The 72089-nt window shown below is 48.4% G+C and overlaps 1 protein-coding gene and 1 pseudogene across 1 annotated transcript; both read right to left on the reverse strand.

The window, feature by feature from the left end:
• Nucleotides 1–21414: 21414 nt before the first annotated feature.
• LOC149356643 (uncharacterized) lies at nucleotides 21415–30738 on the reverse strand. Its single transcript, XM_089576397.1, has 5 exons — nucleotides 30574–30738; nucleotides 26792–28131; nucleotides 25855–26016; nucleotides 23381–23542; nucleotides 21415–21685 (listed from the first exon to the last, which is right to left on the reverse strand). Exons 1-5 carry the CDS (start codon nucleotides 30736–30738, stop codon nucleotides 21415–21417), a joined length of 2100 nt encoding a protein of 699 aa, XP_089432523.1.
• Nucleotides 30739–56403: 25665 nt separating this feature from the next.
• LOC149356644 (uncharacterized) lies at nucleotides 56404–60042 on the reverse strand (annotated as a pseudogene).
• Nucleotides 60043–72089: the final 12047 nt, after the last annotated feature.

Consider the following 72089-nt stretch of genomic DNA (forward strand, 5'->3'; position numbering starts at 1 on the left):
CATAGTAGACCCAAAAGTACAGCTTTTGAATGCACCTTACCTGCTCACTGGTCCAGAGTATTCGTATGAAAAAACCATATCTACAACACACTTACAGACCACACAGCAGCCGTTATTGCCCCAAGCCAAGCATAGTAAAAGTTTTTACAGAATACAGCATAATACACTGCTGCCTTTTAAACCTCACAAGCAAGCCTTCTCTTAATTTTCTTACCAACAGCATAACCCAAACACGTTTAAGTGCTGTGTAAACTGAATGTGGGTTGCGAAGTTTACTGTGTTCATTTTAGTCCCTATCAAGCATAATCTTCAACTTCAAGCAAATCTTCTGGCATCTAAAACGAGCTTTAGTGCATAAAGATCCTGCCCATAGTGATGACAGATTAATGGCTTGCAAGCTTACTAATTTCAAGGTACAAGGAGTATCCCCTGTTGCCGGGTGTGTTTCTTTCTGTTGAAACGTCGCGTAACTGTACTAGCGGACAGTTTTACCTACCAATAATGCTTCCAGTTGAAGCATCGTAGTCCAGGCCTGGATTTAGCTGCATTTTGTCCATAAGCAAGCAGGCATGGCGCTCTTCTGGTTGCATTGATGACGACCTCTGTCTTAGTGCCGCAAAAACCTCATCCAAGATTCCTTTAAAAACGTACATGTTACATCAATGCTAAGCAACATAACAATGCTCTCTTAAGGTAATCTATTATGTTTACCTGGCCTGAATTTGATGTGCTCTGTTTGCTGTTGGAGCGTCCTTTTCGCTGGTAGAGGCACAACATTTTCTTTCACGAAGTCGTAGCCTTTGCTGCCACATGCAACTTTTAATTGCAGAGCTTTCTGCAGCATCTCTGGTGACCGCGAGCTGCCCGGCATTGTACCCTTCTACAGAACACGAATTTGGTCGGTGGAAAGGACTCTTGACAAAGATTCACGCAGTTGGTCTCTCTCTCTTTCTGCCTGACGCCGTCGCCTGTACGCTAGGTTGAGACGTCGCTCCAGCACTATCTCTCTCTGAGGTTTTGCAGACATTTTGTATCCTAGGGACAGACAAAAACCAATAAGCTCACTGCTTGCATCAATACAGATTTTTACGAAGAAGACTGATCTCTCGTTTGGCAACTTACGTCGGGGTGTTGAAAGCAAGTCTCTCCCAGGAACACCAATCTCTGAAAGTTTTTCTTTTGACTGCCCTGCAAGCAGAATCAATCATTAGGAAGACTTAATTGTGTTCCTTGGTGATAAATGTGGCTTCACACAAGGAATAGATTCACGCAGTTGCAGAATGGGGGTACCCATGCATGCCATAATAAGTGCAATTCAGCTTTTTCATTATGCAATAAACTGAATTTGCATGTGGCCTGTTGTAAATACATTCAAATACAAATACATTATGAAAAAGTTTAGTGCACTCATGGCGAAACAACAAGGTAGACAAGACAAGACAAACGCTTGAAGCGCTGGTGTTGTCTTGTCTACCTTGTCGTTCGTCGTGAGTGCGCTGAACTTTTTTGTGATCCTCTACCACCTAGATCAGATGTCGATCCTTCACCAGTATAAATACATTCACACTCGCCTCATAGTGCCGAGGCAGTGCTGGAGGAAACAGATGTATCTTGTGGCACACAGCACATTGAGTAGTTTGCATAACAAATAAACATACTTCAGGAAAAAAACAGACAGCAAGCGTCAGTTGAACAAGAAAAAGCTACATTGACGGTACTTGCAATGCCTGCTGCTTTCATCATTTTCTAAGCATTTCAACACTAGCAAAAATTTGTCTTCATTCAGGGCAACTGCAGCGCAGGCTTCGGAAAGTGACGAGACCTGCATGCGACGTGCAAGGTGTCGACCAAGTGCATTATCTCACCTAAGGGTGCCGAAACAGCTTGGATGGTGCCAGGGACCTCCTCTTGCGGCACTTCCAGTGCTGTGCAATCTGCGTGATAAAGAAGCGTGCATAAGGAAAAAAGAGAAAAAGTGTTACTTGCACTAGAAACAGCAACATTGGTGGCACTCACAATGGCTGGTGCATTGGTCATTCGGCACGCAATTTAACGCTAGTAAAAATTTGTCTACACTCATGACGACTGGAGCGCAGGCTTCGGAAAGTGACACCTGCCCATGACCTACGAGGTGTTGACCAAGTGCATTATCTCACCTAAGGGTGCCGAAACAGCTTGGATGGTGCCAGGGACCTCCTCTTGCGGCACTTCCAGTGCTGTGCAATCTGCGTGATAAAGAATCATGCATAAGGAAAAAAAAAGAAAGTGTCACTTGCACTAGAAACAGCAACATTGGTGGCACTCACAATGGCTGGTGCATTGGTCATTCGGCACGCAATTTAACGCTAGTAAAAATTTGTCTACACTCATGACGACTGGAGCGCAGGCTTCGGAAAGTGACACCTGCCCATGACCTACGAGGTGTTGACCAAGTGCATTATCTCACCTAAGGGCGCCGAAACAGCTTGGATGGTGCCAGGGACCTCCTCTTGCGGCACTTCCAGTGCTATGCAATCTGCCTGATAAAGAAGCGTGCATAAGGAAAAAAAAGAAAGTGTCACTTGCACTAGAAACAGCAACATTGGTGGCACTCTAATGACTGGTGCATTGGTCATTCGGCACGCAATTTAACGCCAGTAAAAATTTGTCTACACTCATGACGACTGTTGCGCAGGCTTCGGAAAGTGATCAAGCCATTCAGGAAGAGCATTATCTCACCTAAAGGTGCCGAAGCAGTTTGGTAGGTGTCAGAGGTGTCTTGCGATACTTCCAGCACCGAGCAATCTGCATGATGCAGACATCAGGAAACCAGAGAGCAAATGTTGCTTGAACCAGAATCATCTAGATTGCTGGTGCTGAGAATCTCTGGTTTCATACTGAACTCACCTGATCTTGTTGCGGTGGCATCATGAAGTGCTCCACCAGGGGTGACTTGCAAAGGTGAGTCTACAGGCACAATAATTGAATGTTATTGGTTAATATTCACTCAATGTACGGCAGCCCCTTTCTAACACGATAAGCATTATGCTCTGCTGTGACTTACAGGAAAATATGCTTGGGACAGCATCTGATTTCAGTTGTTTTTTCCCATTCACCTCTTTTTCAAGGAACTGATCAGGTGTGAAGTGATCCTGCATGCAAGAGAACAATAATAGCGAAGGACAAATCACAACATCTGGAAATTGCAAATGGTGATAATGAGTACTATTATAAACCAATTAAGTACTAGAAACCTAGTTTTTATACAGTGTTGAATGATTCATGCACTCAGCTGCTACAAACACAAACAAAAGAGAGCACATGCAGCAGTACTGCAAAAAAAAGAGGATAATGTATAATCGGCTCTAACATATCAGGTCACAACTCTGTCAGCAACAGTTCTCAGGTTTTTATCGAGGCACGCAATGTGGTAACCAAAACTGCATGAACGTTTAACATATCTTATATTGTCAATACACACTCACGAGGGTTTTGATTCGAGTAACGCCATATCAACGGCGTCATGTGCGTTGAACTTTCAGTTTAAAAATTATGTTCAAGGCGCCGTGCATCTGACACTCAAGTCATAACACGACGCACAGGTGTGCAAGACGAAAGACTCACGTGTATGCTACCTGAAACCACGCCGCGTACAACAAAAAAAGCTACAAATTGCCCACGCCTCTGAAAGCCATAGAAGCCGTCATCAAGGGCCCAAACGGGCGAGGGCCTCGGTAGAGTTAGGGTAAGTTTCATTCATGTCACACGGGCACTTCGTACCGTGGTCGATACGAATCGCACTCCTATCCGGATCACGTGCTGATTGCGATTTTAATCGATCCGGGTTCAGTCGATCGCTGCTTCGTCTGCACCATCATCCTGAGTGAGCTCCAGTGAGTCCAGTCGGGCTGCTCGACTGCATAGCAGCGAGTATTCTTGATCTCGATCGAAAATTCTTATCAGGAGTAGGGCTCGACTGCGATCGCTGTGTTCCCGCGGGCCACCGGTAACAGGCGGCCGTAGTGTCCTTGCTACTCCGTGCGGCGCGGTTTCACGTACCATACACGATCACTTTTAGTATCACGTACCCAAACTACCGAGGCCGTCGCGGCAGTTTCCGGCCCGTGGATAATACACTTTATTAGTTCGATCGGCTTGCTCGCCTACATGACTTGCCTCCAGAGTTTTAGACTGCGACTGACACGCACCCGATAGCAACGTAACGATAGAGCAGCGTCGCGCTCACAGGAGTTCAGTCACCGATGCACGACGTCCAGCGTATAGCATTACTCCTTTGATAAGCACCGCGTATAATAAAAAACCTGAGCAGTTGAGCGATTACGACAGTTCCATCTGTCGTTTACTTAATACCAACAGTACTTCCAAAAGTTGATCAAAGGAAAAGCTTACCTCACATATCCTTGATCCTCTTGACGTCGGATTTTGACGTCCTCTTGACGTCCTCGGGGACCCCCTGAGCATCCTCCCCTTCGGAAGTCAAGATATCGATATTCATTCTTTCTGCACCCAGGAAGCTGCCTGGTTAAGCCTGGCGGCTGTTGGCTCGGCCATGACTGACCGCTCAATTGCTGCTGGCCTGGCCCTGACACCTGAAGTATGCGCGGATCCCCCATCTCCTGAGGTCACCTCTGACCTCGACAGGGACCCCACCATTGACCACCCCGACGACACGGTCATGCCAGATGGCCATCGTCTACCTGAACATGGTGTCGCTTCAGGTGGTGAACCCCGATCCCTTTCGGGCTGAGATTTGACTCCCTTAAAGGGCGTGCCGGGCCTCTCCTCGCCAACTGCCGCTTTCCCGGACACTCCTGCCACCGAAAACCTAGAGCTGGGCACAGAGGAGCAATCTGTGAGCTGGCCACTTCACTTTCAGTGGCGCACGAGGAACTGCTGTCCATCATTATCGAGGGGAAAAAAAATCACAGCGGGGGTCCGGGCCACCCTTGCGTCTCTGGTCTCTACCGTGAACTCTAATGCGCAGCACTTCTTTGGCTGCGCCATCCGTGACAGGGAGCTCGTCCGCGCTTTGTGCGGCCAAGTTATCACGTGGGATCGTGAGCTGAAGGTCCTAAGGGCCCGGAATGCCGATGTTTCCGCCAGGGTTTCAGAGACCGAGCCGGAACTTTGTCTTCTGCGGGCCGGACCGGCCATTACTAGGACCTTTGCGGCGGCCCCGCGCGGCGGTGCCGGCCCTCTTCTACCTTTCGGCGATGGTCCAGGTGCAGTGGAGACGCCCCAAGCACACCCAGGGCCCGTCGAGCTCGGGGACTCTCCTCCGGCCGAGGAGCCCCATCAAATGTTTTAGCGCCTGCAAGTTCTTTCGACAATGTGGGTCACGAGGTCGACACCCTCGTCAAGTCGGCCATCGACCCGGAGTCTGACGGAATAGGAGCCCTCACACTCCGGCCCACCCGACGCGTCGTGGTCGTTACATCCCAGGACCTTGGAAACCTAGAGCGCCAGCAGGTTATCATCGCCCGCATTGAGGCCACCCGGGCTTGCATGAATGTCCGTATGCCTCAGCGACGCAATCCCATATCCGCCTGTACAAGGTTGATCCTGATATCCGTCCTCAGGACCTCGTGAATGCCCTCAACTGGCGGAATCGGCCACTGGCTCTCGATCCGAAGAAATATAAGCTCAGATTATCCTTTACACAGCACTCTGGGCGACGCGTTCATGTCCTAGAGGTCGACCCTCCCGCTTTTCCCCGGCTTCATGAGGCCCGTCGCGTCATCGTTGGCTCTACCTCCGTTGACATCCAGGAGGACCTCCACGTCCCGCTGTGTACGTTCTGTGCCCAATACGGTCATGCTCTTAAGGCGTGCCCGCATGCAACGGACCCCTCTAAGGCCTGCTGCACGTGATGCGCGGGGCCGCTCTCTCCCCCACAGTGCCTCCGCACTATACAGTACCCTAATGCCAAGTGCACCCCGTGCGACGCGGTTGGGCGCCCTTCTAATCATCTAGCCGAGCATGCCTCCTGCTCAATATTGCAGGAGCGCACTGCTTGCGTTCGCGCCAGGACCGCTAATGGCCCTTAGGACCGCGGTCGCCCGGCGTCCTTCTCCCGCGAACCGCAACGGTGTGACTCTGGTTACACCTACGGCTTTCGCCACTAATTATTCTTTCGTATTCTTTTTTTTTTGCTGCTCTGTATTACTTGCCTCGTAACTGGACCAAGGCCCCGCTGCTTCCACCACTGCCACAATCTATTAATCATTCTATCGTTTTTACTCCTCTTTTCAGTCGCTTCCCCAATGTTCCATCTACTATGGGTCCGCTCTACAGAATGATTACTCCTTTTTTGTCCTCTCTTCACCCCCGGCTCATGACTCAGTACACTAACGCTTCTTCGTGTGCTCGTCGCCACAGCACCGCGCCACGTCCGCAGGATCCTGTTCCTTTCATTCGCTTCTCATACTTTTCTTTCTGCTGCAGGTGTCGTACATATATATATGATCGTTTTCTGCTTCATTTATCGCTGTTCCTATGCCTCCTTACATTGCAAAAGCTTGTTTTAGTTTGCTCCAGATTAATCTTAGCCATACCCTCCGTGCGACGGCTGCCCTCTAGAGTCATTTCCTCTCTTCTCCGTTTTCTGTGGCAGCGGTGGCGTAACCTTACCTGGTCGGTAGCGCGGTCTCCGGTCTTCTGGTTACTTCTCTGCGCATTCTCATCCGCGCTTGCTGGTCCTTGCGCGGGATCCTCCTTTTGAGGTGTTCCCGATTTACGCCTCCCCATTCATTGTCGCGCTGCTCTCCACCTGCTAGTCTGCTTACTTTCTCTTGGTCTCGCTTTACTTCCCGCCGCGCGCCCTATCTCACTCTTCGTTAGATGAACTGCACGAAGTGGCCGCTTTCGTGGCCGGCCGCCCCATAATCCTGGCCGGTGACTTCAACACCAAGCATGAATGTGAGGCCCCGCACCTTGCGACTCGCATGGATCGAAACTGGCTCACTTCGTCTTGGCTGACCAACTGACAGTATTAAATGATCGTACTTCCACCCCCACATATGATAACTATTACGCGGAGTCGTAGATTGACGTCACGCTCGCTTCCCCGTCCCTGCTCAGCTCCGGGTACACATTGACCGTCTCGGTCCGTCTCTCTCCGAGCACTCTTATATTGAGGTGTCGATTGATCCTCCTTCTCCATAGCACCACCGCCTAACGGTTGCATCTCAGGCTCGTCTGCCTCAGTGCCTCGCAAGGAACACATGGTTTCCCGGGTTGCTTGCACAGACCTGCGCTCCTCCGACGCACTGGAGACCATGGTCAACCGGTTCCACGATCGAGTTACCACGCTGACTCAGCACCACAAGTGCACGGTTGTGAGTTCTCCTGCATCGAAGCCATTGTGGTCCCCTGAGCTCGCCATCGAGCGGCGCCGAGTTCGAGCATAGCGCCGGCGCTTGCAGCGTTGCTCAGACCCATCCCAGCGCCTCTTCTTCAGTACCGCGCTTCAGGCGGCACTGGCCTGTTATCGTCGCAGCATCAGGGCGGCGAAAGACTCGGTGTAGCGCCTGGCCTGTCACGATGCGACTCGGAAGAACCTTTTCATCACAACCTTTCAGAAGGCATTCGCCAAACTGCGCGCCCTCATATTCTTAAAACCTCTGGACACAGGAGGCGGCATTCTGACTGTTTGTGTCGTCGAATCGGCGGCACTTTTGCTCCGGACACAGTTCGCCTTTGACAACTCGTTCATAGATTCGCTATTACACGCGTGTATCCATGCATCGGTCGAGTCGTCTTACCATCCTTCTGTACCGACGGACGACCCGTTCTCGCGTAACGGGCTTCACTTGCTCGTGAATGCCTTTGGTACGGGCACGGCTCATGGCCTGAATGGATTGACTGCGCCATTGGTTACCGGCCTCTGGCGCGCCCACTCTTTTTTCTTTCTCTTCCTTATCAATGGTGCCCTCCGTCTCGCCACCTTCTCTCCGGTTGGCGCAGGGCGCGCATCATCTTCTTTCCTAAGCCAAACCGTCCCTCTTCCCTCCCTGCTTCCTACCGGCAATAGTGATGAACTCAGTCCTTGGTAAACTATTAGAACACATTCTTCACGGTCGCCTTTACTATTTCTTGCACGCCAGGAGGCATATCCACCCCAACCAGTTTGGGTTTTACCCAATCGCGCAACGAAATGCAAGCCCTGGCATCGCTGCCAACGGCTCTGGACAATTTCCGCGTATCCCGCACGCCCGTGGTTCTCATATCACTGGATTTTCAGGGTGCATTTGATAGCGCATGACACCCCCTCACCCATCGCTTCTTTTGCTGCCGCGGTCTCTCTTCCAACCTCCATCAACTATTGCGCTCCTTTCTTTCCCAGCACACGGAAGTCTACCGTACGCGCACTGGTGAGGAGGTGTCTGGCAAGCCTACTCTCAGCAGCCCTCATGAATGCCTTGTTTCCCCCCTTTTGTAGAACATAACAATCGCAGACCTTCTCTAGTGTCCAATGCCTCCTGGCGCAACAATACAGGCGAATGCCGACGATACCGTTGTGCCGATTCCGGCCCGCACGCGCCACAACCTTGAGCAGTTGTGTGCGGGCGTCCTTGACAGAATAGCATGTTGGGTCTCGTATTCGTAGGTAACGTTATCGTGGACAAAAACATTTTGTATGCTGTTTTTCCATGGCGTAGGCGCAGTGGAAAAGCGTAATCCCACCATACGCTTCTCGGGCCTCCCCTCAAGATTCAAACAGGAACTCAACATTTTAGGCCGCCGCGGTGGCTCAGTGGCTATGGTGCTCGGCTGCTGGCCCGAAAGACGTGGTTTCGATCCCGGCCGCAGCGGCTGAATTTCTTTGGAGGAGAAATTCGAGGCCCGTGTACTGTGCGATGTCAGTGCACGTTAAAGAACCCCAGGTGGTCGAAATTTCTGGAGCCCTCCACTACGGTGTCTCTCATAGCCTTAGTCGCTTTGGGACGTTAAACCCCATAAACCAACCAACCATCAACATTTTAGGCGTTGTCATCGAAGGCTACTTCAATTTTCTGCCTCATTAACACTTCCTCCGCGACAAGGCAGAGATCCTCACCTCGCGTCTTGTCTCACTTCTATCGTTCCACTGTTCCCTCCCTCCCTGTTCTCTACGTAAGCTTTATGGCAGGTAATACACCCCCTCTTACTTTCGCCGCGCCCGCTTGGTGGCCTCGCAGCGTCAATTCCCACCTTCGGGAGGAGGTTGTTTCTGCGCAGGGCGTCTCAGTTCTCGCTATCACAGGGGCATCAGGCACAACGCGCACGACTGTGCTTCAGGTACTCCTCCGGGTACCCCCTCTTCCCTTGGAACTGGATCGCCTCTGTGTAGAGTAGAACCTTTTAAACGGTGTAGATCCCGTCACCTTTGGAGGTCACACTTATCTACCTTCTGATATCTTGCCCCGCTTTGATCCTTGGTGCGATCATTTCTCTCTGGATCCCTGGTTCTCCTTCGCCCGTCTTCTCCCGTCTTACTTTCCCTCTCAGTCCACCCTTCCCGGTCTTCATGTATTCATGGACTGTTCTTATACGTCCCACTCTGCGGGTGCTCCTTACATCGGATTCTCGTCTTCCGGCGCATTGCGGAACGTAGGCCGGTTTCAACTGGAGACAGCCTCTAGTGCCTTCACGCAGAGGCTGTAGCGTTTCAGGAGGCTTGTTGTTATGCCCGGCGAGCCCTTCTCCTTCACACTTGCAGCTCTACTCTGATTGCCTTTCTCTCCTTCAGGCTCTTCCCTCTCCTTCAACGAATGACTTACGCGTCCGAGACACCAAGCGCGTCACCCTCCCCGCCATTTTTCTTCATCGTCCTGTCTTCCTGTATCACGTCCCCGCCCATTGTGGTGTCTGGCACAACGAGCTTGCGACTAGGCCGCCTTATGGCGTCGGCACGCGGCCACTTCCGGACATCGTGGCTGACGCCTTTGTGAGTGTGCACCCGCATGCGTGCCACTGTACCCAGGCTCTAGTCCCAGACCTGGACCGCGGAATATTCTGACACCCTCCTTCCTGGCTGTTTTTGTCACCTCCATTAACCGTCTACCGCTCTCTTTCCCTCCACCCCCGTCTCTTGTCCGTCTTCTAACTGGCGACCGTCGTTTTTTCTCGTACTTCCATCGCTTTACACTCCTTCCTTCGCCTTCTTGCCCATGTGGGGCAGCTATGGGGCATGTTTTCTCTTAACTGCGTGCCTACCCTCTCACCACAGACATAGCGGCACGGCTCCCCGGCTATCCGCACTTTCTTTCCCATCATGACTTCCCTTCTTTGTTAGTGTCCCCTCGGTCTCCTGCTTTGCTTATTCCGCGAATCCTTTGCGTTTCTTCCTTTCTTTCACCTGTCTCTCGTGTTTATTCTCGCCCGAATCGCTCGCAGGCCTCCCTGCCATTTCTGCACTTCCCCATGTCTCAGGTGGCCGGGGGCACCATATGGCCAATTGTGGTGGGCCATGGCCCTGCCCCTTCCTCACGGCCTTGTGGATGGCATGTGGATATTGCCATTACTCGCCTTACGTGCGCACGCACTCTTTGTTTTCTTTGCTTCGCATTTCTTTTCATGTGTAATTTTATTATTTTTCTTTGTTTTTGATTTGTGTCGTATTTTTTCTTTTTTACTTCTAGCTGCTATATTTTTCACTTTTTACTTCTTAGTTGATCTTAATTTCGCTCATTCTTTTTTTTTGCTTCTGTACCTGACTTTTGTTATTTATCTTAATTCAGTTTTCTCTTTATCCTTTTTTATGTACCACATCTGTTTTCTGAAACTCATTATCTAATGTTTTTTTTCCTTGCTTTCTTTTCTTGCCTCTTCTCCCTTCCTACAGATACCCGCACCTTCCCTCGTCCAAGCCGGCTGATAACATGTTTGAGGATTTTCGGCACGCAGGACCCATTCAAGTATATAATTGAGCATATAGCCTTCATAATTCTTCAATCTTCAGGGGTGTCTTGCAATAAAAAATCACTTTTGTCCACTCATCATTTGTCCTTTTTTTTCTCTTCTACGTGGTTTTTCTAAAATTTTCTCTTGGGCGTTGACCCGTTTTATTTTATTTTCAATTTGTTCGCCTGCGAAAACCTCTTGTTGGGTGAAGGCTTTCTCTCACATTTAATATTAATTTATTTCATGACAGTTCTAAATGCAAGGGGCTTTGCTTTCTCGGCAATGCCCATGGAAGCGCCGCTTGGTGGTGTGCCACTAACTAGAGAGATGGCTTGGTCGGCTCAGCCCGTGGGTGCGCTGTCCGGTAGTGTGCCGCCATCACGGGAGACGGCTCGGTTGCCACTCGGAACTGCTTTCTCCACGGCTTGCTCAACAGCACGGCTTGCTCGGCACTGCCGTTGGTGAACAACCCAGTACTGCGCCGCCACGGTGGCTCGCCGCACTGCTCAGCAACCGACAGAGATTGCTCCCTGGGTACAGCCCGTTGGTGCACCACCAGGTAGTGTGCCGTCAACGAGGGACACGGCTTGCTCGGCACAGCGCGTGGGTGCACCGATCGGTAATATGGCGCCGACGATGAAAACGGCTTGCTCAGCACTACCAGTAGATGCGCCGCCCCGTAGTGCACAGCCAACGAGAGAGACTGCTCGCGGGGTACTGCCCGTTGGTGCGCCGCCCGGTAATGTACCGTCAACGAGGGACACGGCTTGCTCGGCACTGCGCGTGGGTGCACCGATCTGTAATGTGGCGCCGACGATGGAAACGGCTTGCTCGGCACTACCAGTAGATGCACCGCCCCGTAGTGCTCAGCCAACGAGAGAGACTGTTCGAGGGGTACTGCCCGCTGGTGCGCCAGCCGGTAGTGTGCCGCCAACGAGAGAGACGGCGTGGTCGGTACTGTCCGCGGTTGCACCGCCCGGTAATGTGCCGCCAACGATGAAAACGGCTTGCGCTGTACTGCCCGTGTTTGCACCGCCCCGTAGTGCTCAGCCACCAAGAGAGACTGCTCGCGGGGTACTGCCCGTTGGTGCGCCAGCCGGTAGTGTGCCGCCAACGAGAGAGACGGCGTGGTCGGTACTGTCAGCGGTTGCGCCGCCCGGTAATGTGCCGCCTGCGATGAAAACGGCTTGCCCTGTACTGCCCGTGGTTGCACCGCCCCGTAGTGCTCAGCCACCAAGAGAGACTGCGCGCGGGGCACTGACCGTTGGTGCGCCAGCCGGTAGTGTGCTGCCAACGATGAAAACGACTTGCCCTGTGCTGCCCGCGGTTGCACCGCCCCGCAGTGCTCAGCCACCAAGAGAGACTGCTCGCGGGGTACTGCCCGTTGGTGCGCCAGCCGGTAGTGTGTCGCCAACGAGAGAGACGGCGTGGTCGGTACTGTCCGCGGTTGCGCCGCCCCGTTTTGCTCAGCCACCAAGAGAGACTGCTCCCGGGGCACTGCCCGTTGGTGCGCCAGCCGGTAGTGTGCCGCCAACGATGAAAACGACTTGCCCTGTACTGCCCGTGGTTGCACCGCCCCGTAGTGCTCAGCCACCAAGAGAGACTGCTCGCGGGGCACTGCCCGTTGGTGCGCCAGCCGGTAGTGTGCCGCAAACGACGAAAATGACTTGCCCTGTACTGCCCGTGGTTGAACCGCCCCGTAGTGCTCAGCCACCAAGAGAGACTGCTCGCGGGGTACTGCCCATTGGTGCGCAAGCCGGTACTGTGCCGCCAACGAGAGAGACGGCGTGGTCGGTACTGTCCGCGGTTGCGCCGCCCGGTAATGTGCCGCCAACGATGAAAATGGCTTGCCCTGTACTGCCCGTGGTTGCACCGCCCCGTAGTGCTCAGCCACCAAGAGAGACAGCTCGCGGGGTACAGCCCGTTCGTGCACCAGCCGGTAGTGTGCCGCCAGCGATGAAAACGGCTTGTCCTGTACTGCCCGTGGTTGCACCGTTCCGTAGTGCACAGCCACCAAGAGAGACTGCTCGCGGGGCACTGCCCGTTGGTGCGCCAGCCAGTAGTGTGCCGCCAATGATGAAAACGACTTGCCCTGTACTGCCCGTGGTCGTACCGCCCCGTAGTGCTCAGCCACCAAGAGAGACTGCTCGCGGGGTACTGCCCGTTGGTGCGCCCGCCGGTAGTGTGTCGCCAACGAGAGAGACGGCGTGTTCGGTACTGTCCGCGGTTGCGCCGCCCCGTAATGTGCCGCCAACGATGAAAACGGCTTGCCTTGTACTGCCCGTGGTTGCACCGCCCCGTAGTGCTCAGCCACCAAGAGAGACTGTTCACGGGGTACTGCCCGTTGGTGCGTCAGCCGGTAGTGTGCCGCCAACGAGAGAGACGGCGTGGTCGGTACTGTCCGCAGTTGCGCCGCCCGGTAATGTGCCGCCAACGATGAAAACGGCTTGCCCTGTACTGCCCGTGGTTGCACCGCCCCGTAGTGCACAGCCACCAAGAGAGACTGCTCGCGGGGTACTGCCCGTTGGTGCGCCAGCCGGTAGTGTGTCGCCAACGAGAGAGACGGCGTGGTCGGTACTGTCCGCGGTTGCGCCGCCCGATAATGTGCCGCCAGCGATGAAAACGGCTTGCCCTGTACTGCCGGTGGTTGCACCGCCCCGTAGTGCTCAGCCACCAAGAGAGACTGCTGGCGGGGCACTGCCCGTTGGTGCGCCAGCCGGTAGTGTGCCGCCAACGATGAAAACGACTTGCCCTGTACTGCCCATGGTTGCACTGCCCCGTAGTGCTCAGCCACCAAGAGAGACTGCTCGCGGGGTACTGCCCGTTGGTGCGCCAGCCGGTAGTGTGCCGCAAATGATGAAAACGGCTTGCCCTGTACTGCCCGTGGTTGGACCGCCCCGTAGTGCTCAGCCACCAAGAGAGACTGCTGGCGGGTTACTGCCCGTTGGCGCGCCACCCGGCAGTGGGCCGCTAAAGAGGGAAACGGCTTGGTCGGCTCTGGCTGTGGGTGCACCGCCCGGTAATGTGCCGCCATCAAGGAAGACGACTTTCTCGGCACTACCCGCTGGTGCGCACCAGGTAGTGTGCCACCAAGGAAGAAGACGACTTGGTCGGCACTGCAGGTGGGTGCGCCGCCCGGTAGTACGCGAGCGCAGAGAGAGGCGGCCTGGTCGGTACTGCCCCTGGGAGCGCCGCCCTGTAGTGCACCGCCACATGGAGAGACGGCTTGGTCGGCAGTGCCCGTTGGTGCGCCACGCGGTAGTTTGCCGCCACCGAGAGACAGCTTGGTCGGCACTGCTCGTGGGTGCGGCTCCCGGTGCGTTATGCCAGGATCATTGCTTAGCCGCTGCGCTTCTCAAGAGGATCTTCAACTTCCTGACCTCATTCTCCCGTCTGATCGACAACCATGGTCATGGCATGAGTGCGGAAGCCGTTTCGTCCGACAACTTGGAGCTTCCACACTACATCCGACCGACGATGAGTCCCCCGAGCGTCAAAAGCCTGCCTCTTCTTTCGAGGAACACCCATGCGAGAAACTACCCGGCTACCAGATTCACATGCTCAGAAGCGCACTCGTGTGGCACGGTCCAAGCACGTACATGGCGCACTGTTTGCAAGCAGACAAGGTACTTAGCTCTCTACTACTTCTTTACCGCGAACATCTAGGGGCCCTTTCATGTCACAGTTGTCATTCTCTACTGCCTTCCTCAAAAGTAATACCAGCCCTTTGGCACGTTTGTTTTCAATTTGTACGCATTCTTTCAACAGTTGATATAAGCATGCTGGATTACATCTCTTTCTCCTGCTGAGGCGACGGTCTTGAGGACAAATAATAGTTCATTTGCCAATCTCACAATGGTAATCATCACGGCAGCCTTGACTTTGTTTTTATCACTGTCCCTGCACTCTGCAGAATGGTTAAAGGTGCAGTGAAGAGGAATCTGAACTCGTCTTTTTGCCGCGGGAACTCAATCTACACGTTCTGAGCATTCTTAGAAACTTCGACTTATTGCCCTGTGTGGCCGATTTCCCTAATTAAATCGGATTGACGTTGGGCTCCCGTCTTTTTTTTTTAATTCTCCCCGTAAGGTTAGCGGAGTCGAAAATAGGGGAGGAGTGCTTATCAGCGAGCTCCGTGGAGGCTTGCCGCTCTGCCATCGGCGGAGTAAGACGTAGTAATATGCGAAAGCAAATAGTACGCGCGTATTTTTTATTGCTGCGGGCTTGTTTTGCGGCTATGTTATCTGCGAATGAAACTATTTATTCACGAAAACTTAAAAAAGAAAATAAAGCGATCGCAAAGCCTCCATGGAGCTGGCTGAAAGGCACTCCACGCTTAGGTCAACTCCGCCCACCCTACGGGGAGAAATAAAAAAAGAAAAGGCGGGAGCCGGACGTTAATCTGTTTTAATTAGGGAAATCGGCCACACAGGGCAATAAGTCGAGGTTTCTAAGAATGCTCGGAACGTGTAGGTCGAGTTCCCGCGGCAAAAAGACGAGTTCAGATTGCTCTTCACTGCACCTTTAACAGGTACAGTCGCGGATAAAAACGGTTAGCACTAGTTACGTGCCACAGGAGCGGCAGATAGCAACGCTCGGCGCTGCGGTTGCGAACACGCCTATAACAAAAGCGCTAGGTGGGTTGGCAAAGCACGGCTCCGCGCCATTCGCACAGCGCGATTTTCACCGCTTCACTGTAGTCACTCAGCTAATCATTTCTACTGGCGACTGTTCTGCGTATATTACGGCGGAGGTCTCTCTACATGCGTAATTGGTTGAGTCACTTTACTGATAGTAGTTGCATTAGGTTTCTATCTCAGTGTCTGCATTAGCCATTTTTCTATAGGGGTGTGCGAATATTCTAAATTTTCGAATTTAATTCGAATATTATATTTTTAGTATTTGTGTTCTATTCGAAATTCAAGTATTCGTTTTGTTTCAAATATTCGACCCGACGCGAATATTCTTATCTAGCCGAATATTCTATTGCGAGCACCGGCGTTCATTTTGGTCCGCAAGTCCTATCGACAGAGACATAACAACATGGCGGCGCCCAGAGCAATGCGTAACGTTGGGCCATGAAGTAGCTGACTTGGCTGGTGAGCTTCTTTGTAGCTGTACCTGCGAAGCTGGTATAGTCAGAGCTGTGCACGAAGTACCTCGCAATACGGTGCCAGTTACGTGCCTAGTAAGAGGGCATTTTCTGTGGCTAGAACGGAACTACTTCTGCCTGACCATGTGGAGCAGCCGGTTTTCCATCACGACAACCGTTTATGTTCACCCCAGCAACGCGCTTTTATGCTTATGGCAAGCAAGCTCTAATCAATGCTATATACTAGCCATCTTCTCTGATAATTCCACGATTCTAAGAATAATGTTCGAGACTTTGACACTTTTTTGTGGAGCCACACAAACCTTTTGTGTTCATTTCATAACTGATAGTAGAACTGTGATGTTCTTCGGTACTCAAATAATGTTTTGGAGCGGTTAAATGTGCCTGTCCTAGAGTATTCGTATTCGATTCGTATTTGAAAAAAATTGCTGTGGCTTAGCTTGGTTAAGCCCGGTATTTGCGAAAGCAATATCCGTAGCTACGCCATGATTCAGCTGGTAGTGTAGCTGGTGGTGGTGCTTGTGGTTAGACTTGTGGTGATGCATCGGTTATAGAATCCAATCTAATGCAATACAATCCACAGCAGCTACCAAGCACGGCTAGACACATTAGCACGGCACAAGTTGGAGCCCTCCGCTTGCAGCTGTGACGTCACACCGCTAGGCGCGCAGCGCGCGGCGGGCGCAGGAGTTAGGCAGCAGCTACCAAGCGCGGCCTCGCCTCGCGACGGCACAAGTTGGGCGCCTGGTTTTTGCGGCAGATGGTATGCCGTCATAGCAGAGGTCAAGCTAAAGGTCGATGGTAGCTACCGCGGCTTCGCCACGCGAGGAGCTGAAAGCGAACGTAGTATTTCTTTCGCAATGAAATTTGATATTCGCACACCCCTACATTTTTCCCTTCACAGGACGATGAAGCAGACGCCCGTGCCCTGCTGCTAGCCTCTTGTCAGCCCGAGGAGCCGGCAGAAATCGCATTCCGGCGCAGACGAGTCGCGCGATCATCCAGCTCTTCCTCAGAGGCGCCCTGCACCCTCCTCAGCAAGGAGGCAGCAGCCGTATCCACAGGGGCTGCGCGCACAACAACCACAAAATAAAGCCTCGCAATAAACTAAAAGTAACGACATCTCGTCCCTCCTCCTCCTATGCCGCTGCTCCTTCTCTCTGCTCTTCCTGGGAGCCGACGGTGGCGGCACCTGGGCCGGGTGAAGCGATAGCAGACGCTCCCAACGCTCTCCCTTTCACGCACAGTAGACCGCGCGTGCGTGTTCTGCCTTGGCTTCGTTTGAAATGAGATTATGGCATGGGAGATGAAAACATTAGTTACTCAAATAGCTGCCCCCACCAGCGTTGGATTAATTTATCGAAACTTTTTGTACTGCGATCGATTTGATTCGGTGCAAGCGGTCGAGGTGGCGTGCGTTGCCGAGAATATCCTCCGAGTGTTGTTTCTCATTGTTGGCGCTTTGGCGCGCAGCGGACCGCGCGCTCGAATCAATTGCTTGCATTTTCTGCCTCCGATTCAGCCACAATGCGATCATATTATGGGAGATTAAAAAAATTATAGGTATACTGAAACAACTGCCCCGACCTATGCTGCACTGCTTTATCGGAACTTTTTGTACTGCGATCGCTTCGATTGCGGTGTGCACGTTGGAAATAGCATGCGCGAGCTAGCTCGCGGCACAGCAGTGAACATCATCGGAATATTGTTTTTCGACTGGCGTCTTTTTCCCAATCTTAATCAAAAATTAACTCCGTCAATAGGAAGTGGTACGACATAAGAATAGACTTGCGGCCTAGGCTTTATATGAATAGATGGAGGTGTAATGCTGGCATAATATATTCTTCGCTCAGAAGCGCATTTCTCGTGCAATCGGTTCTGCGTAGTTTCCTAATCACCTCAGTTTTATTTTTTTTTAAGTGCAGGAAAGCATGGCGGTTATTTCGGAGTTACCATATATTTCGGACACCTCGCAGGCTAACGTTAAAAGGAACCGACCGACGGTAGTCTCTTACTGTTTGTAAATACCTAGGTGTATACGATGCCCCAGTTGCGCACTGTAACACGGTTGTGACCAGAAGAATTTTGATGTAGGGTTAATTTTGGGGTTGAGTAACAGCAATCAAAAAAGTCTTTTAACCGTTGCATCGCGCGCAGCTACAGCGCTGCCCGACTCACTATAATGTTGTTTTTTAAGTGATTGTCATCTTCGGTAAGTATACGCAGTAATGGCTTATAAGAGGACATTGTCTTCAATCGTATAATAAACATGCATAATGCGCAGCAGTCTGGACTGCCGCAGTTCATTAATCGCTTTCGGTCGAAGCAGCGCGAAAAAAATTCCAGCTGAAAAACAAAAACTCGTATTCACTCAGTCCCGTTCGAAGCAAAACGTTGTTCATTTAGGAAGTTTCTGCAAGCAAAAATTGAAAACACACAAAAAATGTACGCAACTATGTTTGACGGAGGTCCTCGCATGCGTTCTCAAGTATTCACGCAGATATCGAGTATTCAAGCGATAGTTTGGCTACAATGCCTGGGCACAGTAACGACCGATTTTAGTATGAACCGTGCCAGAACAAATATGGTCAGCAGCGCGCGCAGCATGAATGCAAGTCCTGCACCACGAGCAGCATGAACAGCGGGGCCTTCAAGAGCGAGAACCGCCCCTCTGGTATCGAGTTCGTGAACGAAGGAGTCCAACTGCAACAAAACAAATACGTCCAGCGATGCGCGCAACATGAAAGCTAGACCTGCACCGCGAGCAGCTTAAAAAGCAGACTTCAAACACGAAACGCAAGTTTTGAGTCTAGCCCGCAAACGAGTCCGACTTCAACCACGAATACGCCACGTAACGCGCGCTACATCATAGCTACGCCTGCAGAGCCTAGCAGAGCCAGCAGGGTGAAAGGCGGGGCTAAGACAGCGAAAAGCAAGGCTTTCGTAGCCCGGGAGCAAACGAATCCATCTACAACTACGCCAGACGGCATTAACTGCGAAGAAAGACTGCAGTCGCTCGCGCTTCACACCAAATCCTCCGAAAAAAAAAAAACGTGACTGACAACTCAAGAGCGGCACTCGCACCGTAAAGACGGGGATACAGCTCATTATCCATGCTTTCTCGGCCGATCCTACGCAGCTAAACCTTTCGGCAAGCCGCATTACTTTTTGCGGGCGGAATGACGAAAAACCGTTTCCCACTGCCTCCTCGGTGGTTGCACCCGCAAGAGCAACAAAAGCTCGGCGTCGCCGCAGCGCGTACACACCATCAAAGCTGGAGAAACGCTCCCACCAAAACTGTGTTGCGCCAAAAGGAAACGAAGTCCCGGCAATGGCGCCGGCGTCTCCTGCGAAGCCAAAAAGCGCGCGCTAACACGTGACCATGGCGCCTCAGCCAATGAGAGGCTCGATTACCCGGCGGCGCGCTAGGAGAGGAGGAGTGTCGGAAAGTTCAAAGCTTTTCGCTACTTTTGTTTCATTGAGGGGCTTTCCCCCAAAAGTCCAACAAGCGCCACTCAAACAGTGGCCATACAAGTTGTCGTCCCAATTGGGCCTCGTGGATACTCACTGCCACCTAGACTTCCTTTTCCACAAAGGGGGTCACCGCGGTTCCTACGCCCGATTCCGTAACAAGCACGCAGACACTTTCCCGGACTGCTACGATGGCTGCGTGGCAAACATCTGCGACCCGTCGACTTTTAAGCAGGTACCACTTCAAAAGAAATCTCGATGCGAATCCTGGCTTTTCCGCAGGACCGTGATATCTTGGTCCGACCTCAGAGGCTTACTGCCAACTGTCTTTATTTATCACGCTCAATGTTCTCCATGCGCTACGCGTTCATTTGAAGGGATAAGTTAAGCTCTGATTTCCACGGCATGAAAGCCGTGGCGTACTAATTGACTTCTGGGCATCGTGAAAGCTGAGACGGTCCTCATGCTATGCTGCCCGGTAGGTGCTTGCGTCTCATACAAACGTTTCTTATGGTTGATTTACTTTTTTAAGTTCGTATACCTACCTTCGCCTCTTTTTTGCTACATATTTGTTTTAGTACAGGTGGCGTACAATTGCGAAAAGAGCTGCTTTTCTTTTTTTAAAGTCGTGGCAAAGGAAATTCTTCTCTGCAGCAAGAGGTCGCTACTTAGCCTAAATCCAAACCAATAATGATTGCTGCCCGACATAAGTGACAAACCAGCAATGCGCTGCTGCGGGATCGTCACCCCAAAAATGCATAACAGGGAAAATGTGTGAAACCATGAGCCAGCGCTCATGCCTTAAATCACCCATTTTTTTTTATTTGCGTGAGAACTGCATGCCAAGCTGCGGACTAGGCTGGCACAAGCAGTCTGTGTTTAATTTTCCAAGAAAATATAGGAGAACGCCACGCCAGATGGGACATTCTAGTGCATCTTTACCACTGCGCTTTTTTCACAGCACTAAGGGAGGCCAGTTCCTTAATGTGAAAAACGTCCGCCTCATCTCCGTCATGTCTTTTAGCGGAAAATTCACCGGAAAGGAAGGCCATCGTTCGACTAACCGTTGTTTCTGAGGGTGACGACCTCATGCCCCGTATCATTACTGACTTCAGAAGAAATGCATTCGCTAAGAAGCATCCTTCGAACCACCAACGATAACTCCCAGTTCTCCACCAAGGCTCAGTTAAATTGGCTATACTTGTCACTGCTGTATAGAAAACTTCTGGCGAGATTTTTTTAGTCTGATTTTTTTTTGTTTCAGACCTCTTAAATCGGTTCGTATGCATTACAAAAGACCAGAGTTACATCCCTCATGTAGGGTCGGTCGTGGATGTTGCTACGGTTACGTGTAAAGAAAAAATAGCCCGAAGGAGGAGGGAACGACGAGATCATGGAGTGGTGTAGGGCTGCCCTCGTTCAGATGTGCAGGCAGAAGAAACGGCCCCTCCTGGTTATCTCTTTCAACGAAGATATTTGAAATTTCGTTACTCAGCTCAACCATGTACAGCCCCTGTCAAAAATATGCAGGCCACCGCGAACGGTCGCAGAGCGGCTCCAGGCCCGAGTGGTGGCGTGCCCGTCTCCCAAGCGCGCTTGGTGCGAGGGTGCAGAGGGTGAGAATGAAAGGCTCCCTTGCTCTCAGGCGGGCAAGGAAGACCGAGTCGCGCTGGCTGTAAGTGCGGCTGTCGTGTAATTACGTCTTTCCTGGCGCCTGTGCTATGCGCTTGCATCGATGCGAAATGCAGAGTTACCTTCCTAAACTTCGGAGTTACCTTCGGAAATCACGGTCTATGTTATATATGTAAGAAACTTCTGCGGCCGAACAAATTCCGCGCGTGCTTCGACAGTTAAAAAACCAGCAAGACCTCAAGCCCGCATAGCGCTTGGCGAGAAGCCTTGCGCTGTGCTCAATTTCTTTCGGGCTCCTTTTATGTTTTTTTTTTCTAGTCCTTTCGTGAACCCTGCAACCTGCGGAGCAAGGCGGCTTGCGCTCTATTTAAGCCGGAGTGGGGAGGCGAGTATCGGCGTTTCATCTGTCTGTGGAAGTTGGTGATTTCGGCAATGGTCTGGGGATCTTCAGCAAGACCGTCGGGGTCCGTGGGGCCGGCCACTCGGTTGGTTAGTCCTCGGGCTGCTCGGTCGACCGGTTCGTTTCCATAGTTTCCCGTGTGGGCGGGTACCCACACCAGGTTCCACTTATGCTCGGGAGTGCAGCTGCGAAGGATGCATGCAGCGGGGTGGCAGATGTGTTCAACAAAGGCATTCGTCCCCAAGCTCGACTTTAGATACCTCTTATTTTCTGATTTTGCTTTAGTCGTCATCCACGTGTGTTCTAGAATCGGCTGCAGCACAGACGGGGAACTTAAGAAACGGCCGGGGCAGGAACCAATTTCCTGATACACCCTCACCCTCAAGCCGTGCATCGTGCCCTCCCTCACTCTCGCCCTCACAAATTTTTCTGCGCCAATCCTCTCGCACCTCCCAAAATGAACCCCTTATGAGATGGGGGTAAGGGCGTCCACAAGATGGCCTGCACTCGTGAGAGTGCCCATGTCTGGTGCAGAGCAATCTAACGTCTGTGATACACAGATGAGGCCGCTGAAAATCTTTATTTCGATTTCCATAAGATGCGATGCTTTTGCTGTTTTCTAGAGATCATTTTTATTTGATTTGGCTTCATGATTATGGCGTTTCAGGTTATCGTTTCGTTGGCAAACCCCTTTACAATGGTCGAGGCTGCTCATTTCTTTCCCAGCCTTTCTCATGGTGGTATTATACTGGAGTGATAGAAACTGTATTGTGTAATGGTCCAAAAAGGCTTTTCTTCCTTTTTGAAACTTTCTTAAAATGTGGTTTTGTACTAAGCTGATAAGATAACTTAATAGTAGGTCAATTACATTCTTCTGAGCACGTATCTGTTCTCCTGCAGAGGATCGCGCCCTGCTCAAAGGTGACTGAGTCGTGCAGACATTCTTCGCCCTGGTCTGTTTTCAGTCTGGTCCGGTTTGATTGAGACAGCTCTCGTCTTTATGTCTGGCAAATTTGCACGACACCACGCATCTGAATTTTTTTCCTTACACAGACCTTATCGAAGTCTCGACCACGTACGACCACCTCCTACTCCAAAATGGTTGTCTACCTGCAGTTATTCTATTTTACTTGATTTAAAATTAGCTTCGAGACCAGTAGGCGTTACTGAGAGGAATCTTAATATGTATTTTGGTAACTGCAGGAAAAGGAGCAGAAAAACGCGCATGCGAGCTTTTAGGGCACTAAATTTGCTAGTTTAGCCGACGCATTTTGAAAGTTCTGGTGGTACAAAATTGCTGCAATGAGTCTACGAAGGCTGGTCCTGTCGCCTGATATGCGTGGAAGAAAACTTTTAGAACAAGAATTAGTGCCGGTAGATAAGTTCCTCACCTTGCGACATATTGTCACGGGTCGTTCAAACGACGCGGGTCGTGGGGACACTGGAGACCACAGGAGCAGCGCCAGGGACAGTCCAAGCGGTCGCGGCCGGGCTCACGAGCGATTTTCCACCGAGCCTCTTCCTCTTTGCCGGCGATCGGCTCCCGGCTCGTTGAAGATGACGTTAAGTGGAAAGTGGAAACACACATGACATTGCTCTCCTCCCGAAAGGCGCATCGTCCCGATGCGCAGAGAAGCAAAATTAGCGCTGAAAAACGCGTAAGGCGCGAAGAGTTAGGCCACGTGCTCCGAGCGGTCACAGTATGGTTTGAGGCGAGCGACGTGAACAACCTCGGAGGCAGGCGGGCGGCGGGACGCACGCGTTACTATCGGCAACACTTCGTAATTTAACTCGCCTATACGGCGAATCACTTCGTACGGGCCAAAGTATCTTTTGAGCAGCTTTTTGCTAAGGCCACGGCGTCGAATTGGAGTCCACACCCACACGCGATCACCAGGATTGAATTGAACATCCCGATGGCCTTGGTTGTATTGCCGAGCATCGACTTGCTGGCGGGCTTGGATGCGGAGGCGGGCCAGCTGTCGGGCTTCTTTCGCATGTTGGGCGACGAGTTGAGCATCGGCGTGAGTGTAGACGTCAGGCTGGTGGGGCAGCATAGCGTCGAGCATGGTAGTGACTTCCCTGCCGTGCACCAGGCGAAATGGTGAAAATCCGGTAGTTTCTTGAACTGCGGTGTTATACGCAAAAGTGACGTAAGGTAACACTTCGTCCCAGGTTCGGTGCTCGATGTCTACATACATTGAGGGCATGTCAGCCAAGGTCTTGTTAAGGCGCTCGGTCAGCCCGTTTGTTTGCGGGTGGTATGCGGTAGTTTTGCGGTGAGCGGTATGGCTTAAGCTCAGTATCTGGGAAAGAAGTTCGGACACAAACGCGGCACCACGATCAGTGATAAGGACCTCTGGGGCACCGTGCCGAAGAACAACGGACTCGACGAAAAACTTTGCCACATCCGAAGCCGTTGATGACGGCAGAGCACGTGATTCGGCATTCCTCGTAAGGTAGTCCGTCGCAACTGCGATCCAGCGGTTCCCCGATCGCGACTGAGGAAAAGGTCCGAGTAGGTCCATACCAATTTGCTGGAACGGACTGAGCGGTGGCGTGATGGGGTGCAGGAGTCCCGCAGGCTTCATGGGTGGGGTCTTGCGCCGTTGACACTCGCGGCAGGTTCTTGTGTAATGGCGAACTGTCTTGTCAAGTTGTGGCCAATAATACTTCGACCGTATTCACGCGAGCGTTCGACTGAACCCCAAATGTCCTGAGGAGGGGTCATCATGAGACGCTTCCATAATTTCGTCGCGTAGATCAGTGGGCACAACCAAAAGCCATGACCTCGGGCTCTCGGCAAAGTTCTTCTTATAAAGAATGTTGTCTCGGAGGCATAAATGAGGCAGTACGCGCACAAAAGGACGTGGAACTACGCCTCCTTGACCCTCCAAATGTGAGATCACGGCGCGAAGGTCGGGGTCGAGTCGCTGCCGCGCAGCCATATCTACAGGACCTAGAGTACCTAGGAAGATGTCAAAGTCGTCCGTAGCAGTAGGCGCAGATGCGACGAGAGCGCGGGACAGGCAGTCAGCATCAGTGTGTCGGCGACCAGATTTGTAGACGATCGTGACGTCGAATTCTTGCAGTCTGAGAGCCCACCGCGCAAGTCGGCCTGCAGGGTCCCTTAGATTGGTCAACCAACACAGGGAGTGATGGTCTGTGACCACCTGGAATGGGCGTCCGTACAGATAGGGTCGGAACTTTGTGATCGCCCAAATTACTGCGAGGCATTCTTTTTCGGTTGTCGAGTAATTGATTTCTGCCTTCGATAAAACACGACTGGCGTATGCGATGACACGCTCGGCGCCATTCTGATGCTGGATCAAGACGGCCCCGAGACCCGTGTTACTAGCGTCAGTGTGGACCTCAGTCGCGGCGTCCTGATCAAAATGGCCTAGTACAGGGGAAGCCTGCAGGCGCCGTTTCAGATGGTCAAATGCAATCTGCTCTTCATCAGACCACTGGAAGTGGACGGACTCTTTCGTGAGGCGAGTAAGCGGCGCGGCGATATCTGAAAAGTTGGGAACAAAGCGTCTGTAGTAAGCGCAGAGGCCCAGGAATCTCCGCACGGCGTTCTTGTCTGACGGCGTCGGGAAGGAAGCGACGGCCACTGTTTTATCTGGATCAAAACGGACGCCCTCGTGACTGACGACGTGACCGAGAAACTTCAGTTCGTCATAGCCAAACTGGCACTTCGTAGGCTTCAGGGTGAGGCCGGCGTTTCTGATAGCTTGAAGGACGGCTTTTAGGCGAACCAGATGTTCATGAAACGTGCTTGAAAAAATTACGACGTCATCAAGGTAGACAAGGCATGTTTGCCATTTGAGGCCGGTGAGCACGGTGTCCATAACGCGCTGGAAGGTCGCTGGAGCTGTACAGAGTCCGAAGGGCATCACCTTGAACTCATAAAGTCAATCTGGAGTGACGAAAGCAGTCTTCTCTCTGTCGCGCTCATCCACTTCTATTTGCCAATACCCGCTTTTAAGGTCGATGGACGAACAGTAACGGGCATGGCGCAGGCGATCAAGAGCGTCATCGATGCGTGGAAGTAGATATAGGTCCTTCTTCGTGACTCTGTTGAGGCGCCGGTAGTCAACACAGAAGCGAAGGGTGCCGTCTTTTTTCTTCACTAGCACCACCGGAGCAGCCCACCGGCTGTGAGATGGTTGGATAATGTCATCAGCCAACATTTCGCGCACTTGATGTTGTATGGTTTCACGTTCTTTCAACGAAACTCGGTAAGGTGACTGACGAACAGGATGGACAGCGTCGTCGGTAATTATTCTGTGCTTGGCTATTGGCGTCTGGCGAACCCCAGGTGACGTAGAAAAGCAGTCGTGGAACTCACCCAGCAGAGCGACGAGCTCGGCTCTCTCCTGAGCAGAGAGCTGCGGTGCAATGCTGACACCTAAAGGCGGCACCGAGTGTTGGGGAGAGGGCGGACAGGAAGGAGCCGCAGACAGGGTCGCAGCGTCGACAGGGGCGCTGAGGCGCTCGATATGGCCGATTACTGTTCCCTTGGTGAGGTGCTGCGGAGCGCTGCGAAAGTTCGTGACGAGGACTTGGGTGCAACCAGAGTGAAGACGCGTGACACCTCTAGCAACACCAACACCCCTGTCAAGAAGCAGCTGCACACTACCCTCAAGAAGAACTTCGCCAGAGGCAACCGGTGCGGACTCGACCAGCAGAAACACGCTCGAGTCAGGCGGCAAAGTCACGTGGTCCGCTAAGATGCGCGCCTCGGAGAACGTCGGCTCGGAGCTCGGCGGGTCAAGGCAAGGTCGTTGAAGGGTGAGGCGGCAGTCAGCGAGGTCGATAACAGCGCCGAACTCGGTCAGAAAATCCATGCCGAGAATAATATCTCTCGAGCAGCGCTGTAAGACGACGAAGGTAACGGGGCACGTGAGACCGTTAATCTCAACGCGAGAAGTGCAGCGGCCTACCGGGGTGACGAGGTGGCCTCCGGCGGTTCAGATTTGTGGGCCATCCCACTGCGTTAGTACCTTGCGAAGGCGGCGGGTCAGCTCCCCACTCACAACGGAGTAGTCGGCGCCGGTGTCGACGAGGGCGGTCGTGGCGTGGCCGTCGATAAGCACGTCAAGATTATTGTACACTGGGCGATCAGAGGCGGCTATAGGATCGGCGGAAAGGTCGTCGGTCGGTGAGGGGGAGCGGGACGTCGGACGTCGAGGCTCTTTTACAGATTCTCGGTCGGCAACGCCACCTCCAGGCTTCGCCGGGCTTAGTTTTCCCGACGAGGAGAAAGGCTTCCGCGACGGTCGCGCAGAGGGGAATCGAAGCGGCGCGGCGGCGGCGAGCGAAACGCACGACGAGAAGGCCGCTCAGGTGGCGGGGAATGGCGCAGAAATGCCTCAATTTCCCGAGGCTGTTCGCCGTACCGGGGGCGGGGCGCATCTCGTCGGAATCCGCGAAGACCGAGCTCACGATAAGGGCAGCGGCGATAGACGTGACCGGCTTCCCCGCAGTGGAAGCATAGCGGACGGTCATTGGGGGTCCTCCACGCGTCGGCCTTGCTTGGTCCACGCTGTGGGAGACGAGTGGATGACACAGGCGCAGGAGGTGACAATGGCTGCAGAGGGGGGTACGGGTGGTCGAGCGGTGGCGGCGACGAGCGACGGACGACGGAGGCGTACGTCACGGCGGGCTGTGCCGGAGGAGGGGTGACGGTGCAGCGAGGAGAAAGTGCACGTTGCACTTCTTCTCGGACGACCTCCGTGAAGGGGAACGAAGAGGAGGAAGCGGTGGGTGGCAGGCACTTCTGGAGTTCCTCCCTAACAACTGCGCGGATGACCTCGCGTAGGTTCATGGCGTCGACGGGTAAGCCACCCGGCTGGTCAGCGCAAAGACTGGAAGCGGTAGAAACTCCAGCAAGCCGACGATAATGATCTGCTCTGGCTGCCAGGGCGCGCTCGATGTTAGTCGCCTCGGATATAAAGCCGGCCACGGTTGTGGGAGGGTCCCGAATGAGACCGCCGAAAATGTCTGACTTCACTCCTCGCATAAGAATGCGCACCTTCTTATCCTCCGTGGCGCGGGGATCGGCTCGGGCACTAAGGCGCAACACGTCTTCGACGAAACTTGTGACGGTTTCATCGGGTCCCTGGAACCTGGTTTGCAGGAGGTCCTCTGCGCGTTGGCGGCGATGCTGGTTAGCAAAAGTGAGTCGCAGTTGTGCCTTGCAAGTATCCCACGACGTAAGGGTGTGCTCGTGGTTCTCAAACCAGTGACGGGCAGTGCCCTCAAGGCAAAAATACAAGTTTTGCAGGCAATGTTCCGCAGACCAGCCGTTGTAGCGGGCCACGCGTTCATAGTGCTGAAGCCAATCGTCGATGTCTTCGGAGGCTTCACCACGGAACGGGAGAGCTGAACGAGGAGCGACAGGGACGTAAACCACGGCAGGCACGGGCGAAGAATCCGTCTGCTGGCCTTGGCTCACGGTAGACCGAGCCATGTGCACTGCCGGAACGGACCTTGTTGTAAGGTGCGGCAAGAGGCCGAATTCGGGGCCGAGTCCTTGAATTCGCCTGCTGGCACGTATCTCGGCCTCCTCAGCGGAGGGGCGGCGGCCCGGGCTGGGAATGGGACTCTGCGAAGCGGGAGGTGGGGGGGAGGAAGCGGGGGGGGGGGGGGGAGCGTTACATGACAATATTATGTAACGGTGAATGACCAATGGATTAGAGGTTGGTTTGTTGTTACGGTGGATGGTGTGGACACATATTTAAGAAGCAAAAGCAAGAAATAAGTGGTAGGACTTTAGCGCAGTTAAACCGAGTAAATGTGCGGAAGCATGTGTTTAGCCTGGATGGCTCATGGTTTTGCTTTGCTGGCTTGTTGCCTCGTCTGGCGACGATATTAGGCCCTGGTTAATCTTTGATCAAGGTTAACATGATCTGATCTGTTCATGCCGTAGAAGGAAGTTGATGAAGACGATGTGCAATGTGCAGCGCGAGATTGTTGCAGTTTAACCCGAGGCGTAATCGGTTGCGGCGATAGCACATAGCTGTCGTGCTGTGGGCAGCGAAGCCGATCTATTCACGCCGCCGTGGGTTCGAAACCCAGTCGCAGCAATATTGATTTCATTTCTTCATTCTCGAGGTCAGGGACGCCACAAGATTCTTTGTTCGTTTTGACCCCGTGTACTATTGTTTCGCACAAATTAACGGCGAGATGCAAATGTTGTAAGTTTGAGTTCTGTTTCAAAGCGGAAATGCTGGTTGTGTAGATGTAGTTGTTAAATAAAGAGTAGAATTGTTTTGTACAAGTCGGAGTGAATTGGCTTCACATAGTTCGTGGCCCATACGTGAGATATATGCTCAGGTTACTCGCACCGACTGATGTCCGTAATCGAGCGTTTCTGGGGATATGGAAGCGGAAAAGAAGTTATATCGCATGTATCCGAGCATTCTTCTTCGTGTTGCTGGTTATGCGGATCATATAAAGCGACCGGATAAGGAACGGCGTAATGGTCAGTCTACGGTAGCGGTAAGATATTACGAGGCCAAGGATACTGTTAATAAGATGGCGGGTAGCTGGTCTTCTCCCTGTTCGCGATGCACGTAGAACTCCGTATTCAGAGCAGCGAAATTCGAAAGGCTCATGAGAGGAATCACAAATGGCTTCAGCTTGAGCCTGTAACGTACTGACATTCTGGTGATTAGTAAAATCTCGATGTGCGACGCAGTCTTCACTGGACTAGTGCATCTTCAAGTAATGTGTAATGTGCTACAGTGGGTGGTTACTGTACGGCCTTTGTCAAAAGTGAGGAGTCCACGAGGATATCTTCTAAGCCGTGCAGTGGTACCCTGTGGGATCCATGGAAGTCGCCACTTTTAGACGGCGTGAGGACAAGCGTATCTGTCGCCATAAAAAGATTTGGAGCCCTAGTGATGCGGCGTCAAGCTTCGCTTAGGTCACGTAAAAACAGCAATATCATAAATTGTTCTCCATATGTCCTTTATTGCAGCTCTCGGCGGTCAATGTGAGAGTTGTGCAAATTAAAAAGACAATTGGGTGGTTATATCCAAATTTTTTATTGCCTAAAACAGCCTGCACCAAACATTGACCTTACGCCCACCGTTCATCCTTTGATCCTGAAACGAAAATAATATGACAAAATAAATTCAGTTATGCATTAGTTACCAAAGTGGGGCGAATTTCATATGTTGACCTACTTATGCTTATATTTTAGGCGCCGTTGCAAAGAAAAAGATATCCAGCCAATATTTGTTTAAAAAAGCCAACCCCCTTTAGACTAGCAAGGGAGCGAGCACCGCGCACGTGCAGAGGAAGTTGCGCTTCGGAGGATCCGGGTCATTTGGCTTCAGTCCTGCCGTTACTCGAAAATTGCTTCACTTGAGAGGCTTGTTTCTCCGCCCCGGGTGTGCTTTGTGCCTATCCTTTGAGCCTATTGTGCAGCCGCCACCTGCCGGTAGTCTGCCCAGCATTCAAAACCGACGAGAGTCCGGCACCCGGTTGCAGCGTGTCCCTCGCCGGATGGTATTGACTTTTATGATGCTGGACGAAGGGACCGCATCATAGGTCGCTTCCGCCGCCGCGGTGGCTCAGGGGTTATGCTGCTCGGCTGCTGTCCTGAAAGACGCGGGTTCGATCCCGGCCGCGGCGGTTGAATTTCTTTTTGGGAGAAATCCCAGAGGCCCGTCTACTGTGCGGTGTCAGTGCACGTTAAAGAACCCCAGGTGGTCGAAATTTCCGGGGCCCTCCACTACGGCGTCTTTCATAGCCTTAGTCGCTTTGGGACGTTAAACCCCATAAACCAAACCAAACCATAGGTCGCTTCCGGACTTCATTAGATTTGTCAATATTATTTATTCGTATAAACGTCCCCGTTATATGCCCTGAATCAATGGACGCCGCAGTAGAAACACTGTAGCCCATCTTGCTTAACGTTTCGTCTTCTCATGACATGAATTCTGAATTAGTCTTGTCAATTTCATGTTAATCTTCACGGTGCCATAGTCGATTGCTTCAACGAACGGAACCTTCACTTTGACCACGACAGCGTCGATGAAACGTGCTATGTCAACACCTGTGGTATAACCAGGAAGTCTTCGCCGTCAGCTCGAGAGACCACAATGATCGAGTGGCCGTATTGCAGTCCATAGGGCAGCTTCACCCACATCTTGAGGTTATAAATCTCAGCTGCCCCAAATATGAGGACCCAGAAGGCCTTCCAGCTCTGAAGATCATTCATTGTCTCCTTCGATTTCGTCTTTCACGCAACTTTCTTCTCTTTGTATTGTTTGTCTGTTCAATGGCCTGCTCATCCTCGTCATTATGTCCAATTCCTCCTCTTCAACTCCGGATGCAGGTTCATTATAAGCGGGAATGACTGGTGAAAAAGAGCCGCGATAAATCCTATTATCTGATCAGCATGACGTTCTTGAAAAGCATTAGGATGACCGTAGATCCGGCGGAGTGTGCAGGGATATTTCTGGACAAGGGTGACAACAAAAGGAGAAAATAAGCAACATTTTACTCAAGCTAGTACACGCGGTCATTGTCCCACAGCTGGTTTATGCCATTTATCTCGTGTGAGGCACCCTGGCAAATCCCCGCTGTGGGTATGTGCCTTTCCAACAGCAGCTAAAAACAACATCAACACCAACCAAAAGGAGACAAAGAAGAAGTCCCGGTGTCTCAAGGTCATTCTCTTCATGCCCTTCTTGTGGTAGACTCCCCCGGTGTTCCTCTCCCGTGTGCTTTCCTTTTGCCTTTACTACGTACAGGTGAATACCAACCTTTACCTACCGATTCTTGGCCGATCCCCCAGTGTGGGTATGTGCCATTCTGTCAAAGGCTACAACAACAACAACAGGTCAGCTATCCATTGGGTTCTCTTCTGAAAGGCGGCGGACACTCTCGGCCCACCCGCCGCTTTTCCTTGACCCTACGGTCCGAGCACGTCCCACAAGAATTGCGCAGAGGAAGCTCCGGCTCGCTATGCGCACTCCTCGACACATCAGGTAAGAGCGGTGGGACCCATGGCGTCAGAGCATTAGAAATACACTTTGCAGGTGTCCGCACTGACAGTTACCACTGCGCAGGGATGTAAGCCCAGCGCGCCGCGACCGCGCGAAGCAGCTGCTGGCTGGCGTGGTCTCCTCCGCCTCCGTAGCGTTTCTGGACGTCAGCTACCCGCCCGTTCTCTGCGCGCTTCTTTTCAAAGAAAGCCAGGTGCGTATTTCAATCTGGCCTTCAACTTTCTGCTGTACTCCCTCTAAGGAAACGCAAGAAATGGAAGAATACAGGCATTTGTCCCCGTGCCATGCCACTGTGGTAGTGTCACTGCGCCAAGTAGTCCGGCAAATAAGCAAGTATTGCTTTCCCTCCCATTTCTCTCTATGAAAACCGAACAACGAAGCCTAGGCTGACAACTGAATGCTTGAACCACCGGTTTCTCCACTGGCATTAACCACATCGTGCTAATCGCGGGGTTCTCTTCTTGAGCCCGAAAGGCGATGGTGACGGCTATGGGTCGGAGAGGGCTCTGTTGGCGTTTCGAAGGCATTCAAAACTCTCGAATACCTCTGCAGTGCTCCTTTTACTCAAATGTCATCTGAATCGAATGCAGTTGAAAAAACTTGCTCGCAAGTTTGGGAGGCGATATCTATGACACACAGTTCGAAAGCATTTGAAACGCCTAGCACACACAGAGATTAGTGGGGAAGCATCAGCAGTAGTGGATCAGTGGTAAGAGCTCTCGGGTACTGAGTCGCAGTTCACGGGTTCGAATCAGGCCGAGGCGGCCGCGTTTCGATTGAGGCGTAATTCAAAAGGTAGCCGTATGATGTGCGATGTCAGTGCACGTTAAAGATCCTCAGGTGGTCGAAAGTATTAGGGAACCCTCTACTATGGCACCTCTCTCTTTCGCCTTTCACTTCTACCTTCCTCTCTTTCATTACATTGCGGATCTTATGTCCACCGCGATGTCAGACTATTACTCTGCCATTTCCTTTCGTCAAAAAAAAAACAACTTTTTCCAAATATAATCTCGTCTTATAGCGCTCTCGGAGAGCAGTGACCGTTCACTCCTCATCTGACTTGCTGTACTCCTTCCTGTTCGTACTCTCGGATGTGCAATCAGAGGACGCTGTAGCAAGCACAACTCGTATGCGTGTGTCTGTAATTTCCAGACGAGGGTGGGCAGAGATCGTACAGAAAGCCCCTAAGTTATTCCCTCTGCGTACCTGACCACTCTATTCTGGGGCGACGGAGAGCTACTGCAGGGGCAATGGGGACAACATCAAGGGTGCAGAAGGGGCGCTGCTGCCTATCCAGAAACGGGCCGCAGCACCACACCCCACCTGCGAGGTATTTCCGGCCCCGCCGGTGAGGTGTCTCCACAGTTAGTTATCTGTGTCTCACTATGTCGCCTCGCTCAGAGCGCCGGAAGTTCGCCTGCGGTGACGGCAGTAGGCCCTGGCGATGGCGTCGGGGTTGGGCATCCACCTCGCTTGCTAGATGACCCGGGTTCGGATCCTGGTTCCGAGAATTCACCACCGGCTTTGAAAAAAAAACACTCCGCATGTCGGAGAAATTGCTTATCCGGGCCAGGCTTGTGGCCTCATCTCCGTGACCGAAAGCGACAACGAACTCCCCCACCAGAGCAAGATTTGTCCACCCTGGTGAAGTACTTGACCACAACTTTCTATGAAGAAATCAATTACCCCTCTGCCATCAGTCCCCAACAGCTGCTGAGCAACTGACTAAGACGGGTGTCAGACCTGTGACGCAGCGGGGGATAAGAATCTCTGGCACCGTACAGGCCACCACTGGAAATAGAACCAGGCGACGGTTAGCCCAACAACCTTGTCCAGTGAGGCTAGCCTAGCAGTGCTGTTCCAGGAAGTAGCGGGTATTAAACGGCATGACACAGGGATTACCTAGCTTAGGAAAGATGAGGCGTATACATTATTAAGGGGCAGGAACATATGGTGGTATCATAGATTAGCTGAAAGACAATAACTAGGAGTCGTATTCCTCATCAATCAGGATATAGCTGCCAAATAGAGGATTTCTGTAGTACTAAAGCCAGGGTGGGAGCTATCGTAATTAGGCTTAATAAAATGTTCAAGCTGAAGGTCGTGCAGGCCCACGCGCCTACATCCAGCCATGATGACTAAACCGTTCAAAGGTTCAATGATGTCGCGAAATCGGCAGTGAACAAAGTAAATCACAGTACACTGTACCAATGGGCGACTTCACTGCGAAGGTAGGCAAGAAGCGGGCAGAAGAGCAGGCGGTAGCGACTATGGCGTAGACTCCAGGAATATCAAGGGGGAGTTGTAAGTAAAGTTCTCAGAGAGAAATAACTTAAAGGTCAAGAGTACTTCTATCTGGAAACGAGAGAAGTGGCAGTGGACGCGGAAAAGCCGCAATGGCAGGATTACAATCTAAAGTGACTCATACTATGCGCTCACCCTGGTAGCGTGAGGGATGTGCGGGTCCTCGGAAAGGCGCGCTGTGGCGACCACAGAATGGTGAGGTCAAGAATTAGCTTAGACTTGAAGACGCAACGGACGAGACTAGTAAAGCGGAAGCCCGTTGACGAGTTGGCGGGAAGAGGGAAGGTAGTGTAATTCAGTATATAGCTTCAGAGCAGATATTCGGCTTTAACTGAGGAAGACGATCCTACTGTTCAAACACTCAACGGTAATATCACAGCTATAGTTACGGAGTGACCAGTAGTAGTGCGTGGTAGGATGGTTTAACAAGATGCCGGCAAGCGATCTCAGGAGGCGAAATACTTGTAATGAAACACTAAAGAATGAAAGGGTTCAACCCCTCAGAACTTGAAGAGCGATCAAAGTTAATAATGTGCAAGGTAACAGACGTTAGGAAGTTTAATATGCACAAAATGAAGCTTAATCTAAAGAACTCAGGTAGCCTAAAATCAGTGAAGAAACTAGGCTTAGGTAAAAACCAGATCTATGCGTTGAGACAAAGAGAGCAATGTCATTACCTATATATGGTTAACACAGGTAAAGTAGCCGAAGAGTTCTACACAAATCTATACAACATCCGATTCAATCAGAAAGTTAGTTAGAGAGGCAGTAGCGCACAGCGGTGGCACATCCCGCCAGTAACGAAAGAGGAATGAAAAAAAGCGACTAGGAGAATTTAAAAAATGGCTGAGGCTTAACTTGGTTAAGCCTGGAGAATGCGAAGCATCATCGTGTCGCGTAATTTGGAGGCGCAGAACCACAGCGACGGCGCGAGGTCGGCCCCAGTTTCTCCACTGCCGTGAGGTCATCGTGTCACGTGGTGTGGCATCATCGTGTCACGTGATTTGGAGGCGCACAACCACAGCGACGGCGCGAGGTGGGCCCCCGTTTCTCCACTGTCGTGTCGTCATCGTGTCACGTGGTGCGACGTCATGTATCACGGGATTTGGAGGCGCACAACCACCGACGGCGCGAGGTGGGCCCCCGTTTCTCCACTGTCGTGACGTCATCGTGTCACGTGGTGTGACGTCATGTATCACGTGATTTGGAGGCGCACAACCACAGCGACGGCGCGAGGTGGGCCCCCGTTTCTCTACTGTCGTGACGTCATCGTGTCACGTGGTGTGACGTCATGTATCACGTGATTTGGAGGCGCATAACCATGGTGAAGGGCTGAAGTGGTAGCTAAAGTAGTACGCTTCGCATAAAAGGGAGAAAACAGCTGGTGAAGATCAGGTGTGCTGAAGGCCGGGGGGGGGGGGAATTGTGCCGGAAAAACTAGCTAGTCACCCTGTATACAAAATCCCTTATGACCTCGGGGGTGCAAGAAGCTTAGAACACCAATTTTATTTTAACAGGAGGCGTGAAGGACTTCAAAAATCAAAGGTCGATGAGCTTAATATCTGTTGACTACAAGGTATTTGCTAAGGTAATCGTTAATAGAAGCAGGACAACCTTATACTTCAAACAACGAAATTATCACGCAGGCTTTCGTATCGGATACTCCACTATAGACCATCTTCACACTATCAGTTAGGTGATAGAGAAATGCGCAGAAATGCGCAAGCCCTATATACAGCCTTCATTATTGCGATAAAGCGTTTGGCTCAGTAGCAACTCCAGCAATCATGAAGGCATTGCGGAATAAGGAAGAAAAATAGCCTGATGCGAAACTCCTGGAAGATATCTCAACGATTGCACCGCTGTCATAGTACTAAATAAAGTCAGCAATAAAATTTCCAAAAGGGAAGGTGTCAGGCAGGGAGATACGATCTGGTCAATGCTATTCACCGCCTGGTTAGAGGAGGTGTTCCGAGGCATGGATTGAGAACAGTTAGGGACAAGTGTTCATGGAAAATACCTAAGTATATTGCAATTTGCTTATGACATTGCCTCGCTGAGTAACTCGGGAGATGAACAGCAAAGGGCGATCAGTTAGTTACACAGGCAAGGCGGAAAGCTGGATCTAAAAATAACATGCACAAAAATTCAGGGGGCACTTTGGCGCTCTAAAGTTCAGAAAGCGAAAAAGCCTTGCGCACAGGTTTACATTAATTTCTTTTTTTCTTTTTTCTTGTTTTTAACTCTTTCCTTTTTTATTAATTTTTTGTTTTCTTTCTTTATTTTTAGTTTTTGTTGTTTTTTATTTTTTCTTCACGGAAGGGAGAATGATGGGAGTGAACGAAGACACCGTATTCACTAGGCGCGCCTTTGTTTATTGCAAACCATTTAGCTGGTATGGCGAAGGGAATAGCGTGCTCGTGTCGCACTCCGGAGACCCTGGTTCCATTCCGCAACTCGACCAATTTCCTACTGGGTTTTATTTATTTAGCTTGGAGAATCACTATACCATTTCTTTAATTGGTTGCATGGTTACAATTGGCCCCGTTTGAAATTCGCGCACTGTGACGTCCCCACCATTTCAACCAATTGAAAAGCGTGACACTTCTCTTGACAACTTCTGCTCACAACGATGAGGTATTAAAGGCTTCTGTCTTAAAACCAAAGTTCAACAGCCTTGCAAGGAAAGCGTTGTTGACATTTGGTAGACAGCTGCTGGAAGTGGTAACACAATACGTCTACTTAGTGCAGGTAGTAATCGCTGATCATGATCATGAGAGGGAAATAATTAAAATAAGTACGAGGTGGAGCTCATACCGCAGGTTGTCTCAGATCATGAATATCAGTTTACCAATATCCCTCAAAAGAAAAATATACTACAGCTGTATCTTACCGGTACTCAACTATGGGGCAGAAACGTGGAGGCTAGCAAAAAGGGTTAAGCTTAAGTTAAGGACAACAATGCTAGTTCTGGAAAGAAAAACGATATGTGGAACGTTAAGAGACCGGAAGTGGGCAGAGTAAGTTATTGACATCCTAGTCGAAAGCAAGAAGAAATGTTGTTGGGCAAGGGATGTAATACGAAGGCAATCACAAAATGAACAAGGGAGGGGAAAACCTCAGGTTGCTTGAGCCAACGTTTCGACAAGGGGACTTGTCTTCGTCTGGGCAAAGCGTTCATCATTGGCAGGGATTAAATAGGGCCTTCGCTCCGAGGAGGAAGGCCCGGGGGTGGGGAAGGAAAGTGGTGTGAGAGGGGATGCGTGTCAGGAAGGGGAGGGAGGTGAATCTTGATTCGTTAAGCTGCAATAGTGGAAAAAACTTATATCCAGGGGGTGTGTAATGAACAAAGGCTTTGAAGGGCCTGCGACGGGGGGCATGCGCTGGGTGGACCTGAAAAACTCAGATAAGAGGATTAGTCAGTCTGGTACAGGGAAATGAGAACAAGGCAAACAAAATAGGCTGGCAGTGGAAGGAGAAGGAAAGGGGGGACATTTCCAAGGAAGGACAAGGCAGGGGGGGGGGGGGGGGGGAATGGCTCGAGTTCAGAGAAAGCCAAAAGGTGGGGGCAGAGGGGGTAACAGGAATGTCATGGTTTCCGAGAACTGACAGTAGGGGTTTAGGAGAAAAAAAAAGGGTGAACAAAGGGACAGGGTGAGAAGGCCGGAAATGCGGTGGAAGATATGACGTGGGAAGGGTGCAAAGAGCGACAGTATAATCAGAAGTACTTGTATTTGGGCGTGTTGGTTCATAACTTTTCAGGAGGACACAGGGGCGCAACAAAAGACATGGACTTAGAAGCAGACAGGGTCAAGGGCTTGTCCCTGTCTACCTCCACGCCCCGCGCCCCCCATCGTGTCCCTGTGTCCTCCTGAAAAGATAATATACTTATGCGAGGTTCCTAGAACCTCGCATAAGCATAAGTGGGCGTGTGAACAGCATCGTGGCACGGTTGCTTGACAGCATGCGTTTGTTCATGAAGATAGCGGGATATCTCAGATCTACGTAGCATCGACCGCTCCAACAGACACCGCATGGATTGCACCTGCACCTTATTGCTGTTATGCTGACCTGGCTTCATATGACCCGTCCTGGCAACCATCTTGGACCGTGGCTCCTTCTCAGAAGTTCGGCTCATCGCCTACGACATCACCATTTCCTCTGGATATAAACGAACGCCAGCGGCCCGCGCCTTGCAGTGGGCGTGTGAACAGCATCGTGGCACGGTTGCTTGACAGCATGCGTTTGTTCATGCAGGTTTGTAATGACGTTCCTATGTTTGCAAAGAAATCTAGCAATGTTTGTCTTGTGCTGTTCACACGCCCACAAGTGCTATTAGGTTTGCTTGTGCAGTCATTTGATGTGTGTGCTCAGCTGGGTCCGCAGTCGGGTGATGTCGAACGTAACACTGGCCCTGGTACGCGTTCTAAGAACAGTGAAACAGATGACTCTGTACAGGAAAATCTTAATGACGTGTTAACTTTATTACAGAACGTTAACTCACGCACTGCTAGAATAGAAACCGAACAGTTACGCTTAATTGCTTCCATATCTGAAATAAAAGAAAATCAGGAATCTATGAAAAAGAATATCTCCGATATCGATGCGAGGCTGTCGGCAGTTGAACTTCAAGCTTCTGCTTCTGACGAAGCTCAACAAGAGCTGCTGACCCTGCGCGAACTCGCTGATAACCTGAGTAGCGAGAATGCCAAATTGCGGCTTAGTCAGTCACAGCTTGAAGACAGGCAGCGAAGAGACAATCTATCGTTTTTTGGCTTACTTGACAGTCCAACAGAAACATGGGAAGGAACGGAAGACAAGCTTTTGAGCGTTATCTCTAACTGCTTCAGTCCGGCACTTATGAAGGATGCGCTTGAACGTACCCATAGGATTGGTACATTTACGGATGATAAATGTCGCCCGGTCATCGTGAAGTTCTGCTCCTTTAAAACAAAGCAACAAATTCTATCCCAGTATCACCGTAAGTGAAGATTACTCGTTGGAAACGCGTCAGGCCAGGAAAAAGCTGCTTCAATTCGCTAAGGGTCAGGACTCATTTTACAAGCTTAGGTAAAACAAACTGTATATTAAGAACAAATGCTACAGTTATAACCCTGCTCGCGACTGCGTTTTCATGGAGTCTAGTCATCGGGCATCAGCAACTTCTCTTGATAGTAACTCAAGTCAAGGTATCGCTGCTTCATCACATGCTGAGCCGACTGATCGATTGTCTCCTTCGCCAGTCCACAATCAGCAGTCAAATCACGGTACCTCTGGCTCGACCTACGCGCCGTAGGGCTGCGCGAGGGGCAGTGGGCCGGTGTCCGATACTGGCAACTCGCTTTCTTTTCTTTTTTCCAACATACGAAGCTTACTACCCAAGCGCGATGAACTTAATCCTATCATTGATTCGTGTTATGCTGATGTCGTCTTACTAACCGAAACATGGCTTTCTTCCAAGATAGCGGACATTGAACTATTTGACTGCAAAAAACGCTATAACGTGTTTAGATCTGACAGATGTGAGAGATCTGGAGGAGTTGTTTTAATAGCTGTCGCGGACAATTTTGTAGCGTTGCCTATTAATATGCCAACTAGCCTGGAACTGGTTTGGGTGGAACTTAGTGTACGTTTTAAGAGAATGATTTTGGGTATATGTTACCGTCCCCCGTCCTCGAGCCATACATTCGTTGATGAATTGCATGATTCCGTTAACTTGATCACTGTACGATTTCCGAGTACACCTATTGTCTTAGCTGGTGACTTTAACTACCCTAGTATCGTGTTGACTAGTACATCACCTTATCTCGGCTCTTTTTCTACTGAGTGTAAAAAGTTTTTGTCATCTTGTATGGATTTCAATCTTTCGCAGTTAGTCTCTAAACCTACTCGAACTACTTTATCCTCATCGAATGTTTTAGATCTTGTTCTAACTAACGTGCCTGATCATATCCCTTCGATTTTTTACCTACCTGGTCTCAGTGATCATTCTTTGCTGCATTTTGATGTACAAATTCCTGTGTCTATCCGAGTTAGTCAGACTAAACACATTAGAGATTATAAACGGGCTGACTTTAATGCTATTAACTGTGAACTAGCTGGTTTTTTGGATGATTACTTACCAGGCTTTTCACAGCGTTCTCTTTACGCTAACTGGGATTTGTTCAAGCATATCGTTGAACATCTCATTAACACTTTTGTACCATTAAGATCTTTGAAGTGCGATCGGGAATCACCTTGGTTTAATAATGTTTTAAAAAGGCTCTCCAATAAAAAGAAGCGCTTGTTCCGCTCTGCGAAGTTGTTGAATTCTAAACAACGATGGGAGGCCTACTTTTCCGCAGCTGCTGAGTACAAAGGTGCGCTAAAAAACGCAAAGGACACATTTTTTAACCACACACTGCCTGCTATGCTGGTCAATAATCCGAAACAATTTTGGAATGTAGTTAACAAGAAAGACCCTGCCACAATACTACTTACTTCTTCTGATGGTGTTGCCTTTCCTCCATACGAATGTGCTTCTGTTCTAAACAGTATATTTGCTGCGGCATTTTCTACCAATGTTTCTCTTGTTCATCGCGTGGGCCCTGTTTTTGATGCGCTTCCTATGGATCCAGTTATATTCGACGCGTCAGGCATCCAGTGCATCGTAGAAAATCTTAAGGTTTCCTCTTCCTGCGGTGTTGACAACATTAATTCGAAGTTTTTAATAATACAAAGTACTATTGTTCCATAATTCTTACTAAATTGTTTGAACAGTCTCTTGTAACAGGTTGTATTCCCAATGATTGGAAAATTGGGAAGGTGATTCCACTGCATAAGTCCGGAAGTAAACATTCTCCTGATAACTTTAGACCTATATCGCTCACTAGTATTCCGTGCAAGATCATGGAACACGTCATATATTCTCATCTCATCTTTTTTTTAGAATCTAACTCCTTTTTCAGCATTGCCCAGCATGGTTTTCGTAAGTCTTTTTCATGCCAAACTCTGCTAATATGTTTCACACATCACCTTCATTGCATCCTTGACCACGGGTCTCAGGCAGATTGCATATTTTTGGACTTCTCGAAAGCGTTTGACACTGTTTCACATGAGCTTCTCTTTCTTAAATTAAGCAATCTTAACATAGACCCTAATGTCCTTGCATGGCTACAATGCTTTCTTTCTAACCGTTCACAATTCGTAAGAGTGAACAATATAAACTCTCATTCTTTGCCTCTCCGTTCCGGCGTGCCTCAGGGGTCAGTTCTTGGGCCCCTCCTTTTTCTCATCTATATAAATGACTTACCGGCTAACATTTCTTCTTCAATTAATCTTTTTGCCGATGATTGGGTTATTTACCGCGAAATTAGAGATGGTAATGATGTCTCTTGTCTTCAATCCGATATTAACAAGGTTCTTGACTGGTGTTTTACTTGGAGCATGCAACTAAACATTAATAAGTGTAAACATGTACGCATTTCTCGTCTCTCTAATGCCCCTTCTTCTTATCACATTAACAACGTGTCTCTCGAAAGCGTGTCATGTTATAAATATCTGGATGTTTACGTTTCTTGTAACCTGTCTTGGAAAACTCACGCTGAATACATAATAAATAACGCGGATCGCATGCTTGGGTACCTTCGCAGAAATTTCTCACGTTCATCTACTTCAATAAAATTATTACTTTATAAAATATTGGTACGGTCCAAGTTAGAATATGCTGCATCTGTCTGGAGCCCTGGCATCGATTCACTCGTTTCAGATTTGGAAGCTGTGCAGAACCGCGCATGCCGTTTCATTCTTTCTAATTATCACCGAACAAGCAGTGTAACCGCCATGAAATCAAGTTTGTCCCTACCACTTCTTTCCCACAGCAGATCAATAGCCTCATTGTGTCTTTTTCATAAAATTTACCACAACAGCTTTCTCAATCCTAAGTGACTTTCTAGACCATGTTACATATCAGCACGCGTTGATCACCGTCATAAAGTTGGAATCCCATCTTGTCACATCAAATGTTTTCATGACTCATTCATACCCCGAACTTGTGTCAGCTGGAATCACCTTCCCCACGACATCGCAGGTATTTCCGATAACAATGCATTTCGTAAAGTCCTTAATGTTAATACCTCCTGTAAACAGGCGGTGATTAGCAATGGCGAGATCGTGTCTCCCTGCTTGACACCCTTCCTTATTGAAGCCGCCGCGGTGGCTCAGTGGTTACGGCGCTCCGCTGCTGACCCGCAAGACGCGGGTTCGATCCCGGCCGCGGCGGCTGAATTTCGATGGAGGCGAAATTCTATAGTCGGATACAACTTAAGTCTGCAGTGAAGCTCCGCCCACATTCAGCCTCCGCGCGCAGAATTCCTCCACGACGAAAAAGTAGTCTGTAGCTGAAACGTTTCTTGTTACGTAATCAAGAAGCTTAGCATAAGAAAAAAGTTACGAGCGCTACAGTTTTGATACGCGGATTGTTTGATATAGTCAAACATTAAAAAATTCATTTCGTTTACAGTTGCGATTCGCCAGCGGAGTAATACAAGACGCCGCGGACCGCGGCCCAGTGTTAGCAACTGCTGTTTTTATAAGTTGTATCCTACTATAGAGGCCCGTGTGCTGTGCGATGTCAGTGCACGTTAAAGAACCCCAGGTGGTCGAAATTTCCGGAGACCGTCACTACGGCGTCCCTCATAGCCTTAGTTGCTGCGGGACGTTAAACCCTAATAAAGCAAACCAAACCAAACCTTAATGTTTCTTTCTGAGTATGTGTCGTTTATTACTGTATAAAAATTGCCTTTTACTGTCTACACACTGTTTTAATATATCCCCACTGCATTCTAATCTTATTGCCTTCCTGTGTTTTCACTTTTTATGTATTCCTGGTTTATTTTTGTTTTCTCTCCTTGTTGTTGCTGTTTAGGATGAATTTTTATGTATTCCCACTCCCCTCTGTAATGCCTTCAGGCCCTGCGGGTACGATAAATAAATAAATAAATAAATAAATAAATAAATAAATAAATAAATAAATAAATATGGTAGGCCAAGCTGGGCATCGACGACACGTTGCCACAGATGGACGTGTGTTCGATAACATGAGCGTTCGACACCATCCTTCATTGTTCCGGAGCGTATAAAATGTGCCCTACGGAAGCAATTCTTGATAGATTCCGCAGTCAGTGTCATGCACGCGTCCTTATCGTCTCATGGCGGAGAACGGAGAGGTCGGCATTGGGACGTCGGCCCATGGTCAGTCACTGCTATCTTTCTACACTGGTGACGCGCCCCGATAGGAGAGCTTGAGCACGTGAATTATGCCCATGTCAACTGGTTCGTCTTGCTTGTCGCCTTCGGTGGCAGAAGAGCGCGGTAAAAGCAGCAAGGAGATGGCGGAATATCGTGTGCCACACAGTCTGCCGCAAACGGTGCGCCGTGTGGGCGCCCATTGTTTGCCGCATGAATAGGACCTCTCAATTATTTTCAAGCCAGTCGGACAAGTCAGTTATCATCCTCATGCCCCTCTACATTTTTTCCTGGTGGAACACGAGACGGAACATCATCCAAGCCTCTGTATGGTGCCTGTAGAGTTCGAGAACGTAGTTCCCAAAGCATTGCTCTTTTGTGGGTCTTCCCGATGATGAACAGCGGCCGTCAGTCGCTGCCTTCCATGTCCTCGCACAAGAGGACAGTAACCAGAAGCTCACTGCACTTTCCACCAGCGCTAGGCGTCGCATTTCAAGGCACGCGTTTTGTACGGCCACATCGAGCATTATGTTTTGTCATCATACCATACATATTGTAATTGTTTTCGGTTTTTGGGGTGGTCAGATTTTTTTGCTCCAAAATATGTTTTGGGGGAGGGGGCGGGGACGGGTACGGTAATGTGGAGACAATCTTCGCTCTCATCACCTGCAAGATAAAGAGTAAATGAGTCTCCGGCCACAGTTTTTCGTTCCATCCGAGGTGCTATGTAATTGCACTAATACATTTTTTTTTTCTCGATAGCCCCACCCTCTTTCGTAATAAGCTATCTTTTTTTACAATTGCCGCCGTTGTAAGTGCGCTCGACTTATATCTATTCTCAGAATAATGCAGTGCGACCATTTAGAGGCTTCCGCCTTGGTTGTTATGGCGATAAAGGTATTGAGCGGATATTTGCCAAGCCATTGGTTCGCAGGAGCGGTTCAACCTACCCTCCTTGCAAACGCGAAGGAAGGGTGCAACGCATTGCAAGGAGCAGTAGTCTGAGCAGCACATAACGTCTGCCCCTTTGACCTGCCGTGGTTCCAAGGGGCGTTTGCATGAAGGAAACCTGACTTACGGAGACTTGCAAAAGTTTAAAATGGAGTGTCTACAATGGGTATCGCAGAAAAGCCACGCCACAAGGATTCGTGTTACATGTGCGTATAGTGAAATTGCGTCATATAGAGGGCAGTTTAACCGGACGTTCCGGCGCAGGTGCGAGAGAGGATGAGTTGACATATCGATATCTTGATCGGTAGCCTTGCTTATCATGATGTTATCTGCGCTTGTTGTGTTATCTTCTTGTCCTTGTCTTTTTGTGCGCAGTAACCCCCGCCCCTTGTATTCACCATGATTGACCGACTAGCCCAACAACGTACGCTCTTATCATGATGTCTTCTCTTTCGAATCTTTCGATGCGTAAATTTAACGCTTACAACGCAGGGTTGAATAATGCGCCGCTGTGGTCATACTGTTTATTCAAAAAGGAAATGCAAGGCGAAAATACGCTGTACCCGCTTATTCTTACAGAAAGTGATTTCTGTACATACTGACGAAATACACCTTTCGTTTCTTAATATTATTATGCGCCGCAAACTCAGTACCGGAGTGCCTGCAGCGACGACCTTGTTTATTTTCGGAATGCAGTACGCGAGGTTTCCAGTGGTCACACGCAAAGACAAACGTTTTTTGTGCCAAGTCTTACTAGAGTTTATATTATTTGCCAGAACCAATCCAAACTACGCGAGGCGCACGTAGAGAAATACTCGTTCGAAATACGCGTATTTCATTGTTATTTCTTTAGTGAATAATCATTAAGCTGAAGTTAAGAGTGAGTTGATTCTTCAAGAGACAAGAACTCTGTGCCAGTTATTTATTTATTTATTTATTGCAATACCTTCAGGGCCCCATTGGGGCGTTACAGAAGTTAGTGGATAAAAAAGTAAAGACAATGCAGCAAAATGAAAACAAAAAGTAAATGGAAAATGTAATGTAATACAGCAAGGAATGAAAAAACGTAAGCTTGAACAAAATACAAACCAGGTTACGTAAGAAAACAGCCTAGTCAAACACATAATCTTCCGCGGCATTTTTAAATAAACAGGTGTCAGACATGTCGCCAATCAAGGTGGGCAGATGGTGCCAATCGCTCGCCGTCTTGGGTATAAGCGAGTTAAAGTATGCATTGCTTCAGCAGTGTGGAATGCGTACTTTGTGGCGATGATTCGTGCGAGGTGATATGAATGATGGTTCAGACAGAAGATCCCGTTTTAGCTGATGATTGTGGTAGTAAATCTTGTGAAAAGTTAGCATTCGCGCGGGTTTTCTACGAAGGAAAAGGCTAGGAAGCTTCAAAGTATATTTCATTGCAGTTACACTAGCAGTGCGGGAAAAGTTAGACAAAATAAATCGGGCGCTACGATTCTGTACTGACTCTAACTGATTAGTAAGAGTTTCACGTCCCGGGTCCCACACAGAGCACGCATATTATAATTTCAATCTAACTAAGGTTTTATAGAGTAGCAGCTTTAAAGAAGATGAATCCATGGAAAATTTACGACGCAAGTAGCCAAGCATGCGGTTAGCATTGTTAACAATGTAATCGACATGTGCCTGCCACGAAAGGTTAGCAGTTATATGAACCCCTAAATATTTATATGTGGTAACTTGCTCAAGGAGAGAATCTGAAATATTGTAGGGAATAAGATTTTCGTTAGCAGACCAGTGTGAAATACGCATGACGTTACACTTGTTAGTTATCAGTCTCATGAGCCAAATGTTACACCAACTAGGTCACTTTTAAGTAAGGATGAGTCTGAAGCGGATTTGATTACTCGATAAATAACGCAATCATCCGCGAAAAGCCTGATTGTGGAGTTATTATAAATTGGCAGGTCGTTAATGTATATTAGAAACAATAGCTGCCCGAGCACGGAACCTTGAGGCACGCCGGAGGTAACATAGCATGGTGAGGAGTCACGTTATTTGCACTGACGAATTGAGTTCTGTTACGCAAGAAACTCTCGATCTATGAAAGAATGTTTGGGTCGATGTTTAGTTTACCTAGCTTAAAGCAAAGTATTTGGTGATTAACAAGATCAAATGCTGTCTGAAAATCTATAAATACACCGTCAATGAAACGTCCCTTGTCTAATGCATCAAATAAATCATGGGTGAAGGAAATGAGCCGCGTTTCACAAGAAAACAATTGACGAAAGCCATGCTGATGAGGGAAAAAAACGAATGATTTTCTAGAAATTTAACCAGATTAGAATAAATGACACGTTCGAACAGTTTACACGGGACACTCGTTAATGATATGGGTCTGTAATTACGAGCACAAGGAGCATCGCCAGACGTGAATATTGGTGCCACCTTACACACCTTCCAGTCCCCGGCAGCTGTCCTGAATTCAAAGATGGCGAAAACAGTGCACACAAGTAAATGGAAGAATAAACACTTGTATTCTTTAAAAATTTAGAATTTATGTCGTCGATTCCCGAAGACCAAGAAGTTTTGAAATTATTAATTAGACTTTCTATACCAAGACTGTTAAACACAATTGGGTCCATTAATGGATTCTGCACAGGCTGAAAAGAGGGCAGAGAAACAGATGATTGCTGTAAAAAAGCATTAGAGAAGGCGTCGTTGAGCACTTGAGGGCACTCTGACGAAGGAATGGCTGCGCCGCTTCTATCGTTTAGAGCTATTGCTTTATGCTTGGGACCAGAATTGATGTTCCAAAATTTTTGGCATTATCAATCAACAAAAACGGTAGCGTACTATGGAAAAAAACCTGCTTGGCGTTTCTTAAGGCTTTTCGATAATCAGATGTTATGGCACGATACACATCCCAGTGATCAGGGCAAACGGTGGTTTTCGCTCTGCGATAAACTCGTTTTTCTTTTTTTTACTTACAAGGCGTTTTAATGCGGCAGTGAGCCACGGGGAACGTTGCTTGCCTGATGTGACCCGTAAAGATCTGTATTTTTGGACGAGAAAATGAACCTTTTCTTTAAAAAGGCGCCAGTTCGTTTCCACAGTACGGTTATAAAAGTTTGGCACGCACTCACCTAAGAAGATTTCGAGTTCTGCGTTGATCGACGGAAACTTTGCCTTTGAATAATCTCTTATATGTTTGGGATTAGGTCGTACACGGGTGTTAGTGTCTTTAAGCTCAAACTGGACGAGGTGGTGGTCCCTGAGGCCTGGTAGAAATGCCAATGAATGAACTAGCTCAGGAAGCGTAGTTAGAACGAGACCAAGAATGTTAGCGCTAAAAGTGGTGGTACGGGTTGGCTGGGTAACCAGCTGAGAAAAATCGAAGTCAGTGCACAGATTTGTGAAGCCAATCGTGTCAGGTGACGAATCCAGAGTGGAAGGAAACGCGCCAGACCAATTTATTCTTGGCATATTGAAATCGCCAAGTAAAAAGATTGGCGAAGAAGGAAATCTAACTAAAATGCGATTGAACAGATCATGAAGTTCACCACATAAAGACGATGGAGCATTTGGAGGGCGATAGCATGCGCAGAAGATTACGTCTCGATGATTAATGCGTATAGACGCGCATACAGTTTCTAGTGAAGAAACAAGTGACACGCGTGAAGAATGCAGATGATCAGTGACCGCTATCAGAACACCGTCTCCTATTCTGTCTCCACGGTCACATCGATAATCAATCAATCAATCAATCAATCAATCAATCAATCAATCAATCAATCAATCAATCAATCAATCAATCAATCAATCAATTTTATTTCCTTAAAGACCCCTTTTCATTGGCATTACATAAGGGGGAGGGCGTACAACGTTTGGTGTGACAAAGTAATCATGCTTTATGATGATGACAAAAAGCTGTATGCTCTGCGCGCGAAGTTCGCCGGACAGGTTATTGTTGCAATGTCAGCGGGAAGGCCATTCCAGTCCGCGGCGGTGCGAGAAAAAAATGAAGCTGCGAAGGTGACGGTGCGTGCACGTGGACGGCTGATCTGGAGTTGATGGCGACTGCGGTGAGATATGCGTGCCGAATGGACCATGTCGGGTGCAGGTCGTAGATGGCTGTAAAATAACTTGTGAAATAATAAAAGACTGGCTGTGCGGCGACACAGCTCGAGTGACTGTATGCCTGAAAGCGATTTCAGATACGTAATGCTCGTGCTGTAATGGTATAAAGAATGAATAAATCTGACAGCGCGGTTTTGCAAAACTTCTAATGCGTTGAAAGAAGCCAACAGCCACAGGAACCAAGGGGCACAGGGGATTTTAAATAAATAAATAAAAAATCCCCTGTGCCCCTTGGTTTCTGTGGCTGTTGGCTTCTTTCATATTTATAACGAGCCCCTCATTCCCCTTCCCTTGTTTGCTCTAATGCGTTGGTGAGATAAGCTTGATTTGGGTGCCAAATGGGTGATATATATTCTAATTTCGATTTCACAAGTGCTTCGTAAGCTAATAACTTAACATGCATGGGCGCTTCCCGAAGATGACGTTTTAGAAAACCAAGGGATTTGTTAGCTGAAGAAATGATGTTAGTTATATGCATTTTCCAGGAGAGGTCAGCGCACAAGGTTACGCCTAAATATTTGTATGATTCGATTGGCAGCACGGGAACGGAGTCGATATGATAGAAGGGCACGAGCGGGTTACGGCGGCGATGAAAAGAGAGTACGTTGCATTTGTGAGAGTCAAGCTCAATTAGACAAATTTTACACCAATCCTGAACATCGTTAAGGTTGTTCTGGAGAGATAATTGTTCAGAATTGTTATTAACTGCTTCATAAAGAACACAATCGTCAGCAAACATGCGAATTTTACAGGACACATGAGAGGGCAAATCATTTATGTATATTAAAAACAAAAGGGGACCTAGTACGGAACCTTGAGGGACGCCAGATGCTGCAGGAAGGAAGCTGGAAGTGTGTTTATTTACAAAGACGGACGGAGTGCGGTTAGTTAGGAATTCTTTAATCCATTCAACAGCATTAGGATCGATATTAAGGTTAGATAACTTGTACAACAGACGTTTGTGGGGAACTTTATCGAAAGGTTTTTTAACATCAAGAAATATAGCATCAGTTTGCAGGTTAAGATCTAGGTTGGCATGCAAGTCATGAATAATGCAAGTCATGAATGCAAATAAGTTATTGTGACGGATTTCAGTTTCATGAGTAGTGACCAGCGAGAGAGCCATGGCACAGTGCGCTAAGCTCGGACGTTGGTCACCAAGGTTCGTCGCCACGTGCGTGTGTACAAGATCCGCACAAAAAAAAAATTACCGACGATTATGTTACTTCCTAATGCGAAATTTCAGCGCAGCAAATAAGCTGTTTCACCTTTTCGATAGATTGAGGCAAAGAAATCGAGCAACACATGTATGCGCTATCACAGATTTTTTTTTTATTTTTCACACGTATTCTTTTAACAAAGACTCCACTAACAGTTCTTGACAGTCATGGAGGAAGCTTTGTGGTCGGAGAAATAGACTGATATATGTTCGACTTGGTACACCAATGCTTGATTCTCAAAGACGAGATCTATACAAGTGCCTCGCGAGGTTGTCACAGCCGTGGGACGCGTTACGAGCGAGAGGAACGGGATGTTCTCCCGCATAAGTGTTAGGAAATTGCTGTTTGTCTTTATGTCAACATTAAAGTCCCCCACTACTAACATCGGTGTGGATCGATGGACGGTTAATGCGAGTTGCAGGAAGTGCACGACGTCTTTCGTGAGTGCGGTAGGGGCGAAGTAGGCAGCTACTACCAGCAAGCCGTTGGGCAACTTTGCGGCGCACAGTTCGCCAACTTCATGTGACGTGCCAAACATTTCGACTGGTATTGCAGAGAGACCTGTGCGCAAGTAGATAGCGACTCCCGCCGCTCTGTTGTGGTCTCTGCGAGCACCACAGCAGTATAGGAAATCTATGATTTCGAGAGGCTCTTCGGGATCCATCCAGGTTTCAGCAAAGCAAAGTACATGAGGAATGGCGCAGAATGTGATCGTGGTGTACATCCTTGGCATGTGCGGCAAGGGAGCGTACGTTAAGAATGTGGTTGTGAATGATGAATCAAGTGCTGCCAGCGAATGACGCGTCCATTGGCTGTCTGCGTGTGTTACTGATGTGTGGTTAACATGTTAAGCTTCGCCTGTAAGAGTGGAACGCGACAGCGTCTTGCAACGCTGCCAGGGAGTCCACAGAACGCCATCGCCAATTCGGCTGTACGCCTTGCTGGACGGTAAATTTATTTTTTGAGGAAAGGAAATGTATCTGTCTCGCATATCTGGATGGACACCTGCACCTCGCCGTAAGGGAAACGGGGAAGATGGGAGTGAACGAAGACGCCGTATTAGCTAGACGCGCCTTTGTTCATTCCAAACCATTCAGCTGGCATTACGGAGTGGCTAGCGTGCTCGTATCGCACTCCGGAGACCCTGGTTCGATTCCCCAACTCGACCAATTTCGTTCTCGGTTTTATTGATTTATGCGGTCTAACTAGAAAGGTTAATTAGGCTATTTCATATTTATAGTATTGTATTTCTATCCATCGTGTTCTGTCATTAACCTGTCAATTGTTGGAACTGTCTAGGATGTTCGACACAACGTATGTGACGAGCAACGTCTTACTGAGTGGGGAAGTGCGTGGTGGTGGAGGGAACGCGGCTTCGTACTTATCTGTTTTTTTCAGCAGCGTTTCCTTCCGCGGACGCTGTTGTCGCTGCGGCGCGCGTCTTTCTTTTCTTTTCTTCTGACCTCTTCATTCTCCTCTATATTAATTAGGCTAATTGATTAATTAAGCAATTAACTGAACTCAGTCCAACTTAGTTGCAGCATCACTATACGATCCCTTTGATTGGTTGCATGGTTACTAGCCAAAGTACAATTGGCCCCATTTGAAATTCGCGCACTGTGACGTCACGAGCATTTCGACCAATTGAAAAGCGTGACATTGGGGGCGGAGCTGGTTACGAGGCCGACGCCGACGCCGACGACGACGCGAAACCCAGGAACGGACGCCAAAGAGCTGCGCTCTAAAACTAACGCCAACCTCTGAGGGATTCCGCCCGCCTCCATCTCTGTCCATTCCCTCGACCTTCAACCTTCCCTCTGGCCGAACGCCGTCGCGCATTTTCTCACGCTTTTTTTCTTGCTTGCTTTCTTCCTTTCTCCGCTCTGCTGGTACGTGCCAAAGAAGGCCAGTGGGAGATGCAAGCACCACAGCGATACCTACCATGATCGCTCTCGAGAGTGTCCGCTGGTTCGGCACCGCGTAGGGGGAGCCAGGGTCGAAAGTGTAGAGGGAGCGGCGGCGCAGGAAATAAGAAAGGGATGGCGATGCTTTTACATTATTGAGGGGTTTCAGATGAGCCGCATGCCTTCATGTAGGAGGGCGATCAGTCACGCCATCACTGCTCGCTGAGCCTCAGATATGCACGCAGACAAGACTGTCCGTATAGTTTCCTAGTCCTGATGCTCGTGTTGACCATGTTAAGTCAGTTACGTGCTCATCTTTTATATAAGAAATCTAGTGTACGTCCGCTTGTGATGTTTGTGCAAACTACAGCTGTCCCATAAGTAGAACGGAGCACGCCAGCAGAGAAAACTTTCAGTTGAGCCATTTTTAACAGCGGATGCGCATGCATGCGCCATGGGCACACGCTGCAAACCAGTCTGACTTTTGGTTTGAAAGGCGATCCGCATGTTTCAGTGCAATTCTCCCGCAGACACGAGCAGCATAATTAATATATCTTATCCCGTCCCGCTCCTCCTGTATGTTACGTCGAGCGCAATGCTGATGGTTGTCATTAAAAAAAAACATCCCAACGGCTTGAATGGGCCGCTGTCGGTGTGCGCAGGAGTCCCGCTGCTGCTTCTTCCTCGCGCCGCCGTCCATCCTGCAGCTGGACGGCAGCATCTTTGGCATCGTTCACCGTGAGCGAAAAATACTGGAGGGCCCACTTAAGCTTCAGCTTCTGTGTATGATCCCACAGCATACTAGATTAATTCCCCTATATGCAGGAGGTCACTGTCTACTTTGCACTCATAGAAACTTGGGAGTACTGATACAGCTAATGGCGCAGTGATGCAGCGGTTAGGCAATGCACCACTGCGTGCTCCCAGCGGTGGCGACTCAGTGCTTTTCCCGAGCAACCAATCACTATGGAATGGTGGGCAGCTTGCTCACTATCCGCTGGGCAGGTTGTGATGAGGGCACGAGGTCACGTGACATAGGTTACCCGGCTGCCTCCTAGGCTGCTTTCTGGGGACCACCTTCCAGATGCACGCTGCTGATTTTTCGCTCACAAAGCGGACGGCGACAGTGCTGACACCGGGTCTTCTGGCGAACGGGGCCTTTAGCGCAGTCGCGTTAAAATCAACGAAACCTCCCCAGAGATGCAGCCCAGGAGGGTGGGCCACATATGTAGCTGGTGGTCTTCCTAGGTCACGTGACCTCGTGGCGCCATCGGAACCTGCCAAAGTGTGTTTGCGCTGTCCACCGCGGAAGGTGGCATTTAAATTAATGCCACCTGAGTCGCACAAGCCCCCCCCCCCCCCCCTCCCAGTGGCAGCAGCGCCTCCTATCGCAGGGCAGTGGCGCATCGTCTAGCGCTCCACCACTACACCAGGAGTGGTACGAGGCCATCTATGAATATCGAGTAGAGAATTACCAGTTCTGCTTACGTTGGCATCGCCCATTAACTCTGTCGCGTCCTACCCTTAAGGCGCAGCTCAAGTGACCCTTACTATTTTGAGGGGAGGAATTCATAACGCGCTCTGAGTGGTTTTTGCCTTCGCACTTTTGGGCAGGTTTCTGAACGGAAAGAGTAATCTACAAGTGCTTGTTTTTCTAAGAGTTTGTGCTTGGCAACGCGGTTTATTGCGTATGCCAGCGATTAACGCAGTAGCCGGCAAAAGAAACGCAACTGCCTTCTCGTTTTCTTGCGCAGTATACTACGGTTATACGGGCTCACTTAATGCACATTCAGCCGATGTCCACGAAAGACGATTCGCATCTTACAACAGCGTCGTTTTCAGTATCGATCAAAAACTCCCAGGAATTATGTTTGAGCGGCAGCACTGTAACAGCGTGGACGACTTAGCTTCGACCACAAGCACAGCAGGAAGCATACAACTAATGCAGCGATACATGGCTTAGTAGGCCTCGGTAAAATATTTATTACAAGCAGCTATTTATTAACGGTCAGCAGATCTTAGTAATTATACTGCGCACGCATTCATGGCTAATACTAAAGTACATTTTTGCTGGCAAATTCAAGTGAACGCCACAATAAATTAATGACTAGAGCTTTTTACGCACGCCCATTGTTTGCGTTGCTGGGAGCGCACTTTTACACCAAGACATGGCGCATTACAGGCGGCCTACGTCAAGGCCGCCTTGGAAAGCGTTATTAAAGGGGTTGTGAAAAGAAAATGAAGCTGCCTGGTTTTAATTTTTACTGCTTCCATAAACATTAGACATGCTGATTCCGAAATATTTCGACTCAATATTGAGTCTGCATTTAATAAAGCTCGTTTGAAATCGCTGCCTTTTTGTGCTCATGAAACGACCATGCGCCGCCGTCGGCTGGCACACGCACTACTCGACTACGTCATTTTAAGATCTTCAGAAACGTACAGATATCTTCAGCTTTCGTCTGCCCTAAAATAATAGCTTTATGAGAAATTCAGAAAGTGAAACAAGGTTTTCCAATTATTTGCACGTGTAATTGCACTCTGTTAAACTGCAGCGCGTGGTCATAAATCAATCACTGACCTGGGAGCAGTTTCGGTTTCGGTTCTGCTTCTCCATCCTCCTTGGCCTCAGTATCAGCGGCTCGACATAGCCTTGCTTACGTGACCCTATCTTGGTGGTGTTCCTTGACAGCGATGGTTTGAGTCGGAGAATCGAGCTGAGCAAGGCCAGCCCATCTCGACGACTCTCTGTTTACATCAACTCGATACGAACCGAGTCAGCTATCGCGGCGCGCATCGGCTCCGAGCTTCTGTTCTTTGCTCCAGAAAAATATATTCCAGAAGCGTGAAGAGGGTTAGGCATAATTTGCAGATGAGGCTGCGAGTCAACCCACTCCTTGCGATAGAGATGAAGACTCGAGTCCACGACCGGGTTCGGAGGTTCACGGCCGGGGCTCCCGCAGGCAGAGGTGTCGCGGGCTCTCGGCATGACTGCTACTTGCCGGGCGCGCGACATGCCGTTGCGAGCGGCGTAACAACGACTGACAGCAGCTCGCCGCCTGCGCCCAACCGATGCCAATGACAAGCCGCACGCGGCGCGTCGCTCTGACAAGGGGCATGCATGCGAGCGCGCAGAGCGCCAGCGTCATAATGACGTCGGGGCGCGTTTCTCGGGGCCGGCCTGTCAGCCTGGATGCCGGCCGCCGGCGTCAGAAAAACACGCTAGTATTATTTGTTCACGCTCATAACAAGCACTGGAATAGATGAATGCCAAAAATGAATCATTTTTGAGGATCGTTGGCTGATGCCGAGTTGCTGGCAGTATTTAATTCGGCGATACAAGCAAATTTCATCCCATGACCGCTTTATTTACTGCCTGGTCGCCGCTCGCATAGCTGGCATTTGCTAGCTCCGCTGGCGTCGCGGAAATCAAGCATATCTTTATTTTATTATGGGACAGGTTCACAGTTAAAGGGGTGACGAGAGTAGTACCTTTTACAGCGCTGAACAGTTCCGAAGCTCCCTCAGCTGCGGTATCGATAGTATCAATGCAAAACCAGGTAGGCTTAGCGACGACCAGGGCCGCCGGCAAGCCTCGCAGTTCATCGCCCGGCGCGTCCGCAGGTGGCGTCGTTGCCGAAAGCTCGGCAAGCTGCACTGCTCGAATATAACAGGCAGCCTTTCTGATAGCATGGCTGTTTTGTCTTTTCTGGTGCGAATGTGAAATACAGCGAGTCTGCAGGCCGGCCGGCAAACCTGGATCCCGTCCGCTTGCGTCCAGTCAAAAAAATCAATGGGCCCAATTGGGAAACCAATTAGAATGAAATGTTGCCAATTGAGAGGTCAATGGGTCCAATTGGGAGCTCAGTGGGTCCAATTGGGCGCCCAATGAAACCAATTGGGCAGCCCGTTGGTCCAATTTGTTTTGTCATTCCCAATGGGTCACCCATCTCTCTAGGCAGCATTTCAAATCAGGCAGGTGGTCAAGAATATTAGACACAAATAGCCAGCACACGATTGCATTTATTTACGTAGCATATAATGTGGATCCAAAGAATAATGTGTTCACAAGATCATAAATTTGATATCAAAGAATGTCAAACTGAAAACATGAAAGTGAAACAATAGCATATAAACATTCGGCAATAAATCATGCAAAAGCGAAAACTACTAACATAGTAACAGCACTCAGATTGAAAGATATTTACAAAGAGGCTTCAGTCAAATAGAAATCAATTTGTTTAACAAGAAATCTGTCCCATCCAGTTTGCAATACAAGATGAACACAATTTATGGCCAGACAAACGGTGTAACCGGTGAGTGAATTTCTTCAAACAACTTCTGTATCAGAAGCAATGACAATTTGTTGCAAAAATTTCAGGTTTTGTAGCAGAAAGGATCGGTGCAGTGAGATGACTGCACACAAAAGATCACGCGAAAATGAAACTATGCTGCAAAAGAAAGTGCACAGGCAGCACTCTATGAAATGCACACTTAGCAAAGGATGGCTTAAAGACTTTTGCTTGTCCTTTCCTTTTCTTGTCCCATCCGCCGTAGTGGCTCAGTGGTTATGATGCTTGGCTGCTGACCCGAAAGACGCGGGTTCGATCCCAGCCGCGGCAGTCGAATTTCAATGGAGGCGAAATGCTAGAGGCCCGTGTACTGTGCAATGTCAGTGCGCGTTAAAGAACCCCAGGTGGTCGAAATTTCCGGAGCCCTTCACAACGGCGTCTCTCATAGCCTGAGTCTTTTTGGGACGTTAAACCCCATAAACCAAACTAAACCAAACTTTTTCTTGTCCCATATCACCTAAAGGACCACAGTCCACTCTGCTAGACTATATGCGCGCTACAACTTCGCTCACTCCATTGTTCCTTGCCAATTATTCTGTGTGTACCGAGCACCATAGAGATCACAAGCTATCGTACTATCATGCAATGATGCGCTGCACAGCCCTTAGCTTAAGTTTCCTGAACCACAAGTGCAGAGCAACCCATGGAGGCTCTTCCTGGTCGCTAATTCCTTTCATCAGGGTCTAGCACTCCCATGCATGTGCTTTTGCCGCTGTCCGGTGATCTGACATATCAAGAAGGCAGAGGTCAATTTATGTGAGCAGTGCACAATTGTGCAAGATAGTTAGCACTGTTTAGAAATGTCACAATTTCAGCTGCGAGTTCAAAAGAACACAAAAAAATGTCACTTTGCAAACACTGCCTCATTACTCTGAATTGAAAATGTGTGGTAAGATTCAAACTGAACAATACATTCTATTGAACTGTTAAAAATTTTTAATATTTCTGCATTTCTACATTCCCCAACGCTGTAATGGAAACAGTTTGTACAAGTTAAAAATGATGGCTGATTTTGATTATGCTAATGTTTTTAATGATACTTGTGCAGTTGTGGCACAAAAATAGAGCCCAAAATTGATTTTGTAGCAGCATGTACCAGGATTTGCCACTTGGAAAAGCAGCTCACCACTGCTAGATTGTTAGCAAGTTGACAATGCATGAGATTGCCTTACATTCTTTTGTCAACCACAGGTAGTCTTAATTCACTGAACGTGCACAACATAGGACACATCAAGCACTCTAAAAAAACATCTAAGAGTTCACTTACAGATATTTGTGAGTTGACTAGTGACAGTGCCAATAAAAGAGTTCCACAACTTTACAGTGCCAGTTTATGGTCACATGACAGGGTTAATTGGAGAGACATGGGAGAGGCCTTTGCCCTGCAGTGGGTATAGTCAGGCTAATAGTGATGAATTTGGCCACATTTAGGTTAAGGAAACATACAGAATGCCCCTGTGTGATGTCAGCGCACGTTAAGGCTGCAGGTGGACCCATCCATGAAGCATGTCGTCGTCTGCAAATGGAGAACCCCAAGCGGTCCAAATTTATCCAGAGCCCTTAACTGCAATGTCTCTCATAGCCTTAGTCTCTTTGGGATGTTCCATAATTTGATTTTTAAGAGCATTAGCTCTTACTACTTACGTTTGCCAAGAATGCGTCTGTCTGTAATGATCAAATTGATCAAAACAGTTATCATGTGACCACACTATGTCACATAGCAAAAGCGGGCGCGTAGCGGCGCCTCATTTGATAACTATACTTTCGATCCGTTATATATGTGCCAGCATAGTGGCCACCGATATGGGACTCCCTGGCAGCACCATTTGCACAAAATTTGGGGGCCACCCATTTGACGCAGAATGTTCCAAGTGGTGTCAAATGACTTGGCATGTTCCCGATGATAAAATTACTAAAAGATGAAACTCAAAATGTGCGGGATTCACACCGACGACCCTTCTCCCCAAAACCGTGCATTCTGACTACCTTCAGACGGCCATAACAGCTGAACCGTTTGTCACAGGGGGTTCCAGAAAGTGTCAAACAATTCGACGTTTTGTGATGTACACGTTTGTAAAATTAATGAACTAATATAACGAGGAAATATACCAGATACAGCTAAGGTAACTTGAAGCTGCATAGTAGTGCAAAATCCATCGGGTAGATGGTGCTGCTTAGGTTTTAGAAAGGGCGGTTCCAGAGAGAAAACATCCATGGATTTTGGATTTCGCCTTCTCCTCGTTTACTGAGCACACCGATGTAAACACTTGAAGCTGCTGTAGCTAATGCTCATAGGTGGAACAATGAGGCAATGTTGGCATAGAATTTTTTTTTCTGCAAAAACATTTAAAATTTTCTCAAAACGTGAATGAGCTTGGAACTGCAGCTACATATGTGTTATGAAGTTCCATGAGTACACAAACTCTCTCAATATTTGATGCTGGCAGAACAAGCGCGTCCCGCTCTTCTGCCACAACCTTCAGAAGATGCCTCATAGTTACCATCGAATATTTTTACTGGACTACACTTGAGTTTCTTGAGGAGGATGTAAGTTTTGGAATCACCACCACAAACCTGTTTTTCAAGTATGGCAAATGAGCCATCAGTCAATTGAACAACAGAATTATTTGTTCGCTTATTCAGCGCATACCCCCTGAAAGTAAAAACTGATCCTTTCATGAGCTAGCATACTGATCAGAATTTGCAGGTATACTGAATTCAGCTCCAACTTGACGGCCTGGTTGTTTGTATTCAGTCCCATTTCCGAAGAAGCGGATGCCGTCAGTGGAGCAAACACTCTTTTTGGTAAGTGCTGCGTCAAGAGAGGTGCAAAACTGCACTACCCGTTGGTCAACAGCAAGCTGGGTTAGCTGTTGAGCTACATCCTCCATTTGCAAATGACGACACACTTGATGAGGGATTCCATTTGCTGCCTTCACAACCTCCTTTAGGCTGCCATTCCCCGACTCAAAAGGGAAGGCTGAATGAGCCCACAGTGGCCCCCAGTGGCGAACAGTCTTCACAATGTGTGTGAGCTGATGCATATTGTAAGTCATAAATTGTTTCCCATATAGAATTTCCGCACGTATGTGGAACTCCATGAGAAGCTCCGCTGCCATGTCAATTTCAGACGCCTCAATGTTGCATTTTAAGATAATATGGAGGGCTTCGACTAAGCATGCCCAGTGTTGTAGATATGTTTTTGACAGAATGCCATCAAGCACTGGGATGCTGCAGAATAGTATCCAGTTTTCAAGTTCTTTGGCTTTCCACCATCTGCGCTCTTTGGTCGGTCTCTGCATGCGTCTGACTATTTTCGGAGGCTGTATGGCCATTAACCTTTGGTCAATTCTCCCTTGCTCATGGCTGATTGAATGCTGGCAATTGGATGACTGAAGCCATATATCTAAAAACTGACGGCCGATTCCGAGCAGAATGCAGTGCATATAGTCTGGAACAAAACTTGACACTATGTCAAAGTATGGCAGAGCAATCAAAGGCGATGTAGTTTTTACGCCATGGATGGGCTTATTTTCTTTTTCTGCAGCCTCCATGTGGATTAGCATTTGCTTTTCAGTGCGGTCAATAGGATCGACACTAAGTACAGGGTACCGCATTGAGCCCCCAGCCCATTCCCCTTCTTGGAGACACCAACTGCAACCAAAATACCCATTGAATTGGGTAACTCCTTGCATTGGTGCCCGCGCAACAGAATCGACAGCACAGCACACACAGAAAGCCTTGAATTTCTTAGTTTTTCCTTGACGCTCTAGGGTGAAACCCTCATTACTTAAATGATTCATGGCATCAACAAATGCACCTTGGAGTAATGCCATGTCTGGCTTTTGTTGCCCAAACCACAAGGCGGCTAGAACAAGCTTCGCCATCCTTTGCTCAAGTGGCACTTCATTGACAATTAGCTGAATTGGCCAAATAGAAGTACCACTTGATTTAAAAAGCGGTGCGCCATCTGCATTTAATGAAAAACTAATCCTCGGTCCAACTTCTGCAGTTTTTGTAACAAAATCGCGGTACAGCTGTCCATCCCATATATCTGAAAGAGTGCTATTTTGGGGCAGCGATTCTGTCAAGTCTAATAATTCACAATTGTTCAGTAACTTCTGCAGCTGAGACTCAATATCTAAGAGTACAAAGAATGGTATGTCTTCAAGTTTGGAAACATTGATTACATTGCTGCATTCCGGGCACTCAAAAGATGAATTTGTATCAATGTTGCTTATATGTGCAAAGCAATTAGGACAAAAAAAGTGAAAAATCATTGATTTCCCAGACTGCTCAAGCAGTTTGATAAGCCTGTACTGGGAGTGAGGCAAGATTGGGCGCTCAAAGAAACTGTTGATCATTTCTATAAAGCTTGTGAGCCCTGTTAGGGATAGCTTATTTTTTAAGGCATATTTCAGCACCATCAGAAGAGCATTCCCCTTTGTCACAACTACTTTTTCATTGATGAGCTTTTCAAAAAGTTGGCTAAACAAAGAGTTTTTGCCAGGCCCAGGTTCCTTGTGATGTTGTTCAGGTAGCGACTCCTGAAATGAAAATTATGATTTAGAAGGTCTGAACAAGCACCGGTGGCGATGCTTAAAGGGTGCCTGCTCAAACAAGATAAAAAAAACTACACCTTTTAACTACATTTCACCCGAAAAAGCCGGCAAAAGTTAACAGCAGGTGAAATAACATGAACAGCTAACAATGGCTAAACAGTACAACTGTCTACTTCAAGTGATTTCCAACCTTTAAGAGCTACTTACTGACAGTGGCAGCAGCTTTAATTTTTTCAGACAGATCCTCAAAAATTGATGTGATCCCTTCCGGAGCTCTAAAAAGGAAACTCTAGCCCCTATGTCACGGCCTCTGGATGGAAGCGGGTGCGCTTCCACTGAGCGATCGTGCCCGCGGTTTATTCGAAAGCTACTAACCTCGCTGTCGTACACTGACGAAGATCCACTCGTATCCTGTTCTTGTGGAGTTTCTGCACATCTACTGCCATCAAAGGATGCAGGTTCACCCCACATTTGTGTTGCTTCGTCATAATCGGCAGCATCGGAATCTGTTTCTTCAGTCCCGCTACTGTCGCTGCTAGCCAGACATGCGGGAACACCACATAGAGCGGAGTCTTCTTCCCAAGGCCAGGGGTCATCTTCAGATGACAAGGCTGCGTCTGAAATTCCCTGCGACAATAAAAGCATATGTTGAAGTCGCGCGTGTACGCTCTCTCCTAAATATTGTCTAAAGACGTACAGAGTGAGCTTACATCACGTTGGTGGCGGGCGCGCGCGGTAGACCGAGGAAGTTGAAAATCTGCAGCCGGGCTCAAGTAGGCTTTGTAAGGTCCTCGCTTTCTTCGTTTTCGCGAAGAATGCATTTCTGTTGTCAAATTTAGTGGCGACCAGAACGCATGAAAACTTTATCTACTGCATTCCAAACTGCCTTTGACAGCAGCACACAAACAGAGCTGACAGCTGCCATCTTGAAAATAATTGTCTAGCTGATCCAGTCGATGTTATTGCTCCTCTTCGTATTAATTGTAGAAGTGTTTGTATCTTCGATATGCGTTTCTTTCTCCACAAAAAAATGGATGAATAAAATGTTATTTTTTATAACATTAAAACACACGAAGAACAAGCTTTTGCTGTGCTAAAGTTTGTTACTTTATTACTTGTAAAGTGGGAAACTGATTGGTAAATCCTGAATGCTGTTATGCAGCGTAAACAAAAGCTGTGCAGGCCACGTGTTTTCAGTCGGCTCTGTCTCTTGTGGCTCGCAGCCTGGTTGTACTAGTTGCTCCTTGCTGTTTCTTAATGATGGTCAGCCACGCTTACGTGCGCTATGAAGACGACAAAAAATATGCCATCGTCTCCATTGATGACATTGAAGACTTCCAACCTCGCAATGAAAAAGACTTTTCTCCAAGGGCGCATTATGCCGTGAAGTGGACAGCGGCGGAAGGCAGTTCCGATTTTTACCGCTCGCGCGTTTTAATCTTGGGCGGTAAGTTCATTTCAGCTGGCTCTTTGAATATGTATAGACTTATTTTATGGTGCCTTGCATGACGGCAGAGCCGAATTGTTCCCCAGAAAAAAAGTGCTGATAGCGTCACTTGTCAATAAGCTAGTGCATCGATCAGCTTCGCGAGCAGGTTTTACTTCACACGCACTTGTAGCCTCAATCGATTATTTCTCTTTGACGATCTCAATGCAAGGTGCATATATGCGATCACATTAAATCATATATTTGCAGAAGTACCTTTTGAAGGCCATTTGGTTCATTATCACATGGAGTAAACATGGCGTGCTAATATACAGTCTAAGAACGGAAGGAAAACAACGAGAATGAAGCCGGCTCCCATGTCGCAGGGTTTTTTTTTAAATTAGTTGCACGATTTTTTCTTGACTGCATATTTTGCTGTCAGTCGCCATCTCTTGTATATACAGTGCTGTATAATAAGTGGGTTCCCACGAAATGTAATTAGTAGTCGGCACTCTTCATTGTCTTCGTTCTTCCCGTATCTTTCGTGCCTTGTTAACCTAGATGAGAAGATTGACAAAGATTACTTTGCTCTATTTTAATCTTTTTTTAGCGATGCTATTATAGCTCAGAGGTGAACTAATCAGCGAAAAATAGGCCATGGGGAAACTTGTTCTGACGAGTTTCATTGTTATTCATTACATCATATGCATATTACATCATTGATGTAAGTTTGCTATATTAAAACTTCTTTTTTATCCTGGATTGACATAATTTTCAGAGTCAGAAGATGATGTGGCCTCAAAGGTTGCCCGCAGCAGAGTAAGAATAAATGGATTGCTGGACTCGAGTGACAGTGACGATGATGTGCTCCAAGAGGTAAGTACCTGGTTGCATGTGTTCTGTCTGGTGCCTGTGACTTATCAATCAATCAATCAATTTTATTTCCTTAAAGACCCCTTTTCAGGGGCATTAAATAAGGGGTGGGTACAACGTTTGGTGCGACAAAGTAATCATGCTTTCTTAATATGTAATATGTTTTCTTTCGGGGAGTTGAGACATAACAAAGTGATTTTTTCCTGCACAGCCTCCTCCTCCAAAAAAAGAAGAAGGATGGGCGTAGACAGCATCTTCTGGAAATTCTTGACGCAAAAAAAGCAGCTTAGGCATGCAGTGGATGACGAAAACTTGCATAAAAAAAAGTAGGCCTGAACATAGTCGCACAGCCTACCAAGAAAATAAAATGTTGAAAGAAGAAGTAAAAAAAAGCTGAAGAAATCAGGAATCTGAAATCAAAATTGCAAATGCAAGAACAGGAAATCCTGCAGCTGCGCAGGCTAAATGTGGCCCTGCAAGAAAAAATTTTGGCCAGGATTGATGTTGGGGAAGGTATGTGGCTGAAAGCTTTTGGCACTAATCTAAAGCAGTTAGTACTGGCATGTTAGATGCTATATATATGACATGTATATAACGAAGTTTGAAGCATGTCATTCATATAAGTGTTTCATGTACTCTTTCGAGTTTCCATTCACAAACGCTGGTTGCAGGCCTAAATGTCAAGTACATAACTGTTTCCATTAATGAAGTGTTTCAAACTTCACTACACACACACAAAAAACTGCTATGAGGCCAGAGTCAGCGTTCAAACGGAGATATTGTAAGTGCGAAATTTTGGTTATCTCGCTTTTAACAATGCGTAACTCACATCAGCATGCCTAGCTGCTCTTTTATTTAGTCTGGGTTTTGAAACAGGTTGTTCTGATTGCTAAAAATTAAAATGGTGAAGCACCGACATGGTCTTAGCATGCCTTACCATCGATCACATGTTGAAGCTTCAGAAGCTTAAAGCAAGAAATTTAATTATAAACACTACACAGTCATCTGCAAATTTTCTGCCTGAAATTCTTTAAAAAACAGTTGGATATAAGATAAAAGGTAGCCTCAGGAACGTTCACGAGTTATGAAGTAGGTGGTAGAACATTTGGACGGCTTTTACTTTTTGTAGGATCCAGTTGTGCTGTACTTGGCAGCTTTCTATCCGGTGCCTAGCCTGCATACTGAAGTTGCAGAATAACTGAATTTGTCAAATTTTTCAGTGTGTTTATGCATGTGCTAATACCCAATGTAGGCATCTTGGTCACCCCTCCTGTCACTCGGGCTGGAGCAACCACATCGGATAGCAGCAGTGGCAGATCCCTGCCGCAGCATGCATCCTGTAGTGCAGCAGAATCATCAACAGAGAGTTCACTTCAAGGTGACGACATGATAGGTTAAAATGCATTTTAATCGACTGCATGCTGATCCGTCTTGACAAAAGGCTGAAAAACGTTCCATGTACATGTCAAGAGATTTTTGTTTTCTCTAGGTGGACATTGGCCAAGGGCTCTGCATACAACGAGAGGCCTGGAAATATATTCAGGGCCAACAGAAAGGCTCTATAATTAGTAAAGGAGTTGATGATGGCTATATGGAAAAAGGAGGACTTAGTCAATAGGTCGCTGCAAGGTAAATTAGCATGCATTGTATCTTATTTCTAAATCATTACTGCTATTCCTCATCCTTGTAGATAACTGAAAGCTTCAATCGTTGTTTTGTTTGTACGCAGGCAAAAAATGTCCGCGATATCCAGGCAAGGCAGTAAAGAGCCAACTGTCCCCCTGGAAAGTTGACGTCATGCGAGGTAAGAGTTAAATATGTAGCACATGATGCAAAATAGTGCAGCTTGTCATAGCACTGAGGGGTAAATAAGGACAAAGGAACTGTTTGGCTGGTATTCTTTATTTTTTTTTGGGGGGGGGGGGAGGGGATTTGTCTTTTGATGTAAAACGTCCCGTACATGAAGCTTTTTGGTGGGGAACTTGATTTCAGAATGCTACAAGGCACGGCTGACAAGGCAGAATGTACCGGCAGGGCTGTTGCCAGCTGCCACAAAGGACCTCAACCACTTTATTGTGGAGAAGCTGGCAGATATTGATAAGGGAGTCAAGAGGTAAGCTGCTACTTTACAGCATGAATTTGCAGTGAAGCCCCACCTACATTTAGTCTCGCCACACACCCCTACGACAAAGCCATACTCTATTGTTTTTACTGAAACAAGGACCTAATAACAAGGTGTACATATTAGCTCTAGAGTTTTGAGTCGTCTGGTTTGACTAGTATAGTCGGTCATTAAAATTGTGATTCTGTTTACTCTTATGATTCTGCCCCGAAAGGGTGTCGGCAGGGAGTACATTTACTTAAAAGTGCAGTGAAGAGGAATCTGAACTCGTCTTTCAGCCGCAGGAACTCAATCTGCACGTTCCAAGCATTCTTAGAAGCTTCGATATATTGCCCTGTGTGGTAGATTTCCCTAATTAAATTGAATTAACGTCCGCATCCCGCCTTTTTTTAATTCTCCCCGTCGACCAATGCGTGGAGTGCCTTTCACCCAGTCCCGTGGCGGCTTGCCACTCTGCCATCGGCGGAGTAATACGTAGTAATCCGAAGTAGCAAATAGACCGCGCGTATTTTTATTTCTGCGGGCTTGTTTTGTGGCTGTATTACCTGCGAATGAAACTATTTATTCATTGAAACCTAACAAACAAAATAAAGGGAAAGCAAAGCCGCCACGGAGCTGGCTGAAAGGCACTCCCACGCGTCGGTCGACTCCGCCCACCATACGGGGAGAATAAAAAAAATAAAGGCGGGAGCCGGATGTTAATTCAATTTAATTAGGGAAATCGGCCACACAGGGCGATAAGTCGCAGTTTCTAAGAATGCTCGCAATGTGTGGATCGAGTGCCCTGCGGCAAAAAGACGAGTTCAGAATCCTCTTCATTGCACCTTTAAAGCATGCAGCGACTGCAGATTTCGAAATCAAATAACTTCAACAGTCAGCTATGATGCACGGATTATTGCTTAAGTATATTCTATTTTTTGGGTAGTTTGAGATCCTTGAACATTGCACTTTTTTCACTTTAATAATTGTTCAGGGCATCAAAGGATAACCATGACCACTGAGTGGACACAGATGACGTGGAGGCTGATGTTGGTGGGAAAGGATTTGCAGTGCAATAAATATGATTGTGCACCCTCTTAGTGGCCAACATTTCTACAAAATTATTGGAATGGAGTCTTCTGTGCGTATCGCAAGTGGTTGATATGAAAATCTGCCTGTCGAGCCATATCACTCGAACTAGTGAAGTCTGCGCTAGTTTTGCATCAGGCTGTGTGACCCTACAAATCTATTGGGTCGTTAGTCAATATAAATAAATTTGGTTTGGTGGCATGGTTAGACTAATTCGACTACTATGTAGGTCCAGTTGGATGACCACTTGAAACCAACTGGTGTACCCTTTGGTTTGATTGGGAAAACAATTGAAACCAACTGGTCTACCAATTGGTCACCATGGACAACCAATTAAAGCCACCTGGTGTACCATTTGGTCTGCTTGGGCAACCAATTGAAACCAACTGGTGTACCAATTGGTCTGCTTGGGCAACCAGTTAAAACCAACTGGTGTACCATTTGGTCTGCTTGGGCAGCCAATTAAAACTAACGGGTGTACCGTTTGGTCTGCTTGGGCAACCAATTAAAACCAAATGGTGCACCATTTGGTCTGCTTGGGCAGCCAATTAAAACTAACGGGTGTACCGTTTGGTCTGCTTGCGCAACCAATTAAAACCAACTGGTGTACCAATTGGTCTGCTTGGGCAACCAATTAAAACCAAATGGTGCATCATTTGGTCTGCTTGGGCAGCCAATTAAAACCAGCTGGTGTACCATTTGGTCTGTTTGGGCAACCAATTAAAACCAACTGGTGCACCATTTCATTTCAATTGGAGAACCAATTCATTTCAACTGGTTGGTGCCCAATGGGTGGCGAAAACACAACTGGTTGACCAATTGGTTTCAATGTAAAAATTTCCAATTGGACCCATTGGTTTTTTTTGACCGGGTAAAAATGAGCTAAAGATTTTTCTTCACGTATATAATAAACTGTGGGAGCAAGAAATGTAGAAAATAGATCATTTTTGAGGATCGTTGAACAATGCCGAGTTGCTGGTAGAAGCAGCAACTGTAATACGAGCAAATTTCTTGCCACAACCGCCGCTCAGCTGCCGCTGCCCGGCCGTTGCGGTCCGGCTTGCGCGCCTGGCGTCCGCTATATAGCTCTGCTGCCGAGCGCACCGCAACAATGACCATATTTTTTGTTGTGAGACGATACTGTTGACAGTAAAGCGATGCCAAAAGCAGGCATTTTATTATAACCCAGGCTACTTCCGAAGCGCTGTCCACCGCGGCTTCGATGCGAAACAGTCCTAGCGACGATCAGGGCAGCCAGAGAGCAGTGCAGTTCGTCGCCCGGCGCGCCCGCGTACAGCGCCGTTTCCGAAAGTGCGCTACGTGGGCAGGCATGCTTTTTCGCCGCCCGAGTACAGCCGGCAGTCTTTCCGATAACATCGCTATTTTGTCTTTTCTGGTGCGAACTTCAGTAGCCAAGCAGCGCGCAGGCGCTGGTGTGCGGTGGCAAAGTGTTACACCGGATGTGGGCCGGGCATGAGTCTAGCGGCGCAAAGATGCTTGCCGCTCCGTGTCCCTGCTTGCAGTAGGCGGCAGTTCGCAAGCGGCGACTGGAGCGGCGCGCCGGCCAAGTTTTCGCACATGTGTCAGCTTGACAGCTAGCAAGCTCCATTCTGAGCAGACGACGGTGCTACATTCGAGTCAATATGCGTGCTGTAACCTCGGTCAACTATGGCTAAACAGGCCTCGCTAAGCCGCCATGTTGTGTTGACGACAGAAGCCTCTGATTGGCTTCTTAAAATGACGTTTGCTGTGAGTTGAGGGGGACGCGCGCTGGGAAACCGAAATTTAGTTTTTTTCGCTATTCAATCAACCCAGACGATGAAACGAACCAAGGTATACTATAGAATGAAGGGTTAGAATTCCAAATACACACGTCGTTCAAAATTTTCGGAAAACATTTCACGACCCCTTTAACAGCCCTGTTATGTAGCCTCGTATCTCTTCTTAAGGTAAGCACTGTCGTCTCGCTCTGGCCTCCAGCTTCGGCTGTTTTTACGCCCCGCATGCGATAAGTGCGGCACACCAAAAGGGCCAAGAGAATACCTTAACAGCAATGGAGAAACCGTCGAAAGAAGCATCCCGCGAAGCGAACCAAAGTGCTCACGGCCACGCCTGACGTTTCATCGTATACCCAATCGTGTCCATCCCTGAACCTTCGTAGCTTTACGTGAAGCTACGTCTAAATAACTTGGAAGATCTATAGACACGTCTTTGCACTGACGGCGAAGTTTCGCTTACGAAGCAGCAATAAAAGCGCCGGCTCGTAGTAAGGCTATCATGCGAGCAAAGACTGCTCACGATGGCGCTCATTCTTGCTCGTATCAATAGAAGGCTGCCCAGGGCCGTGCAGCAAGAATGAGGCAGGAGGAAGCACCGAATAATTGAAATTATTTCCCTGCAAACCTTGCGATGTATCGGCGTGTTCGTGCCGAACATTTTCGTTGCCGATATCATAATGGCTTGGGGGGCCATACCAGATATTAAAACAGAAAAGCCTATTGCACAGCCATAGTGATCAAAAATCAAACGAATGGAAAAATTATACGATAATGAGTGCGTGGAAAATTTTAAGATGCTGTATAAAAAGTTCTGGTAGCGAGCAAAGTCTAAAATCTAATGCACATAAATAAAAATTGAAATAAAACACGATAATGACGAGAAATAACAGAAAGAAGCCTGTATGACTTTACGTTGAGCTCTTAGCTGTCGCTGCTTGTGATCAAGGTAAATAGCTCGTGCAAATCGGCTGCTGGGCTTTGCGGTAGTGAATTTCTAGGGTCGAATAATGTCATCGATCGAGTTCCAACTCAATGACGCCTTTTTGGGGGTTTAAGGCCGCCTCAATGATTTCTCTCGCCCGGTGGTCTTTATTTTTCGTAGCGCCTTGCAGTTGTCCAACGCCGGCAAATACATGCGCAAATAGCAAAGTGCGCGCACAAGTTTATTCTCGGAGGGCGTTCCGACGTACATGCATGCTCCCTTAACCTGAATTAAAATTTCTACAAACGGGGAGCTTTTAGTACTGGTTTCCTTGTTTTTCCCGCGGCAGCGCTGTTCTTCCTCGATGTCATGGACCGACTATAGCCCAACACGAGGCTTCTTGCATCTGTTTTCTGTCACAACACGAATATCAATAGGCACTTGACTTTCACTTGGCGCCCTGTCTACAGCTTCGTACCTCGAGTGTTGTGCCTTCGTCATTCGAGTTTTTACCCTCATTCCTTGTTCCCCCATTAACTCACCTGCCTACGTGATAATTCTTCCTTAGCTGCGCGATGGTAGCGTAGATGAACAATGCTAAATATTTGTATCTTGAACCTGCCTCTGTCAGGTATTCTCTAGATATTTGCATAAGATCACTAGTTTTGTAATCGGTCCTTGCCTCAATCGGCGAGGAAAACTGAAGTTCAGTATTGCCACCTGTTTCCCCCCATTTGTTCAATTAAATGTCTTCTGAAAACTTTTATCGGTCCTAATCAACAGCCCCGCCTGCTGTTCACAGCAACTTAGTCGCACGCAGAGCCAGCGTCTTCCCTTGCCTGCGGGACTGGCGGCTGCGCCAAGCAGCTGGTGATCCGCCGCGGGCGCGACACGTGACAGCCGGCGCCGCCTGGCGATATTCTTTTGGGCACCTGGCGCATTGGATTCCCCAGCGTGTGGGGCGCCTTGCGCTCTAGAACGCCTGCTTGCGTGCTCATATGGCGGTGCATTGACGTGTGATCCTCACCAGCATGGCCTGCACCGACCTGCGCGTGCAAGAGCTCGTGCCCAGGCTGCAGCAACAGCTCGCCCTGCGGTGGGCCGTTTTTTGAAAGCATAATACTCGTTTCAATATTTCTTTCCAGTAAATGTGTGTAATAATCCTCAAAAATGTCTCTGTGATGTATAGTACACTGCATTGATTTCTTTTCGTCCGCCCCATGGTCCAGCATCTTAAGCTGTGTTAATGAGAATGGACCCGTTGCGGAGAAGTTTTTCTAGGCCGCGTGTCAGTGAAGGACGACCTTCCGTACGAAGCAGAGAGAGAATTGTATGCATGTGGAAGGAAAATGACGGCGCAGCCTTGGGATCTGACGGATGCTCAGCGCAATATCGGCGCCACCGTAATACGGGAATGCAGTCTGTGGCAAAGTGTAGCTATAATGACGTGGCCTTATTTTTCATTAAAAAAAAAGGTTCACTTACAGCATGGAAACTATTGGGGATTATGAGGGAGTAACGCTTATAAGCATCCACCAAAGCGCTGCCGTACGGTCATAGAGAAAAGCTATGCAGCTTAATTGGAAACTCTGGAGTCGAAGAAATGCTCGCCCTGCTTCAAGAGTCGAACAATTAGAACTGATGAATTCGGCGCCGGTCTAGCGCCTGCTAGCCGCCCTGTTTAGCTCAGTAGGCACAGTGAATGGCCCGGACAATAGGCGGACCTGGGTACCATCCCCAGAGCAGGGCGAAGTTTTGTTCAAGCGTGAAGTTTCGAAGGAAGCTGTATCGCTTTTCTCTGTACCCACATGGCTGCGCTTCGGGGAATGCCTGGAGGCAATTCCGTCCTTATTACAAATCTACTCCACCTTCACAGGTTCCCTGAAACTCGCTGGGCAAACTATTAGTCCCGAATTCTGCGAAACGTAATGTTAAACAGCGTGTGCATGCCGAAATGCACTAACGACGACTCCAGCGGCCATGTCTTTGGTTGATGTCAAGGGAATGTGTACGTAGTACGAAATTATTCTAGAGCCTCTTGGTATCAGCCAATGTAAAAATTCACGGGGATTTAAAATTATTCATAATCCTTCGTTTATTCGCGGTAAAGAAATTTGCAAGATGTGTATCTGCAGGAAACAATTATTCAGTGTTCTTATCAGCCGTTAGCTGGTATTCGTTTGAACGAATAAAGCAGGTATGTTCTTCGTTAATACATGGTTTCCACTGACCAGGTTTGGTTGTCGCGAACAAATGTTTTTTTTTTTCCTGAACCCGCGTCCCGCGAAGATATGTCCATGACTGTATTTTACAAGTCATTTAGATTCTTGTATAATTTTTAAACGTCTAATAAGAATCGACGCACTTGATTGCGTCGTACCTTCCAAATCAGGCTTGGCTAGAGTATACTACGCTTTACTTAGATTCTCACACCGAGACATTAAAACACATTATGAGGTCCTTTATGCAACGCATTTAGCAGTAGGGGAGCGTGGGTGCTCGATGCCAAAAGTGAGTCTGAGTATTCTTTTATGACCATGAGATATAGGACTCATATTAGAGCATGAAGATTTTACCGTCTTTTTCTGAGTAGAAAAGACTGACAATAAAGATGGAGTTGAAAATTTTAGGCCCGTTGCGGCTTCTTGCGTCACTTAGTTACTGAAAATTCTTTGTTACCCTTGGAGTGTAAACATGAAGATTTTTAATTTTACTAGCTGTATAACTCACTAGGGTATAGACATAATTCACTTTATTCCAAACGGCCCCCGAATTAAGTATTCCAGATTTAGTTCTGGAAGACATGGAGGGTTTTTAACGATTGGCTGACTTCAAATACAACTGCCTGCATGGCCGTTTCTTGTACGCGAAACCACAATGGCGCCACTTAGTGCTTAGCTAACTTCAACAATCCTCTGCGACGGCCTCTCGCGCGACATGCCTGTATAAGTTGAAATCATGACGGCACCTCACTTACTTAAGTTAAAAACCCACAGAGCGGTACTTTAACATTGATGCGTTCAAACTGCATCCTTCCATACCGCAGCTGTCATGAACATGAAGATGCCGGTCCGGACAGCGACTCGCCGTCTTCGTTTCAGCGAAAACGTTCGTCTGGTTACCTATAAAAAGGGTCAAGATTAACTCCCGTGCAGCAAAACTGATAGTGTCACAGAGCATTTCTCTCGGGATTTGACACGTTAGGCCCTTTTTTGTCGAAAACAAATATATGTTAGAGCGCGCATAGTGGGGGGTTCTGGGATCTTCACAGACTTTTAGCATAATAAAGGCTTACAAGCATGGACGTATCGCGGTTTTCCCGGCGCCGGCTGCGCGCTTCTGCCAATGCGCGTGCGTAGGAGGCTTCCGATAAACCCGTCTACGTCCCCACCACTACATCTCCGCCTTGCTAAAAGTCTATATTGATGCTCAGAATGGGGCTGCGCGTTTTTAATCTGTTTCTTTGCGTCGTGGTGCGAAGGCTAAGGCGATTTCTGCTGAGCATGCTAGAGAAACTGTAGTGCCAGTTCATGTTTTTTCTTGATGATTATTTTTATTCTATTAAAAAAAATTCATTCACGTCATGCATACGTGCGAACAAAGTTTAAGGTATGAAAGACAAGTCATAAATAAGACTAGAATATGCAACGGCGGCCGAGGAGCATAAGTACAGGCGCGGACAAAAGTAAATGGAGCACGCAACTGTCTTCGAATATTTTTCACGCGTCACCTAATTGA

Source organism: Amblyomma mixtum, chromosome 3 (assembly GCF_055824585.1).
Source record: "Amblyomma mixtum isolate Tamu chromosome 3, ASM5582458v1, whole genome shotgun sequence".
In the NCBI taxonomy this organism is placed as follows: Eukaryota; Metazoa; Arthropoda; class Arachnida; order Ixodida; family Ixodidae; genus Amblyomma; species Amblyomma mixtum.

Bases quoted from the DNA above. Each gene is read 5' to 3' on its own strand.
- LOC149356643 (XM_089576397.1), bottom strand. From the start codon at position 30,738: ATGAATGATCTTCAGAGCTGGAAGGCCTTCTGGGTCCTCATATTTGGG. The intron at 26,017-26,791 runs GCGCGACCGTCG...CCAAGGGAACAG, and splicing joins CGCCGCTTCGATTCCCCTCT to TAATCGGCCATATCGAGCGC. The intron at 21,686-23,380 runs GTGTGGACTCCA...CATCCTTCGCAG, and splicing joins ATCCTGGTGATCGCGTGTGG to CTGCACTCCCGAGCATAAGT.